Source organism: Pinus tabuliformis, chromosome 8 (genome assembly GCF_031772625.1).
Source record: "Pinus tabuliformis cultivar Carrire ecotype Pingquan chromosome 8, CPIR1, whole genome shotgun sequence".
NCBI lineage: Eukaryota > Viridiplantae > Streptophyta > Pinopsida > Pinales > Pinaceae > Pinus > Pinus tabuliformis.
Window position 1 is genome coordinate 376,038,539 of NC_142294.1, and position 72,089 is coordinate 376,110,627.

Here is a 72,089-nt window from a genome sequence, read left to right on the forward strand (position 1 = left end):
GCACCACCACAGCCACATCCTGAGGTCATTCATGAGGAGGGAGGACCATCTCAGCAGCCTGATTTTCCTGTCACTCGACATGTTAGCTCCTCACCTTTGGTCACCTATCAGAAAGGCCCAAGGGCCTTATTTGCAGCAGCCAGGCGAGTACTATCTCCACAGCAGGTGGAAGGGGTCTCGCCTTCATCTTCAGCTCAGCGAGTGTTATCTCCACATCAGGTGGAAGGGGCCTCGCTTTCTTCACCAGCACAGGTACCAGAGAGGGGCAAACAGCCCATGATTCATGAGGGTCCATCAGGAATTCCAGACACTGAGGTGATTGACCTTGAGGCCAGTTCTCCTAGCCGAGAGGCAAAGGAGATCATTCAGCATCTTAGAGCTAAAAATGATGCTTTTCAGAGGAGATTTGAGGGTGCACAATGGACCATCACCTACATGGAGCAGCGTAACAAACAGTTGGAGGAGGAGAAAGAACTTGATGAGCTATGGAGGATTCGTAGTGACCGAACCTTGAACCGTAGAAGACCCGGTGACCCATTGCCTGCTGACCGAGAGTCTATGCTCATCCAGGAGAATGCACGCTTAGAGAGGCTGTTGGCTAAGGCCAACCAAGAGAAGAAATTGTTGAGAAACATGAAAAATCATTACTGGGCAAGAATGCATGTATGCAAGGCCAAAATGAAAATGTTTCAAAGGAGGTTGTCTGAGGCTCTTAGGCGGAAGAAGAAGACCAATCCACTCCGTATCTTGGCTGAGGCATCCCTCAAAGATCATGGCACCCACTAGCTCAGCCACAGCACAAATCCCAAAAAAAAATTGAGAATTTTGGGTAATTTTGGCATTTTTTGGTAATTTACAGGTTTTGGCTCTTTAACGGGTCTCACCCCCCGTGCGACCCTACATCAGGGCAACTCCTTTTCACAAAAACTCAGCAATTCCTGATTTTTCATGCAAAGTTACATATGCCCATGGATGGACTTGAGTTTTTATGGATTTTTGGGCCTCCAGAAGGTCAAAATACATGCAAAATTTGACTTTCTGCCACTTTTTTGAACTGCAGAAAGCTGTCTTGGGAGAATTGGTTTTTGACAGGGAAAATGAACTCCAAATTCAAAAATTATAGTTGGGTTGGAAAGTAGACTCACAGACCTTTCCAACAAGCCCACTTTTGCTCAATTTGGCCACCTGAAAGTACCCCAAACAGAGCTCCAAATGGGCACGACCCGTCAGGAAGGGGGGCGCGACCTGTCAAGCAGTTTTGTCCAGAAATGCACTGTACAGCCCAGAAAACGCAGATTTGACTCATTTTGACTTCTGGAGATGAAATGTGATCCTCATTGATGTAATTATTGTACTTTTTAGACACTTTTACTCTTACGTAACACTTCTAGAACATTCATTCATGAAAAGGGTAAATATTAAATGAATGAATTGGTTTCCAAGTTTATAGAGGCAAGTTGTTTTGACTGCCTAGTTTGTAGTGCTTAGTTTAGAAGTGGTTGAAACAGCTCCTAGGATAGTGAGCTCGACCCATGGAGGCAGGGAAAGAGGTTAGATCATCTATATTATGTACTTTCTTGCTCATTTTCATGGTTGGACTCTTGAGGGAGAAGCTATCATTGTATTTTTCACTTGTATCTCTGCAATTTTTGGCTAAGGAAGACCAGGGTTTTGCAGTCCTCTTTGGGATTCTTTTGGACTCATGTGTTGATGGTGTATTTCTTAATGTACTTGTAAGTGTGTTTATGTGACTCATCTCCTTTCTTTACTTCTGCATATTAAACAAATGAACTGTTAAAGTATGAATTCATGCCTGCCATGCTCTGCTTTTAAATTTGTTTAATTTCTATGTTTTCTGCTGTCTAAAGAGAATTCAAAGTCATTGTTTGCTCTCTTTAGCTCCTCCTCTTTCATTCCTGATCATCCACCTCAACTAAAGGCATCAATACAGGCTCCTACCTCGCCCCAAAGAACCCCCTGCAGAAACTGTGTCAAATCCCCGCACCCTAAATTGCAATTCCTCAATTTGCCACCAAAAACCCCAAAAAACCCCAAATCAACTTCTTTGATCAGTTTACTAGCCTAATATCAGTGTTACCTTGTTGGTCATCTCATCCATTTGAAGATCTACCGAGATTGACCGGAGAGAGCCTTCTCCTGCCCCGTAGGGCTAGCTACGAGGCTGAATGGTTTGATGTTGCCTTGAGGTTTGCCTTTCTCAGCCTAGGGTGAAAATTCAAGCGCTAACACCTCCTTTTGTAGATTATTCTCTTGAACACATGGAGGATATTATGGTAAACATGAGGGAAATTTCTCAAACTTTGATTTTAATGTCTGCTCTTCGTCAAGTGCAAGCCGTGATTCTTTGGTCTTCTCATTTGAATCTTCTTTTTCTAAATGTTGTCGTTCAATGACATCAAGATAATATATTTTTTGAAATACTCTTATTCAACGAAGATGAATACCATGAATATCAGGAGGATATGTTAGGAAGTGTTGTACCTCAACTTTGTAAGAGGGTTGGGCTACTTCCTTTCGTGGGTTTGCAAATGGTGGTATAGGTAGTTGAGTGGGCGTGGACCTTTGAGATGGATGTGGTTGGGATTATGGTTGTGGTGGAGGTGGATGGTAGGGATATCATGGAGTGGGGTATGGAAGATATTGAGGCGAATATTGAGGATATTGTGATCCCATAAGTTTCTTTCCAACCTTGTTGCGAAGATTCGTTTTGGGGTTGAAATGGTGTTGGGAGCGGGATCCCCCAAGGGTAGTTTTGGGGCTAAAAGCCCATGTTTGAGTCAAATTTTGTAATAAAATTGTAAAGACTCTACATTTTGTGGTCGCAGAGCATGAAGGTGTCATGTCTCATAAAGGGTAGTTCACCCTTTGTTTTGTAAAGTAAAGTCAGTTGTAGGAGATCTACCCATGGTATGCGGACCATGGGATTATATAAAAAGAGCTAAGCTCGAAGTAGTTTTAGGGAGAGACAATGATGAATTAGGTAAAAGAGTGGTAGCTCTAAAGAAATCTAAGTCTTACGCCGTAGTGTAGGTAGAGGCTCTCTATCAGAGTGCGCAGAGGCCTAGGGTAGAAGTTCACAAATGAGTGCGCGGACCCTTGCAGTTGTGTGCCCAGGGTGGATAGAGTTTGTAAACACTTGGAAGATATTAATAAAGAGAGATATTCTACAATTTTTGTGTGTTTGTTCTATTGATGCATATTGATATGTTATGTATGAATTTCCTTTATTATGCTTATTTTATGCACGAATGAATGCAATTACATTGAATAACTGAACACATTTACGAATATCTATTTACGCGAATTTAACTATAATTGTTTGACGAAGATAAACAAGTCACTTAGATTAATTAGGGAATCTGCATGGGATGCTGCCATAGCAGTGCGGAAGTACCTAGGAAGTAGGTTAGGTCTGTGTGACGGTCGATCATAATATTTCACGGAGGTATTGAAGGCTGGAATAGAGGGCTCGTCTTGCAAGCCCTAGAGCAAAGCAACCTGTGTGAAGGTAAAGATAGAGGGAATTAAACGACATCACAACCATCTCAAGGTGCAGAAACTTGGTTTCAGCATCCCCCCATACTACTTCGGGTGAGACATCGGTCCGCGCTCCACAGGCTGATCCCGAAAGGGCTAGTAGGGTAAGTATTTGTTTGGCTAATTAACATTGAATGTGGATCAGGGCCCCTCAAGCCAAAAAATAGTTTCGTTGCCGGGACTGGAATCTGCATAAGAAATGTGTGATGTCGTATCACTTTAATCCAACTAAGAAGGAGATCAGAGACTGGTTGGATAGAAATATCCAAAAATTCGCAGTGCCAAAGAATAGAAACCCTTGATTGAAGAAGGAATAGTGGTTCGACAAATACCTATATACAAAGATCCACGAGATATTTTTCTGCTCCTTCCCAGTTGAGCCATACGAGTGGATCGTGAAGCTAGGATATAGCCAAGGAAGGTGGAAACCTGACGGCCCTATTGTGTGGACCTCGGAGCTAACACAGAAGTTGGAAGAATCTAAGGAAAATATCACCCACATTGTCGATCATTGGCTCGATCGCATCATAGGGGGATTCGTAATTGAACTCGTAGTTGACACCTCAGCCAACTACAGCGAGGCGAAGCAATGCTTCTGCGAAGGATCATGAGGTAAGTACATGAAATCTTTAAATACCTAGATTAAAATTTTATTGTATGAAAAACGGGTTATGTAGCTACCTTGATGTTTGGAACTACGCAAAGTAGAAAAACTTACAGGAATGAAGGGAACAAGGTTCTGGAGTATAGTCCATTGATTTCACCTCCACGAGGTGACGAGGAATGGATAACGAAGGTTTCTCCATGAAGTGATATTCAGTTAATAAGACAAGGATTCTCGCAAATGCCACCTTTTCCCATGCCACCTTTGACTTCACCACCATCTCTTGTGACTTCACCCGTACCACCTCCACCTCCACCATACTTTAGTATGGAAAATTAAGTGAAGTTGCCTTTGTTCAAAGGCTTGGGAAATGAGGACTCGGACCAATTATGGTTCGTTGTGAAAGTTGTATGGGAAGCTCAGGGCATTACAGATGATCATATAAAGAAGGAAACATTGGTTAGTGCTCTGTAAGATCGCACACTAACCTGGTATATCAAGTAATCTAATGATAACTCAAATGCTGGAGTGGCAGACATCCAAACAGCACTGAATAGAGAGTTCAATAGGCCTAAATTTGAGGCGCAGTCGATTGTGGGATTCAAGGAGATCACGATGCAACTAGGTGAGATGCCTTGGGAACTAGATCAGAGGTTGAAGTGTACAATCCACTAAGACAACATGAATTTGACAGACGGACAACATCGCGAGTGGTTTGTTGGTTCACTATTACCACACTTAAGGTTTGCATTGTCATAATAAAAGATAACAACTTAGGCAGAGGCCTTGGAGATTGCAATGAGACTGCATGAAACTCCAATGCAAGATCCAAATATGGGGGTTCAGCAGATCCATGTGCATTTGAAGAATCTATGCCTTGAGATGCAAAGTTTGAAGTAGGACAGAATGGTTCGACCAGAGTTGCATGAGGAGGTATGCTGCTTGAAATTCAAGAGTCGGGGACATGACAAGGACCATTGCCTAGTGTTTGTGAACTATATTGTAGGAGTAGGACCGATGCTTTTGATGCCAGGGGCTCAAGCAGGACTGAGCGCGTGACCTGCATTATGGTGCGCTATATGTTAGGCAATAGGAAAACATCCCAATGATAACTATCATTTGTTGCAGAAGTTTGTATAGACAACGCAACAACTATTCTACAAATTTTGTAGGTCGATAGGGCATTCTTAGCATAACTGCATAAGTTATGAATTAATGATGGATAGAAATCCCACCTATAGGTTTCAGGAAGAAATGTAGGCCCCTAACTAGAGTGTAGGGATGATTGGAACAGGATTTCAAGGGCGTGGATGAGGCAAGTATTTCACGCTAATTGATCATGAAACAGAAGACTGTACTACAATGATAGCTAGGATACATGAAAAAGGGGCACTGCCACCTTCGCCGACTCAGAACTTTCCGATGATGAGGTCTAAGTCGCACGAAGAGGATCGAAACATAAATATAGTGCTTAGAAGTGGAATCACAATAGGAGATGACAAGGGGAAATAGCAGGAAGACATTACATGTTGTTGTAGGGAAAAGTATCCGACTCGGATGACCCTAACCCACTCTAAGGGTGACAGTTCCTTAGCAACAACTGTAAAACAAACTACTGAAGGTTTACTTCTTTATGAAAGCAAAAGAGGATGGAGAAAGCACTAACCGTTGCCTTGCGCTTAATGTCGAATCCAAACTCTCCTCTTTGGCCGCTTGTTCCTAGCTCTTTGTCCTTCTGCTCGCCCAGCTACAATGAGATCCTGCACAATGACAAAGAAGGAAACTACAAGAGGCATGCAATCATAACTGGTTCATGGATTAGTGTAAACCAAACATGCAATAATCACAATATATAACTGAAACAAGAGCACATAGAAGAACCTCAATAGCTTTTATTAATGAAGAAATAAAGGTTCTGAGAGGATTACAACCATTGCAGGCTCCAACCCAGCAACACCTCCCAGCAGGAAGAATTGCTCTTCTTCACCTCTCTCAAACAATCACCCAATAACTCAAGAATGAAACCAACAGCATATCATTACTTTGCACCAAATTCCAGCCTCCTGAGCTCATAGGAGAGAGCTCAATATATAGATGAATTGAGAAAGGATGAGTCAGCTTGCAACTGATGTGTAGCTGCCTTGTGTCCTCTCTCTCTTCAGTTAATCTTTAGTTGATCTTCAGTTCTTGAGTCCACTTGGTGAACCTTGCTTCCACTTGGAGAAACAAAGCCTCTGACTCATCACAAGGCGAAATACCTGATCCAAGTGTCATTTTTGGAAGATTCCAGAGCAATGACTCAGTGTGCCACATGTCCAAACTCGCTCAACGCAGGTGGGCTTTGTTCTACCTGCTTTGCAACGCAGGTACACCATGGAGCATTTGTGTTTCAGCGCAGAAGCCTAGTGGAGCACCTGCTTTGATTTCAGGATTGCTTGTTTTTGAGTGTTTTCAGGTGGAGAACTGATCTGAGAGCTGTTGGTTTGCTGACCTTGTTCCTCTAGGGGTAGGAACATCATGTTTAGGGAACTTTAGATCCCTTGGATTATTGACAATTCATGCTTGTTGCTGTAAGGCACAAAATTGTCTATAACAGATGCCCCCTAAAGTATGAGGTCGTTTATCGGGTGAAATGCTTTATTGAGAGGATCCGAAGTTCATTCAATCTGCTGAGAAGTGTCCTGTAATAAGATACAATACAATACATTATTTTTCATACATTTTTCATGATCTAGCTGAGGCGGGCATTCCCATGCTCAGCTTTATAAATACATTTTGGTACATAGAACAGACGATCGTCTGATTGTAGACTGATATTTCTCTGCCGAAATTATCATCCTTTGAGAAGGATGATCATCTGCTGTAATGATGTACATATCAAATGTCTTTATGTCCTGAATATATATCGCAGCCCGGATGGATGAAACTAGATCCGGGGTCTTCAATCTCTTCCGATCTTCACTCGATGTACAAGTCGATCCATGTGAGAATTTCTTGAAGTCGAACATGGAAAGACATCGCTTGATTACCGGTCAATGATGTAAACCGTTAACAAGCGCGAGAGGAATCACCGATAAGGATGATGACCCTCAAGGTACGGTAGTACAATCCACATGGTGGGAATAAAGGACTTGGCGTCGACCACCATGCAAAATCTTCTGGTCGAAGGTCATTGATGTATACCTGTCGCCGGAAGTGAGAAACTTGCCATTGAGGCATGCAAGCTTCAAAGTACTGAAGGGGGTGTTCCTAGATCAACTCCTTGGATAATGAGCTGATGTCGACAAGGAGCGATCTGTCAAAGGAGGGCCTTAATGAATCCCACATCAGTGACACGGAACGGAGCTAGTGATTGTGATGAGGTGAAAACAAACTGTGATGTATGATTCAGGGTGGCGGCCATGAAGTGGATGAAGGATAATGTATGGCAGTGGATGGGACACGGTTGACTCTTTGCAGAACCACATCTCTTGAACATATAACGACACTGATGTGATGGATTGGTAGCATTACCCCAATTGTGGATGGTGTGGCGAGGACCATGGTTATGAGACCGGTGAATGAAACAACCCAACCCGATGTGATACGGAGGACAAAGTGTCATGTTCAAGAGCGACTTGCTACCATTAATGCTGTGAGGTTCTCCCAATTTTTCCCCAGTCATTGCTGACCAGTACCTCTTTATTTTTTTCAAGCTTGAGGAGGATAACATATGCTTGTTCTATAACCTGCCCTTCGGGCAAGCCCATCGCTATGTTTTAACGAGCCTAGCGATAGGGAAACTCGTTCTCGTCTAAAGACAAGTTTGTCGCTATTTAATCATTTTAACGAGTCTAACGACAAGGAAAACTCGGTCCTTTTCATTTTTAGGGAGTCTGAAAAGGTACAGAAAGTTAACTCCAAAATTCCTTTTTCGTCATCTAATCCCTTAAGTCCGAAAAAGTATAAAACAATACAAAAGGGATGAATTTTCGATTTCTTTAACGAGCCGAACAAAACAAGCGCTCGATCTTTTTGTGCAATAATCCCTCAGGTCCAAAAAGATTAAAATCTAGAGGAGGGATAGCTTTGCGGTCGCTTTAACGAGCTGGAAGGCCAAAACTCAACAAACTTTTCATATTTTACGAGTCAGTGAAAAGAGCTCAAAGAAGACTCGTCTTTTGAGGAACGAGTGATGAACAGGGCAGCAGCAGATTCCAGGTACAGGTTGGAATATTCCAATCACGGCAGTGTCACAAGGATGGCTAAGTGAAATCACTCTTCGCAGCTGTTCCTCAAAATGGGTAAACAAACATATGGAGATGAACGATTGGCCAAATGAACGGATGGAGGTGAGACTGCAAGAACACGACCACCATGCAAAATCTTCTGGTCGAAGGTCATTGATGTATACCTGTCGCCGGAAGTGAGAAACTTGCCATTGAGGCATGCAAGCTTCAAAGTACTGAAGGGGGTGTTCCTAGATCAACTCCTTGGATAATGAGCTGATGTCGACAAGGAGCGATCCGTCAAAGGAGGGCCTTAATGAATCCCACATCAGTGACACGGAACGGAGCTAGTGATTGTGATGAGGTGAAAACAAACTGTGATGTATGATTCAGGGTGGCGGCCATGAAGTGGATGAAGGATAATGTATGGCAGTGGATGGGACACAGTTGACTCTTTGCAGAACCACATCTCTTGAACATATAACGACACTGATGTGATGGATTGGTAGCATTACCCCAATTGTGGATGGTGTGGCGAGGACCAAGGTTATTTACCGGTTCATTTTTTCTGGGTGAGCTTGAACTCTAGGGGAAGATTGCTCACAACTTATGTTTATTTTTTAACGAGCATGAACTATGTGCTAAAACTGCTCGGTTCTTTTGCATGCCCCCAGCATCATAATAACGCATGTCAAAGGAGGGTGCCCCCCAAGCTTCATTGCATTCAACTTGTTGGTTGGAATGAAGGTTTACCTTTGAATTTTGAAAAGGGGATTTGTTTCATTTTTTATTGAGGTTGACATAGTAAAAGAACTATCCTCATAACTCCTTGTTTCATTTTTTAACGAGGTTGACACGAGATAAGAACCGTCCTCGGAGCCCACTGTATTTACAGTATTTCCATTAGGGCGACGATCCATGCTGACAAAATATTTAGGAACCTTCGGAATCCGTTGGATATGGAAGATTTCATATTGTAGGTTTCCACTGTGGCTACTTCCGCCAGATTACCTGCCGGCGGTAGGGCAAAAGTACCCATTAAGGCAGGGTCTTTTAGGAGACCTACTCCGATATTTTGGAATGATTGATTACTTTCATGGATCATTGTGCTGCTTCCCGTAACTTGAGAACTGTTGGGGAGAAATGTTTGTTGGTCGACGATTGTAATTTTTCCTTGAAAAGGAAATACAATCCTCCTGAAGTAGGTCGACACAATTGCAGCCATGGCATATATCCAAGGCCTTCCCAGTAGGATGTTGTAATCGAGGTTTCCGTCGATTACTTCCACATCAACTTCTACTGTTTTGCCCCCCAGTTCAACTTGCAAGTTATTTAAAATCCCGTATGGAGTGTATGATCGTCCATCAAATGCTTTTAACGTCGTTGACGATTTCGACAAGGGCGGTGAGCCTAAATTTTTCCAGCAACTCATTGACATAAGACATGTAGATGCCCCCTCATCAATAATTGTTCGATGAACAGTTTTGTTGAGGGCTTCCACTTTAATAAGGAAAGCTAGTTGAGCTGGTAACTTAGGGTCATATCCTTTATCATCAAAGGCCACAAGATTGGAATCCATTGGGCCAATCCCACCTATGGCTGATAATAAAGCTTGCTCTTGGGAGGTGCAATTTTGCGCTACCTCAAGTGTCGACATAGCGGACGACGATTGGGTTAGGTCCTCTATTATATTATAATTTTGTGCTACTTTTGCATGAGGATTAAATGTCGACTTGTGTACTACTCCCTTTGGCGAGTTTATTATTGGCTTAGGAACGATGGGTGGCACAACTTCGTTCAAAGTTGTTGTAGAACTACTAGGTTGTTTATCAGCCTTGTTATTCAACCGCTGTGGATTCTGGTAACCTTTATTCCTTGTCAAAGCATTATTCTGCTGCTTTGAGGTGGACAACATAAGCACTTGGGATCGGGAAGCATTTTGATTCGCAACCAGATTTTGTCTTGGATTAGGAAACGGATCAGTCAATACTGCCGGGGTTTTTGAACTCTTGAAGAGTTTCTTAACCTCAGGTATATGTGGACAATCTTTTGTCCAATGATCCTCATCGCATATATGACACCCTGTCGGGGGTCTCCCTTTCCTTTTCTTTTTCTTCTTGCCCCCTGGTTGCTTCAGTTGTTTGTCCTTGTCGGTCGACATGGCATTTACTTCTGAGGCAAGAAGTTCCTCATTTGCATTTTGACTAGAAATTTTGCGTTTGCCAGTCACGCCATTACTGGCGTGAGAGTTAGTATTCGATTCAGGAGGGGGAGGAATTGAAAATTCAGGTCTAGGGGCGTCAGGTATTTTGTCGTAGAGCGTGCCTGACTGAGTATATACTAAGTCTAAGTATTGAGCACGAGCAATGACTTGCTCCTCTGTTACGACTCCTCCCTTGGCCACATCTTCCGTTATAGCCGGAAGTAACGACTTTATAAACCATTCAGCTAACAGCTGATCGGGGACGTAAGTTTTCACCATCCTACGACGACGTCGCCACTCATGTATATGATCAGATATGTGAGTGGCCGTTGTCTGTTTGAAGTTGGTAAGGAGTTCTGTTCCTGTTTCATACCTTATCGGTAATTGAAAATGGGTTAAGAAAGTCGTGGCTAAGGAGCTGAAATTGTCGAAAGAGGCTCTTGGCAATTCAATGTACCATTTAGCCGCTGGACCTGTCAATGTCCTCTGGAAGAGGCGAAGTCTTATCGAATCATCATTCAGGGTGTTTGATGAACACCATAGGTGAAATGTCATCACATGATTCGACGGATCTTCACCTGGATTTCCATTGAATTTAGGAATGTCCGATGGAAGTTTATGCGGAATCGTTGGCCACCAAGGGGCATAAGCAATTGGATCATTCGTCAGCCGGTTTAGATCTGGCAATTCTAGAGTTGCTACAAAGGGCAACTGTTGGTTCAGGTTCGGCGAAGCATATCCAGGATAAGATGGTATCGCCTGAGCAATGGGTCTTTGCAAACCAGCATAATGCTGACAACTTTGACAAGGTTGATGGGCATAACCATTATAGCATGGTTGCCCATTACTCACAAAGACTTGTTGTTCAGGTCCTTGATATGATTGCTGGAATGGCGGTTGTTGAGATTGAACCAGCTCTGGTTGTTGGACCATTTGCTGTTGACCAATACTGGATGGTTGACCAAGATGAGGAGTCACAGTACTTGTTTGAGCCTGAGTCGCTCCAGATAAGGAGGCACCACCCTGAGATTGTGATTGAGCCGCTGAGACAAGAGGTTGTTGTATTACAACAGGTAGCGCTTGTACTTGCGACGCATTCGCCATAGCAGGTGTGGTGGGAATATTCGACAGAGGGTGTACTGGTTGCATTGAATATGCAACCCCTGATTGTTGAGGCAGCATTGGTACCCGACTGCTGGATGTAATTCCAGTTTGACCTGATCCTTGTTGTAAACTCTCATATGGTTGTTCTCTAGGAGGGAACAATGAAAGAGCATACTACCCTCCACATGGTGGAAATCCAGTACTTAAAGGGAAAATTGGCCCTTGAAGACACATTGGATCAATTTGTTGAGTTTCAACATAAGAAGTACTAGATGATAATCCGGATGAAGAAATAGGGACTAACCATATTGTCGTCCCTGATGGGACTCCGGCTTGTTGTTGACAATTCGCCGGGACAGATGGTATACCAACGAACATCGTTGGAGTAGCAGCAGGAGGTTCTGCTGCTGCTGTGTCGGACGACACAGTCCTAGATGTCGACGGTTGTTCAGACATATCTAGTCTATCCAAAAGATTTCTTAGCGATTCTACAGGAACTTCCACTTGTGGTGGACTAACTTCGAAGATCAACGAGGGAAGGGTGATGATTATTCCGCTTAAAATAAATTTTATAACGACGCTTTAGACACAACTTGCTTTTTCAGTTTTAAAGAGTCGAGAAAAAGCTAAAGATGACTCTAGTCTCCTTCGATGTTTTAACGAGCCCGAAGTGACAAATGCTCGGATGGACTTTTTCAGTTATAGAGTTTGAAAAAGGCCAAAAGAAACTGCTCTGGAGATCTAGGCAGAGGGTGTGCCAAACTTTTCGCAAAACCACGGAATACGTTTTACGGTACGTGTGGTCAATCTTCGTGAATGCTGTGTTCACTGCATTGCGATCAGTAGGGCGGTCGACACGGCTTCCTAAGGATAAAGGATATATGCCTATAGGGGTCTCCCAATATATACTCGACGGTACGTGGGAGCACAAGTCCGTATTAGTGCCACCGACTCTCAGGAGGAATCACCCACCTTCTTCGAGATCGACAGTCACTACGTTTAACGACGCCGGAACACGTCTCTAGCTTAGACCTCTATGTGTTTGCGTTATGTTTCAAAGCGTTGTTAGGTTCATTCAGTATATTTTAAGTTGATCTTTTTAAAGTTTGCCTTTCAAGGTTCACCACGAGATGTATGTGACAAATTCCTAAATGCAGCCTAAGATGAGAAGCAAGCTTTTTCAAATCTTTTTGACTGATGAAAATCTTAACTACTGAGGGAGAAGAAAGGCATATCTTTTCACACAGATCATAGAGCACACACTAAATGCAAATTTTTCCTAAATCGTCAAGCAAACAGTCAAATGCAAAATGCACAATGCATGTATTTTCTTTTCCCTTTCTTAATGTAGATGGGTTACAAAAAGAAAGTGGTTATATAACTTTGATTTCGATTTAGAGCGAAAACAAACAAGTTTGTCCAAAATCAAAAGACACCTTAAGATTTACTTGTTTAATCACTGGAAATGCATGAAATCAAACCATACTAACGAAAGTAAAATGACTAATCAGCTATGGACAGCAAACAAGCTAACTCTTTAGACCAGCAAAATGCCTAACACAGGTTCAGATCTAAGAGGCCAAAAGCAAGACTAGTTTACTCTTCATTATGGGAAATTGTAAATGAGTAAGAAATACAAAGAACAAGTACAATTTCGTTATATAACAGAGGCAGAATGATGGCAAGTAATATTGGTTTCAGAACAGGTACAAGACTGACACTTAGCAGCAAAATCTAAGTGAAAACAGGCAAGAGAAAGGGAGGAAACCCTAAATGCACTAGGCAGATTTGGGCCAACGCAGGTGCTGCACAGCCAATCTGGCTCTCAGCGCAGGTAGCCCCTTCGGGACCTGCGTTGCAAAGCAGGTAGCCTGTGTACTACCTGCTTTGGAAAACGAGAATTACGTTTTCACAGTTTCCGGGTCATAATTTTCTCAAAAATGCACGGTCTTTGCTCAAATCAGAAACAATCAGTCAAGCACACTCAAAGGGATGATTAAGAAGGTGCAAAGCTATCACTAAGAGCTTACAAGGATCCTTGTAGATCAGCTCTTCAAATCATGAACTTGCTCAGAAATGAGCTAGAGTAGCTGCCCTCTACTTCACTTTTGATATAGTCAAAAGCTTTTCGATTTGGTACTCTTTTGTTCAGGAAATGAATAGCAAAATACTACAAACACAATCAAATGGATACGATCCCCAGCGGAGTCGCCAATTTGTTGTAGGGAAAAGTATCCGAGTCGGATGACCCTAACCCACTCTAAGGGTGACAGTTCCTTAGCAACAACTGTAAAAAAAACTACTGAAGGTTTACTTCTTTATGAAAGCAAAAGAGGATGGAGAAAGCACTAACCGTTGCCTTGCGCTTAATGTCGAATCCAAACTCTCCTCTTTGGCCGCTTGTTCCTAGCTCTTTGTCCTTCTGCTCGCCCAGCTACAATGAGATCCTGCACAATGACAAAGAAGGAAACTACAAGAGGCATGCAATCATAACTAGTTCATGGATTAGTGTAAACCAAACATGCAATCATCACAATATATAACTGAAACAAGAGCACATAGAAGAACCTCAATAGCTTTTATTAATGAAGAAATAAAGGTTCTGAGAGGATTACAACCATTGCAGGCTCCAACCCAGCAACACCTCCCAGCAGGAAGAATTGCTCTTCTTCACCTCTCTCAAACAATCACCCAATAACTCAAGAATGAAACCAACAGCATATCACTACTTTGCACCAAATTCCAACCTCCTGAGCTCATATGAGAGAGCTCAATATATAGATGAATTGAGAAAGGATGAGTCAGCTTGCAACTGATGTGTAGCTGCCTTGTGTCCTCTCTCTCTTCAGTTAATCTTTAGTTGATCTTCAGTTCTTGAGTCCACTTGGTGAACCTTGCTTCCACTTGGAGAAACAAAGCCTCTGACTCATCACAAGGCGAAATACCTGATCCAAGTGTCATTTTTGGAAGATTCCAGAGCAATGACTCAGTGTGCCACATGTCCAAACTCGCTCAACGCAGGTGGGCTTTGTTCTACCTGCTTTGCAACGCAGGTACACCATGGAGCATTTGTGTTTCAGCGCAGAAGCCTAGTGGAGCACCTGCTTTGATTTCAGGATTGCTTGTTTTTTAGTGTTTTCAGGTGGAGAACTGATCTGAGAGCTGTTGGTTTGCTGACCTTGTTCCTCTAGGGGTAGGAACATCATGTTTAGGGAACTTTGGATCCCTTGGATTATTGACAATTCATGCTTGTTGCTGTAAGGCACAAAATTGTCTATAACACATGTGTCTACAAAGCCCTGGCAAAGGAGGTTGAGTTCGATTTGGAGCACGCACATGAAACTTTCATGGAAGCTAAGAAGAGCTTTGTTGAGACCTCCACCTCAAGAAGCAAGGATAAGCCTAATCAGGAGATGGACCCCTCTATGCTCACAACTTTCCTGGAGACTTGTACGAAGTTACTTCGTGATAGTAAGGCTATGAAAGGATTACAAGAGCTCGTCAATAAGTGCACTGGAACCACCCTGAGTGAGCCACACGGAGTATGAAATATTGGAAAACATAAAACAAGAACGGGACATGAGATCAGACTAACCACATAGATAGGAGAGTATGAAATGGATCAGGTTATTTTGGACCTGGGGGTGTGGGCGAACATCCTACCAAAGCATACTTGGGAAGGAATGGGGAGACTTGCACTGCAATCGTCTCCAATTCAGCTGAGGATGGAAAATCAGCATAAGATCATCCCCATGGGATGACTGTAGGGTGTGACTGTGGATATTGAAGGTGCGAGCGCGATGGCTGATTCTGAAGTAATAGAGATAGTGGATGACAGAAACCCCTATTGTGCACTCCTGGGAATTGACTGGGATACTGATATGAATGGGGTAATCAACCTAAAGAAGTGAAAGATGATATTTGAGAAGAAATCGCTACGCATAATAGTAACCCTAGATCCTGCTAAAGGATCGCTCTATATGGAACCAGTCCACAATTATGAGAGTGATGATGACTTGGATTGTACCAATAATATAACAACATGAGACCGAGATTGGGTGAATCCCACCACAGATGGACAAATTAGATGGGATCGTGAGAGTTACTGCACTTTGGACTCCGATGAAGAGTTAAAATGCTGGGAGAATCGGCTACATGAAGTAACTACTTTGAACTGCAACATGATGACCCAATCACTGCACTGTGTGTCCTCAGAGGTAAGAAATATGCCTACTTATGATGGCCTGAATTAGGTAAATATATTTTTGGATGCATTTGAAACGGAAGTACCAGAAAAGCAGCACTTCTAGGCATTGGACTAGGCACTATGCGCTACAACCGCAAGATGGTGGGGTATGCATAAGGGAACCTTTGATGATTGGTGTGAATGTAGGAGGATGATGAGAACATGATTTGGGAAGCTTAAGATGCGAATGACAAACAATTATGATGGGTAGGATGATCCATTTACGCATTTGTCCAAATGGGCCTAGGCTTATGGAGAAAAGCCCCAACCTGAATGGGTGTAATTATTCTGTCACACCTTGGATGTTATCTCGATGAATTGGTATGTAGAAATAGAGCTCTTCCATGGTACATGTGAATGGGATATTCTACGCGAGGGCTTTGTAAGGACATTCAGTTTTGAAGACGGGTTTGACTGCCTTGATGAGGTGAAAGCAGCTATCTTTCGAATAGGACAGGATCCTTTAGACCTGAATCAGCCTAAGTGGGCTACTCAGCTAAGTCACGTGCTGGAATGCTATAACATGACCGTTGAAGATGAAGATGAGGATCCACGGAAGATTAGCATTATGGAAATAGAAGGTCACTGCAAGGTTAAAGGACCACAGATTGAGAACCCTGATATAACTATGCCACTGAAAACAAAACAAGTAAACATTAGTCCAGAGGCAAAACCCAAATTTGCAAAGGTTGGAGACTACTGGGATGACGCAACGGTGGATTCGAAGAAGGGGTTTCATGTACATGTCGACGCGTCATGCATAGCACTACGAGCAGTACTGACACAGGCTGGTGGAAAAGGCTTGGACCATCCTATCGCATTCGCAAGTCGAAGATTATCCAAATCAGAGAAGAAATATTCCACCACTGAGCATGAAGAGTTAGCCATGGTGTATGCGCTCCAAAAGTTTGGGCAATACATGTTGGGAGGCCATTTTAAGATGTATACGGATCACTCCATGTTGAAGTACCTGATCAAGAAGCTTGTGCTAGGGGGGAGAATCTACAGGTGGCTCTTATTGTTCCAAGAGTATGATTTTGAAGTTATTGTGAAGCTTGGACGATTGAATGCAGGACCAAACCATCTATCACGCATCAAAATAGGGGAAGGGCCCACTAATTTGGAGGAGGGATTGCCCGACGCATAGCTATTTGTAGTGCGCATCACGGATGGCAATTTTGAGGATATAATACATTTCCTAATAATAGGAACTGATCCAAAAGGATACACTATCCAGCAAAAGAAGGAATTAGTGGTGCGCACGGCAGATTTCTCTATCATTGTTGGGCACCTATACAAAATGAGGTCTGATGGGATATTGAGACGGTATGTACCTGAGTTTGAAAGAAACAGCATCCTTGTAGACGTTTAAGGGGGCATTGCGTGAGTACATTATGCAGGAAGAGAAACCATGCAGAAGATTCTACACGTAAGGTTGTGGTGGCCAACCCTCCATCAGGACTCAAAAGCGTATTGCAAGGCGTTTGATGTGTGTCAAAGGACTGGTAGACCATCGAGGAGGGATGAGATGCCTTTAAATCCATAGATGATGTTGAAACCCTTTGAGAAGTGGGCGATAGATTTTGTGGGACCCATTCAGCCCCAAGGAAGGATAGGGGCAAGGTACATTATCACTGCGACGGAGTATTTGACTCGTTGGGTGGAGGCACAACTTGTGAAGGATTGCACGGGCATGACTGCTGCAAATTTCCTCTTTGAGCACATACTGACTCAATTTGGATGTCTGAAAATCTTGTTGAGTGATCGTGGTACGCACTTCTCGAATGAGATGATCAGCGTGCTGATGGAGGAATTTCAGGTATACCACCAGAAGATCACACCTTATCACCCACAGGCTAATGGGATGGTGGAGGCGTTCAACAAGGTGCTCGAAAACACACTGACTAAGGTTTTCAATGCTCACCAAAGTGACTGGGACCTACGCATACCCACAGTACTATGGGCTTATCGAACAACATGCAAGAAGTTGACTAGACAAACCCCCTTTAGGCTTGTCTATGGTGTTGAAGCAGTAATTCCTATGGAATATATTGTGCCTAGTCTGCGCATAGCAGCACTCATAGGTATGATGGATCATGGAGCCCTAGAGGAGAGGCTTGCAGAGCTGGATGAGCTCAAGGAAGAGAGAATTTTAGCTGGATTTCACCAACAAGTCCAAAAGCGGCGACAAAAGGCATGGCATGATCGACATATTAAGCTAAAAAATTCAAGGTAAATGACTTGGTTTTACTATATAATAGTAAGTTTGATAAATTTCGAGGAAAATTCTAAATGCACTGGTTAGGGCCCTATGTCATTAAGGAAATTACTGATGGAGGAGCAGTACAACTGGTCAAATTAAATGGATAACCCTTCCCAGGAAAGGTGAATGGAAATCGCTTAAATCCATACACTGACGGTTGGGACATGTGACTAGATGAAGGTATCATAGTCTTAGCACTCCAGGCAACTGAAAGGAGGTGTGGGACTATAAACTACACTGCATGGGTTGGGGATCTGCGCGATTGGAGGATGGTGCGAAGAAAGAAAGCGTCACTAGGTATGTGATAACATGGAGGGAGTTGTGCTACCCAGGGAGGAATCACACAGGTTGGCCTGAAAGTGACCATTAAAATCATTGTTCATGATTTGACGACAGAAGTGAGCCAAATGGAGCAGGCGTCCGACATTTAAGATGAAATTTATGGCTCAGATCCTTGAAAATTTTCTGCTAATCTGGCATTAATGAACCGATTTTGGGGGGAATGGTCGGATTTCAATTCAAAATTCCCTATAAATTGCAAGTGGTTGTCCAGCAAGAAACACTTGGCATTTTTAGAATTGAGTTGTTGACCTCTCAGGCGCATATGAATGACGAGTAATATGAGCTTCTGATAGCTACTAAGGTATTTGAGACTTTGCCGATGGAAACATAGGAATTCTTGCATAAAATAATGTCAGCACCCCTATAAATTATAAATACCAAACAAGTAGTAGAGGAGACGGCAAAGGAAATGGACATAGAGGCAAAAGTAGTTTCTCTAGAAGTGGCTGAAGTACTGGTAGAAGTCCCTAAATTACCAAGAATGTTGATACCGAAGCCAACCCCAACTAAGGATAATATGAAGGATAAGAAGGGAAAGTATCCAGTCATACTGGTGCGTGCATCACCAAGGAGAAACCCACCAAAACCCACTACCCGAGAGAAGGACAAGGCCATAAACCTAGAACTAGAAGAGGAAGATATCGAAGACATCCTGATGGATGATGAGGATGTGGGAACTGAGGTAGAGGAGGTTGAATCCTAGGGTGCGGACCCTATTACTAGGTTGTTAGAGTATGTCCCTCCGCGCAAGCCTACATCCAAGGTCCTAAAGGACATTGATGATAGTAAGACTCCCCTGCAAACCCCTATGCTATCAGATGAAATTGTTTTCGACAGTCCGTGCTTGGAAAAAGTGCCCCTATTAAATCTTGAAGACTGGGACTTGGCGAATGACAAGAAGTTCCCACACCTGGCAATCGAGCAATTGATGCACCACATCATAGATACGAATACGGGAATGACCACCTTGAAGCCGCGAAGGTGGCTCAAGGGAGTAGGAAAGGCAGGGTTGCTCAACCTGTACTGGGTTTCGCACTACAATCACACCACAGTGATAGTTTTGGCCATCAAGCAGCTATTGTGCTTGGTGCATGATGGGTCATTGAGGAGGCGTGCAAAATGGCCCTAGAGTTAGCCATTCTGGAGGAGAAGCCAGTTGAGGTATGCATTCACAAATTGGCCACAGGGGTGCATGACACTTGGACTGAGATGGCATGGGTTCAGTTGGAATTGAACTTGCAAATTACAAAGCTATAGTTGAGGGCCCAACCTTCAACACCGCCAAAAGTAAAGGAATAGCGGGTGACCACTGTCACAGAGGAAGTAGCGGTGGTGGAGAGTGTAGTAGCAGACTGCACACACAGTTGTTCAAGAAATCATTCGAGGTCCTGATAAGCTTCGAGGAGGACCCCAATATACATAGGCTAGAGACAGAAGCATGTGAGCTACAGCAGCGCTACAATGAGGTTAAGTGCACAAAGTGAACCGTCACGCTATCACAGAGACTAGCCAAGCTATAGGAGGCCAAGCAGCTGAAGGAACAGGTGGACGCAGTGCTACAAAATGAAGCAGTGCTGAAGATAAGACTAAAGCCCTAGCTGGAGGAATATTACACAGTCACATGAAATATTGAAAGCAAGCTTGCGACACTGCAAGCGACGCAACAAAAGCTTCAGTCTAACAGCGTAGGCACAGTGACCGAGAAGACAGTGGAAGTCACAAAGGAAGCAGTAGCTCAATGGATGGCCAAGGTAGCGGTCATATGGGTCGAGCTAGACAGGATTTGTGAAAATATCTTCGTGCCTACCGTGTGACTCGAGGGCGAGTCACGATGTTTGTGTTAGGGGCCTATTGGGGGCCTGTTGGGAGAGGGATCCCCAAAGGAAATTTTTGGAGCTAAAAGCCCATGTTTGAGTCAAATATTGTAATAAAATTGTAAAGACTCTGCATTTTGTGGTTACAGAGCACGAAGGTGTCATGTGTCATAAAGGGTAGTTTTCCCTTAGTTTAGTAAATTTGGTTGTAGGAGATCTACCCATGGTCCGTGGACCATGGGATTGTATAAAAAGAGCTAAGCTCTAAGTAGTTTTGGGGAGAGACAATGATGAATTATGTAAGAGAGTGGTAGCTTTGAAGAAATATAAGTTTTGGTTCGTAATATAGGTAGAGACTTTGTAGCTAAGCGAGCAAAGGCCTAGTGATGAAGTCAGCAACCGAGTGTGCGGACCTCTGCAACTATGTTCGCGGGGTGGACAAAGTTTATAAACGCTTGGAAGATATTAATAAAGAGAGACATTCTGCAATTTCTGTGTCTTTGTTCTCTTGATGCATCTTGATATGTTATGTATGAATTTCCTTTATTATGCTTATGTGATGCATGAATAAATGCAATTACATTGAATAACTGAACGTAGTTATGAATATCTGTTTATGCGGAGTTAACTATAATTGTTTGATGAAGATAAGAAAGTCACTTAGATTAATTGGGGAATCTTCATGGTACATTGCCATAGTAGTGCAAAACTACCTAGGCAACAGGTTAGGGCTGCGCGAAGTTCAATCATACTCTTTTTTAGAGGTATTTAAGGCTAGAATAGAGGGCTTGTCTTGCAAGCCCTAGAGCGAAGCAACCTACGTGAAGGCAGGGATAGAAGGAATTAAATGACATCACAACCATCTCAGGGTGCAGAAACTTTGTTGCAGCATCCCCCCATACTGCTTCGTGTGAGATTTCGGTCTGCGCTCTGTGGTTTGATGCCGAAAGGGCCAGTAATGTAGAGATTTGTTTGCTTAATTAACATTGAACTTGGGTCAGGCCCCCTCAAGCCAACAGATGGCCAAGGTAGCCAAGGAAAGGGTATGTTCCAATTACTTTGAGATGGATGTGCATAACCTTCAAATTGTGAATTAGGCTCTTGCATCATACTAGGTTGACTATAATGCCATAGGCGTCTTGGAGCTACATAATGTAGATTCTTTGACGATTGACTTGCTCCATTGTCCTCCTGGTAAACTTCCTTCAATGTTGGAAATGATGGGAAATATTTAATACCATGTGACTCTGCATGGAAAACAAAAATATCAGCATACTCGTTTTCCTCATATTTCATTCTTGACATTTCTACTTGTTTGTTTACATTGCTAAGAATTTACTTCTTAAATTCATCAAACAAATTTCCAAGTTTAGCTTGACGTACCAATCATGATGTTGATTTACTTACTATTTCCCTTCATTTTGATATTTGTTTGCATATTTCATAAATTTCTTCAAATGATAATTGCTATACATTACCTCTTCTCATGAGATCAAGGAGATCAATCCACTCATCCCTAATTGTTATAAGTAAGAGGTTTTTTAGTGTGTCAGATTTAAAATGATGTAATTTTTCCCTCTTAACATTATACATGACCCTATCTATTAGATCCTTAAGGCTCTGATGTTCCTTTTGATTCATTCTAAATATTTCTTCTTTAACATCGTTATCTTTATATTTTCTATAAATATCTTTTGCATATCATTCCATGATCTTATTGAATTAGTCCCTAAACTCATGAACCATTTAAGAGCTCTATCCTTTAATGTTGTTTGAAACAATCTCAACTTTTGAGTGTTTAGTAAGTAATCATACATTATGGGAATTTAGAGGTCTAAAATGGGCCTCCTAAGGAAATTATAAAATAATAGTGGAAATAATAAAATAATATTAGATTACATCATCAAATTTTAGAGGGAAAAAAAGGAAAAACTATATTTTCAACTGATATTTTCAACTTATATCCCTATGGATTTACTCAAATTTCGAGCAGAAACATTCATTGGATGCAAAATTTGATTCCTCATCCAAGGAGTAATCATGTTGCATACTTTTGATCGACCTTGCTACACGAAAATGAGAAATACATGAAAAACATGATTGAAATCATGTGTTTTCATGTATTTCTCATTTTTCATGTTGTAGGGTCCATCGAAGTATGCAACATGGTTACTCCTTGGATGAGGAATTCAATTTTGCATCCAATGAGTACTCCCCCTCAAAATTTGAGTAAACCCATAGGGAGATAATTTGAAAATATGAGTTGAACAACTAGTTTTATTATTTTATTATTTTATAATATTGTTACTTTTTTACTCCAAAAAAAGTGAATCATCCAGCATCGTTGAGGTCACCATCTTGAATCCCATTGGCCCTTATAAAGTGTATTTTGGTTGTGCATTTTTCTTAGGAAACCCATTTTATACCTCAAAATTCACCTAATGAGATCTACAATGGATTTCAAATTCAAAGAGAAAGGTTTCTCGTTCCTCTCACCTCATACCATGGAAGTTTGTGAAGAAAATATGGAGGGATGTTCTTCATATGGACACTGACATCAATATCTTGAATGGGAAATCGAAGATCATCTTCTTCGTTGCCACCACCTCCATCCATTTCATCTAAATTATTTTCCACCTCTTCTTCTTCTACCTGCAAAAGTGGATGTGATGTGGTTCTTACCACACACGCGATCAAATGGAGGGTTTTTCGATTGGAGAAATAAATTTTTTTAATGAATTTTTTGAATAACAATGCTAATTCAATGCAATTTTTCTTTCTTTGAAATGAAATATGCCTAATGAAATTTTGGTGTATTTTTGCATAAAGTAAAAGAAATGAATCAACTAGAGAAGAAAACAATACATACTTTGACATCACCCCAACAATAATGCCAAAAATTGATGAGCCCCAGTATTGCAACAAGATGTTGCAACTCCCAAAGCTACCAACTTAAATTATCAACTCAGGTTTCTTACAAACTTAAGAGGTTTCGGCACTATAAGAGATGAAAAGAAGAAAGAAATAGACTCATACTGACAAATATCTTCATTCAAATTCCCACCACCATCCGAAGCAAAAAGTTGGTGTCATCAAAAGCCTAGCTACGAGAGCTTCCAGAATTTCTGACCCTGAAGATCTAGAAGAAGAACTTAACCATCTCCACAAGGTCTTTATAAACAATGGCTATCAAAAACACATTATCCAAAAAATAATTAAAGAATCCATAACCAATAAACAAAAAACGAAAACTCTTGAAAACCCTAGAATCTCCTTACCCTATATAAAAGGAACAGCAAACAAAATTGCCAGAATTTTGACCAAGCATAACATCATGGTTGCCTTTACGCCCCTTAACATCATCAAAAACATGCTTGATTCTGCCAAGCATTTAATAGACCCAAAAAATTACAAAGGAGTATACTCGATTCCGTGCTCATGTGGAAAAGTATATATAGGTGAAACAGGGAGATCCTTTGGCATAAGATTAAAAGAAAACATTAATGATATTAGAAGAAACAGGCCAGAAAAATCAGGTCTAGCAGAGCACGCATGTTCTTCCTCACACTATATCTGTGTGGAACAAGCAAAATTAATTTACAAGGAAGACCATTATTTAAAAAGAAGGGTGAAAGAAGCAATTGAAATTGAGAAATCCTCCAACAACATGAATAGAGATGACGGACTAAAATTAAGTAGCACCTGGAAACCCTTATTAAATAAAATAAAAAAACAGTAAATGCACATAAAAAGAATAATAAATAAATATATCCAACCCTATCTATCTCCCTTTTAAATATAATTTAGTAAGTCAACTTAAATAAACCTTTAAACTACCTCAAAAGCATTTAATACATAGTAAAGAACTTATATATATATAAAATAAAAAATTAAAATAAATAAATAATAATAATAATCAATAAATACATAAATGAATCAATAAATAAATTTAAGCATATACATAATCAATTCACTAATCAAACCAAAAAAATTAAATTAAATAAGTAAATAAATAAAAATAAAACAAATAAATACATTTAAATATAATCAATCATTAATTAAACTAGTCACTATTAAAATAATAATAATAAATTAAAATTAAAATTAAAATTTAAAAATTTAAAAAAAATAAAAATTAAATTAAATTAATTAATTAATTAATATATATATATATATATATATATATATATATATATATATTAATTAATTAGTTGATTTATAATTATTAATTAGCTAGGTCGGCATTCAAAAAGACATCAAATAATTTCAAATAACTATTAATAGCTCCATAATTTCACGCTCTATCTTCTCAAAATACAAATCACATTGCCCTGATGATGGACTCACTAAGCTAGTCCGAAACATTGGTTTCAAACACTGTTCACAGGTTTTTCCACAAACATAAAAAAAAAAAAAAAAAGGAAAAAAAAAAGAAAGAAAGAAAGACAAATTGTACAAAAGGCTTTGATACTCTTGAGATGGACAATCCCAAAGATACTCAGAGTCCTATGAAGGATAACAATCTTTAGAAGCTAAAATTGGTACCAAACTCATTATTTGAATCAATTGAAGCACATCCCTGCTAGCAATGAAAGTGGAGATGCAAAAATACAAGTTTTATCCACAAGAAGACCAAAAAATACATGCCTCTAGAGGAAAATTTGAATTGGCACTTATTCAAAATGATGAGGAAGCATTCTCCTTGAAACGAGGAAACTTTTCACTCCAAAATCCCTCAAATAGTGGATCTGGTTCCCAACATTAGCAATCTGCATTAGGGGAAATTTGAGGTCTAAAATGAGACTCTTAAGGAAATTATAAAATAATAGTGGAGATAATAAAATAATATTAGATTACATCATCAAATTTTAGAGGGAAATAAGAAAAAAGACTATTTTTTCAACTTGTATTTTCAACTTATCTCCTTATGGGTTTACTCATATTTTGAGCGAGAAAACTTGTTGGATGCAAAACTTGATTCTTCATCGAAGGAGTACTTGTGTCGCATACTTCATATGGACCTTGCTACAAAAAAATGAGAAATACATGAAACACGTGATTGCAATCACGTTTTTTCATGTATTTCTCATTTTCGTGTAGCAAGGTCAATCGAAATTCTGTAACTTGGGTCCTCCTTGGATGATGAATTAAATTTTTCATCCAACGAGTGCTTCCTCTTGAAATTTGAATAAAACCTTGGGGAGATAAGTTGAAAATACAAGTTGAAAAAACAGTTTTATTATTTTATTATTTTTAATCATTTTACTTTTTTACCCCAAAAATGGTTGATCATCCCTCTTGGTTGACATCATCATCTTGAATCCTATTGGTTCTTATAAAGTTCATTTTGGTTGTAGATTTTTCTTCAGAGGCCCATTTTAAACCTCAAAAGTTCTCTAATGCATTAAATTGTAGGGAACACATTCCTATATTTTCTCAATCACTGGAGCTTCAGAATTTGTGAATGACTTCATGATATTTTATTCATTTATTATCCAATCTTGATCCATCCTGTAGTAGGGAGAAAGTCCCTAAATTATCTCATCTTCCAAATCTTCATAATTTTCCCAATATTCTTATAATATTACACAAAAATAAATAATATTAGGCACAAATATGGAATTATCTCTAAACCTTCATAATGAACATATTAAAGCTAAAAACATTACTAAATGTAGAAGAATAGATTTAATATAGTCTTTATGTGCTTGTGGAATGTTAGATGGGCCTTAATTTAACTCTAATTTGGAGGTTCATCATATAGTTGCTTCAAATGTTTGTAAAGAGGCAATCTGGTTGAGAGGTCTACTCGATGAGATTTGAAGAACACGGTAGAAAGTGAATGTATTCTGTGATAGTCAGAATGTTATTCATTTGGCTACAAATCTAGCTTATCATAGCAAGGCTAAGCACATTGATGTACGGCACGATTTTATAAGACATGTCATCGATGGCAACAAAGTAATTCTCAGGGGGTCCATACATAGGAGAATTGTGCACACATGTTCACAAAGTCGGTTTTAGTAAAGAAGTTGTGATGGTATTTGACTTCTCTTGGCTTGTAGTAGAGATGATGAATGGGCATGAGAAAGGGATTAGGAAAATTGTTTTCATAGTGGATATTCTTAAATAATGATAAAAATTAGTGTTAACAATGTAATTATCTGAGTAAATTTATTTTTACCTTTCAGGCAATTGTGTCACTATAGGGAGTTATGTAACAAAATATTTGTATTAACATGATGATTTCCACAGAGGTTTGACGTAACTTGGAGAGTCATTCTTGACTTTATATCAATAAGAACTACAACCCCTTGTGCCGTGGAGGTTTCCTTGATAATTTTACCAAGTAAATTCTTATGTTAGTTTGTGTGATTCATGTTAAAATAAGATAATTACTCTTGTAATGGAGTTGGCTAAACATAGAGAGTTAGTTAACTGAGTGATTGAGTGGTTGATTGTTTGAGCATTGAGTCAAGTCAAGTTAAGTGATAGACGACTTTGAGTGTGTAATTGAATGTAATTGCATGTCAATATGTTTTAGATCAGTGTCTAGTCGAAAAGGTTTAAATACCCTTCACTGTGTTCATTGTAATCATCATGTTTTATGTGATCAATAGAAGAGCAGCAACTCATGTTTTATATGTGAATTATTTGCTTTGTCTCCTCTGCCTTCCAAACAAATTGGTATTAGAGAGAGGGAGAATAGATTAGCAGCACTCTGCGTGATAGGAGAAATATATTTTTTCTCGTAGTGGTTGAGCATTAACACATTACAATTATACGTAGAGTGTTATAGCAACGTTACACTTAGCAAGCATTCAAAGCTGTCTTGAGGAGCGTTAGAACGCATACAACGTAATCCATTCGTTGATGTTTCAAAGGAGTTTTGGAATTTTCCAAAGGCGTATTTTAAAACACACGTGGAGTACCTTTGTCATATTCACGTGGGTTGTTTCCTTTTGGAAGGAAACAAAAAGTTATAGAAGGTTTATGTTATTCATAAAAAAGTTGATGAGGTTAACATGAATGTTTACGGTGATTGTTTTATGAGGTTCACATAATTCATAAGGTTTTCATTTAAAGTTGTATAAGGTGTATTAAACCAAAAAAGGATTTTTCAAAAAAGAGATATTACGAAAGGGTTTATTATATAGTTTTTTTATATACAAAGATTTTTTTATATAAAAAGAAAAAACTTAGGGTTTTTATTGAAAGGGTATTTTTTTGAAAAAGAGTTTTACAAAGGAGCAATTTAGTTTTTTTTCAAAATGGTATTTTTGGAGAAATATGGATTTTTCAAATTTCCAGCCCCAGTTCCCACCGTTTATATGGAAAGATTTTTATCTGTGGACCATTAAGATGGTGACCACGTCATAGGCACATGATGTTTGGGATTATGTGGAGTTTGGGTTTTCGAATCCTAAGACGAAAAGAAGAAGAACAAGCTCTCAGTAATACAAAGAGGGATCTATGGAAGAAAGATAAGAGGAAGAATGCACAAGCATTGCAGCTTATCCAGCAGGGAGTGGACTGAGCAGTTTTACCGAAGATAATGATCACATCTTTAACAAAAGTAGCATGGGTTACTTTGGGGAAAAATTATACAGGTATGGCCAAAGTCAATATTGTCAAGTTGCAAAATTCTAAGAGAGATTTTGAAAGTCTGTAGATGAAGGGGATAGAGGACATCAATTATTTCCTGAATCGGGCCATAATTATCGTAAATCAATTAAATATCTATGGTGAAGAAATTAAAGATCAAACAGTGGTTGAGAAGGTCCTCTGATCTTTGTCTATCAAATTTGATGTTGTGGTAGTAGCCATAGAAGAAGCCAAGGATTTGGTATCATTGATAGTTGATGAGCTAATGGGATCACTTATATCTCATGAGGCAAGGATATACATAAATAAGGATTCCATTTTAGAGACTACTTTCAAAAATCAGGATTCTATTTCAAGAGAGAGGTCGAGGAAAAAGTAGATCGAGAGGTAGAGAACGAAGTGGAAGATATGATGGTCAAAGAGATGGCCGAGAAGAGCATGAACATGAAAGTGGAAGCAACTACAAAATCTTCAACAATAATCAAAGAGTTGATAAATCGAAGGTGAGATGTTATTATTGCAATAAATTTGGTCACTATGCTCGTGATTGCCGGAAGAAGATAGTTGATCAAGGGAACCAAAGAGCTAATGTCACTGCAGAGAGTTCTAACTACATGTTCTTAGCTTTCCATATGATGCATGAACCTTATGCTAGTGTGTAGTTGTTAGATATTGGTTGCAGTGACCACATGATAGGCAACAAGAATTTGGTTGCAAATTTCAATCAATCTATGAAAACAGAAGTAAAGTTGGGGACTGACAAGACTGTGGAAGTAGATGGAAAAGGAGTGATCAACATTCTGAGCAACCAAGGGGAGCCAAAGACAATCTCAAAGGTATATTATGTTCCTAGTTTCAAACATAATTTGTTAAGTGTTGATCAATTGACACATCAAAGATACAGAATTGTCTTTCAAGGTCAAGAAGTTGTTATATATGACAAGCCCCCAAGCAAGAAACTGATAACAAAGGTGCAGATGATGAGGAACATACTCTTTCCTCTAATTTTGAATTACAGTGGTAAGGTGTGTTCTTTTACAGTTGTATATTCTAACGATTATTGGTTATGGCACTTTTAATTTGGACACTTGCACTTTTCTAGTTTAAGATTGTTGCAGCAGAAATATATGGTCAGAGGATTACCTCCCATAAAAGAACCTGCTAGTACTTGTGAGTGTTGCACCTTGGAAAAGCAACACCATGAAAGTTTTACAAAGGGAGTTGCATACAGAGCAAAGAAACCTCTTGAGCTAGTGCATACAAACTTGTGTGGACCTATGAGAACACAATAAATTGGTGGAAGTTGTTACTTCCTCACTTCCATTGATGGCTACAGTAGAAAGACTTGGGTTTACTTCTTGAAGCATAAGTCTAAAACTTTTGAAAATTTCAAAGAATTCAAAGCCTTAGCAGAGAACCAAAGTGATCAACAAATCAAGTCATTGAGGTCAGATTGTGGCGGAGAATATGACTCAAAGGCATTCCATGATTATTGCAGACAACATGGGATCTGAAGGTAGTTTACAACTAGGTATACACTGCATCAGAATGTTGTATCTGAGAAAAAGAACAGGACATGGTAAGAAGCATGTTGAAAAAAAGAAACGTGTATAATGAGTATTGGGCAGAAGCAGTTGCATGTGCTATTTATGTGATCAACAAATCTCCTACAAAGAGTGTGATGAATAGAGTACTAGAACAAACATGGTCAGGTATGTATTGCAGCATATCTCATCTCAGAGTATTTGGATGTGTAGCTTATGAACATGTGCCTAAGGAACGAAGAGGAAAATTCGATGATAAAAGTAAAAAATGCATATTCACTGGTTATTGTGAGCAATCAAAAGCTTACAAATTGTATAACCCTGTCATAAAGAAGACCATAATTGGCATTGATGTTGTGTTCAAAGAACAAGAGTCATGGAATGGAACTGTAGACAAAACAGTTGATGTACAAGTGCTAGTGATCGAAGAAAATGATGTAGCAGAAAAGGAGCAGTAAGAATCACAGGTGAAGACACCAAACAGAGACACACCAACAAGGACTCCAAGATTTTCAGAGCAACATAGATCTTCAAGCATATCAACAGATCAAGATTCTCCCAACAATCAATTAGGTGATGGATCAAGCAATGGTAAGAAAAAGATGAGAAGTTTGAAAGATATTTATGATAATTTGGATGTTAGTTCAAATTTTGCATTGTTGTCATTCAAACCTTCTTCATTTGAAGAAGTAATCAGAGATGAAAATTGGGTGCAAGCCATGGATGAAGAAATTCAAGCTATTGAAAAGAATGATACATGGGACTTGGTTGATTTATCAAAGGACAAAAATCTCATTGGTGTGAAGTAGGTGTACAAGACAAAGTTGAATGAGAAAGGTGAAATTGATAGATTTAAAGCAAGACTTGTAGCAAAAGGATTCTCGCAGCAACTGGGAATAGACTTTGGAGAAACATTTGCTCCGGTAGCCAAATTGGATATTGTAAGAGCAACTCTAGCCACAACAGCTCAGAACAAGTGGAAACTATATCAAATGGATATGAAATCAGCTATGTGCAGCAACATCCAAGATATGAAGTTGAAGTAACGAAGACAAAATTTCCAGGTTGAAGAAAGTGCTCTATGGACTGAAGTAAGCGCTTAGAGCTTGGTATACTAGAACTGAAAGCTACATGGTCAAAAATGGATTTTGCAGAAGCAACATTGATCCAACCTTATACACAAAGGTAAATGAGCATGGACAAATTTTTATTATTTGCTTATATGTTGATGACATGCTTTTTACAGGTGATTTTGAGATAGATGAATTTAAATCATCCATGATAAAAGAATTTGAGACGACAGATATTGGTCTCATGAAATAATTTCTTGGCATAGAAGTTGAGCAATCTGAAAAATGAATTTTTATTTGTCAAAATAAATATTCCAAAGATTTGTTGAAAATATTCAGGATGGAAAATTGCAAACATGTCCCTACACCAATTGCAACATGTACAACTTTAAGCAAGGATGATAAAGGATCATATGTCAATCCAACTCTATTCAACGGATTATTTGGCAGCCTCATGTATCTCACAGCTACAAGACCGGATATCATGCAAGGAGTGAGTTTGATTTCCATATTTATGGAGACTCCAAAAAACACACATTGGAGTGCAGGAAAAAGAATTATGAGATACCTAGTAGGAACTAGAGATTCTGGCATAATGTATGCAAGCACAGAAAATAAGGACTTGACTGGATACATAGATAGCGATTGTCCAGGCAGTTTGGAAGATAGGAAGGGCACTTTTGGTTTTGTGTTCCACCTTGGTTCAGGTGTGATTTCATGGGCATCTAAGAAGCAGCCCATTGTGACACTTTCGTGAGTAGAACCAAAATATGTAGCAGCAACATCAGAAGCATCTCAAGTAGTGAGGTTAAGAAGAGTATTTGATGGACTCAAGAAGAAACAACAAGGATCAATAGTAATATATAGTGACAACACCTCAACAATTGCACTATCCAAGAATAGTGTGTTTCATAAGAAAAGTAAGCATATTGATACTAGATATCAATTTATTAGAGACCTTGTGAGCAATGGAGAAGTTCACTTGAAGCCTTGTAAATCTAGTGATCAATTGGTTGATATATTTACTAAGTCATTAGCATAAGATGTGTTTGAATTTCATAAAAGAAACTTGGGTGTTGTAAGCCTAGCTCAAACATTGACCAATAGGGATGTTTGAGTTGTTGGTGGGCCCCAGTATTGTAGCAATAATGCTACAACTCCTGGAACTCCCTTCTTTAATTTTATCAACCCGGTAGTTCGTAACAAACTTGGAAGCGACGGTGCTATATGCACAAGTACTAGCTCTTGCCACAGCTGTCACTTGGTCATCTGGCACAAGTCCGCTAGGGGCTCAAGCCAACTTCTATGAGCTCTTAGAAGAAGCTTTTTAACTGATGGATGAAAGCTAACTCAAAGGAAGCTAATCTACTTGCGGAAAGAAACTGAAAGCCAAAAAGAAACACAAACCCTATCAAACCCTAATTCTACCAGCTAGTCATACTGATGCAAAGGAGAGCATGCAAACTACCGAAAGAGATGCCATTACTTCTAAGAAGGTAAAATGCATGTGTCTAAGTTATTACTATCTGAAGAAAACATCTTTTTGTATTTTTGCTTAAGTTGTTGAAATTATCATGCATGTGCTTCTAACTAGTTTTCCACTGTGCAGGGATGGATCAAGGGATGAAATGCTTTGGGAAAGGTTGGGATGGTACAAAGAGGGTCTAAGGGATCCCTAACACTCTTTCTGAGAGTTTCACAAAGTCTGGATGACATGCAACCGTGTTTATGAACTTCTACAGGAAGTCTGCAGGGGCTTCTACAGGAAGTTTCTACAGGATGTTCTGTAATTCTTCTACAGGATGTTTACGAATTGGATTTTTGAGGATGGATGGTTGATGGAAGATGCATGGATGGTTATGGAGGTAGGACGGGGGTCTGAAGTGACCTAAGAACTGATGGATGGAGTGGTGAGATGATGTGGAAGGCTGACTTGGCTTGAAGGTAGTTGAGACAACAATGGAGAAGAAAGTAAGGTTACTTGGCAAAGGAGAAGACGGGAGATGAGGGAACAGACTTGGTGATGGAGGAGATGATCTGAACGAGGCTCAACTGAACGAGGAGGTGATGAAGATGCCCTGCATAGTGGTTACTTGATCAAACCAACTACATCTTGCATGCAATCGAAATATCATGTGATCTATCTAACAAGTTAATGAAATCGGTGGACAACAACCTTATTCATGAAAAGAATCACGTACAACCTGTGAACAGAACATTATCAAAGAGATAAAAACGCATGAATAACTCCTACCAATCGATCTTAAACATAAGAAACTACTTTAACCATCAAAAGCAACCTAAGTAACAAAGCATGAATTAAATCTAAAGAGCAGATTTTTTTCTCAAGAACGCAGCAAACACACATAAAGAGAAACAAGGGAGGTACTGGGCGCTTGAGATGGGCCCAACCCCAAGAGCTACAGCCTCCCATGAAAGATTTAGAGCTGGTGCAAAGCTGGATCCATCTTTATTAATCAAGAAATGAAAAGTTACATCAAAACTGTCCACAAGGAGAACTTGAACATGAGCTGAAAGCAAAGCTAATCTATTGCATAAAAATCGAACTACAAACTAGCTAACTAATGGCTAAAACAAAATGACTAACTAGCTACAACATGACTAACGACTAGCTACAAAATGACTACCAACTAGCTAACCAAAATGAGGCCCCAAGCTTTCTTATTTATACAATTTGAGGACCCAACAGTCCTCCTAAAAGTTAGGGACTTGGCTGCCCAAGACTTGTAGTTAACAGCAGTCCAACTTGACTTGCTTGGCTGCCCTTGAGCTGATTAATTCGGTGGCCCTTGAACTCCGAGCTGATGGTGGAGAATTCGAGGTAAGGGCCCATAAATGAGGGGGACACCTTCCTACAAATCCTCTAGCTTGTTCTCCCACGAATTTGGCTGCCAAGTGCTCATTAAGACCTTCCATTTTGTCTCCAAGTTGACCAAAAAGGCTACACAAAGCACCCATTAGACTTGTTGGCATAATGACTAACCAAATTCACTCTATTAACATAAAAATAATCAAAAACATGCAATAAACAAATGAGAATGGTGGACTAAGCCAAATTAGGAGGTTGAATGAGCCCAAATAATTGTACATTTTTGGGGCTCATCATCACCCCCCTACTGAAAGTGTTGCTCATCCTCTGAGCAACAAAATCTCTCCCCTTGTCTTTGATGGCCCTGGTGATTTCCTTGGCTAGCATCTCGGCCGATTTCTCCTTTGGCTTCCCTCTTTTCAAACTTTCCTGTAGAAAAAGTTCGCTGGCTACCTGTAGAAACAGTCCTCTGTCTTCCTGTAGAAACAGACAGCACCACTGTATCTTGCTTGACTGTGGGTGATTTTCCTTTCAACTGGGCTGTGGCAGCCTTCATCTCCTCCTCCTTCCTGCTCTTCTTCCTCACTGCCTGCTACTTGTAACTCTGAACATGTAACCTGCTCATTATTCACGGCGTGCTGCTTGTAACTCTGAGCTAGTGTGATTTGATGATTTGCTTCCATTAATTAGGATCACAGCACAACATAAAATTGGAGCAATATGCCTGGTTGACCTCCATGGCCAAGCTAGGAATATTTCCAAAGCAGAAGATCAACAAAATGCTATATGAATCACCTGCCATAATGTGGCAGCTTTCATGGATGCCCAAAGAACCCATGGGAATATGGAGCTAGGGAAACATGCAGCAGAATGCGTTTTTATTTGGACTCGTTGTATCAGCAACTTATGTGCTGCTATAAAACATTTATGCTGCAGCTGGCAAGTAGACTTATGTAACAAAGGTAAGAAATATGAGGAATTACAATGGGTGAACCTAATTGCAGTGAGGATTTGATGAAGCCAAAACTTGTAACCATTTTGCTTTTGCTGCAGAGGATGACATAAATTGCACAAGTTAACAACCACTTTACGAAATCAAGCCTTCACACCCATGTATAGGTTCACCATGCGTTGCTGACTTCTAAGTTTTCTGCATGCATTGCTAACTTCTAAGTTTTCAGCTAGCATCTCCTGAAGCAGCATAGAGGCTATTTGCTGCGTCCTCATAGCCATTCCAATCTTCTTCTACCAGAATCCTATGAATATATTGATCCACATGCAAAACTTCAAGAGCTTCATTTTCAATTTGAAATCAGTGGCTTACAGTCTTAGCTAAACGTGACACACCATACTTCTGAACTCGTACAACGGGCATCTCCATGCTTTCTGGACTGGTTGGCCATTTTAGAAGAGCTGTGAAAGCACCTGATTGGTCTTCTGACAGTGGTATTGCAAGAGGAATTATACCCCGTCTAGCATAAGGAGGGGCAAGTTTTTCACCCTTGGCCATATGATAATTGTCCATCTTTCTTCAAGCTCCAAACTTGATGAAGAACCTTAGGCTTCTCTGCTCGGGAAGACTCTGCTGCACTTTCCTGTAGACGACATCCTGTAGAAACGCCTGTAGAGCGTGATTCGGCCTTTGAGTGAGCCCGCTGCACTAGAGAAATTTGAAAATAGGTAGGAAACTCAGCGGAGGACGATAGATTAAGCCGATTGTGGAAGCAGAGGATGTATTCTTTGAGTGAACATGATGCAAGTGCAAGTTGACTAACGGTCTTTGGATTTCAGCCGAGCGCTCAGTGATGTCTGCGTGATTTTTGGAGTGAGGTGGCAGGGACATGTGTTGGCCATGCAATTGTGCATGAACTGCAGTTGTTAACTGTGTTCTATGCCTGTGATTTCATCCACCCGTTGCACTGGAGTTTAAACAACCAACACTGTCCGTTTTTTTTTTCACGTGCATGGCTGACCCATGCATGCTGCGTGACTTGCTAGAGAACTGGACATCAAGTGACCCTTCCTAAATTCGTGGCTTAATTCCACCATCCCACTCATTCATGCAATGCTTTAGACTAGATTCATGCAATAGATGAATAGGTTTTGTCACGTACCTGAAAGTTGACTGGCTGCTGTGAAGCTTTTGGCTGCTGCATGCTTGGATTCCTGCTTGCATGTGGCTTGGCTGCTAATATTTGATTGTTTTTTTCATGTGCAGGTGTCCTCTGGCCGGATCTGAGTGCATGCAATCATTTCCACGTACAACTTTGCCCGTTCAAGCTGCTGCTGCTGCCTGGTCACAAAACCAGAACTTCTTTTTTCCATTTCTCCCAAACGGTAGATCGGATTGATCTGAAACTCGGTGACCACGTTCCCACCATCATTATGCATCTCCCATAGTAAATTCGTGATCAATGGATGCACGGATTTCGAGAAAATTGGAAAATGGAAGAAGATTTCAGAGGTCGATTTCTCGGAAACCGTGCATCGGAATCGGCTGAAACTGCTTGGGTAGGTTACTATCACCCACATGCATCTCCCCATGAAACAGGTTTTGAAACGGATGCACGGTTATGGAGAAAATGCAAAAATGGCTGATGGTGATGGAGGCTGATTTCTTGGAAACCGTGCATCAGAATTGCATGAAACTTCTCAGGCATGTTGTCATCAACCTTGTACAATTCCCCATGAAACGGTTTGTCAAATGGATGCATGGTTTTCAAATTATGGCAAAAACAAATTCTGCTCTATGGATTTTTGCTTCAAGATACTTTGCATGTGCTTGCATGGGATGACAAAATGAATTTTGGCTGTGATGCAGGTATGGAGATAATGGAGGAGGAGTTGGAAGATTGCAGGAGGACTTTTGAACCTTTGAGGAAGCTACCATGCTTGCCAAACCACTTTTTTGAAATGCATGCCTAGTTTCCCACAATTTCTACAGGAAGTTCCTGTAGAAGCACAATGAGAAGCACAAGGAGGTGGAAAAATGATGGAGAAAGGCAAGGGATGGACACACAAGTGCTTGTAGGCCTAATCAACAGATTCCCACCATTGGATTCACTTTTGAAATTGGATTTGGCTCGTCCATAGGTTCTACAGGATGTTTCATGTAGAAATACAGAGCTTTCCTGTAGAAGGCACAAGAAAGTTCCTTTGACCTTGATTTGAGTGCTCCTCCTGTCATGAAACGTCCTTCTTGAAACCTGCAATGTCATTACTGCAACATGAAATTATTCAATGGAGATTAGCTTTATTTTTCTTTTTCTTTTTCTCTTTTTTTTTTTTTTTGAAAAACAACTAGGGCGCCTCATGGAGGTTTTCACCCTAATTGCCTGCCTTGGGCGCCTCCAAGGGAGGTTTTCACCCAAAGATCTTTTTCTCTTTTATTTTCTTTTCTTTCCAACCCATTGACAGCCTCATGGAGGTTTTCAATCAATGAGCCAATCTAAGGCGCCTCCGAGGGGGTTTTCACCTTAGATTTTTATTTTTCTCTTATTTTCATTTTTTCATTTTTTTTTATTTTTTTTTTTCTACCCTACCCTACTTGAAAAACAAAATCATTTTCAAGTATAAGAATACTTCCAATGGAGCCATGTGCACATCGAGATTAGAGAAAAAATGATGTGAAGGCTCGAAATGCATGCTTTGACAGGTACCCAGATCTCAGAGACCACATGATCTGGCTTTGAAGGGATCAAACAAAAATGAGGAAGAAAGTATTGCTGCAACTTAGTGACCTTCTGAAACCATATCTCAATATAGCTTTGATATCCTTGGTTCTCTTGCTGATCTGGATCATTCTTCATGTCACCTTCTAACATGACTTTCTGATCTTCCTCTTTTTGTTGATCTTTCTCTTGAATACATGGAAGATTTGATGGTAACCATGAAGGAATTCTCTCGATCTCTGATTCTGATCTCTTCCCTTCATTAAGTGCAGCCCATGGTTCTTTGATCTCCTCTTTGGAATCTTCTTTTGCTGGATGTGATCCTTCAATGTTTTCAAGATGATCTCTTTTTTGCAATGCTTTTCCTGAGCTATGGTGAAGATCATTGAGCTCACGAGGAATCATTTGCACATGGTGTGCCTCAGCTTTGCAATTGGGTTGAGCTGCTCCATTGCATGGTTTTGGAAATGGAGGTACGGGTAGCTGAGTGGAGGTGTGAAATTGAGATGGAGATGGATGGCATTGTGGTTGGGTAGGCATTTGGGGTTGCCTTGGTGGAGGAGGAGGCGATGGTTGTGGATGAACAAGTGGTGGAGGAAAATGAGCGGGATGAGAGTTGTACTGGGGCTTCCACTCCTGATAAGGTGCATTCCAATGAGGCTGTGGCTGAGCATAAGAGTGAAACGAATGAGCAGCTGGTTGGGCATAATATGGATCTGTGAAGGAATAAGGAGGAGGTGTGAACCAGGAAGGATGAGCAGGGGGACCCCAAGAAGGCATGAAGGTGGCTTGGTAAGGGTCATAATAGGTCTCGGGTATCCCTTGTAGTTCCTGCTGGTAGGGTATGGGTCCATGTGGCCTCCTTTGGTTCATATAATAGAGTGATTCAGTGGCTCCCTTGGCTCTTTGATATGTAGCTTTGATTCTGGGCAAGGAAGGGCACTGATCTGTAGGATGGTATTCTTCACAGATGAAACACACTTCTAGAGAGTGCATTGGAAATTCGTTCCAAGGATGCTTTCTAGTGCACCTAGGACAAAAAATGGCCAAAGCCCTCTTAGCTTCTTCTTGCTTCTTTTGGATCCGCAAGGTATCCAGTTGTATGTCAAGAAACTGCCTCATATCATTCTTGAAACCTTCAATCTGATTTTCAAATTCATCTTTGGACAAGGGATTGCTCCAATCATTTTTGCTTGTAGCCATTTGCTTCAGAGGAGTGTTCCTTTCTTCTTCTCCCCTAGAGGTTCTTCAGATATGTCTTGATGTCCACCCAGGGGTTCTTTCATCACAGCCATCGAAGAAGAACGTTGGCTGTGTGAAGCAGTGGGGGGGGTTGTGCAATCATTTTTCTAACTTATCTTTACTCCTACAAAGCATGAAATGAAATCTTTTTGGTTTTTTTTCTCTTTTTTTCTACTTCTACTTGCAAAACTGAAATAGATTGAACTGCAACTAACTATCTTGCTGAAATGGAAATGCGGAATTGAAATGAAAGCAGGAAAGGACTAATCTATTTTGCTCAAATGAAATTGCAGGAATGAAATGCTAGGCTACGCTTGCGAAATTGAAATTCTAATCTACGCTTGCAGAAATGAAATTGCGGAATTGAAATGCTAATCTATGAAAGCAAGAAATGCTAATCTATGAAAGTAGGAAATGCTAATCTATGAAAGCAGGAAATCCTAATCTATGAAAGTAGGAAATGCTATGCTACTTTTGCAGAATGGAAATGAAATAAACTACTTTAGCAGAAAGTTGTAGTAGAAAATAGAAGAATAGCGACAATCACCAATACTCTGACGCTTCCCCGGCAACGGCGCCAAAAAGATGGTGGGCCCCAGTATTGTAGCAATAATGCTACAACTCCTGGAACTCCCTTCTTTAATTTTATCAACCCGGTAGTTCGTAACAAACTTGGAAGCGACGGTGCTGTATGCACAAGTACTAGCTCTTGCCGCAGCTGTCACTTGGTCAGCTGGCACAAGTCCGCTAGGGGCTCAAGCCAACTTCTATGAGCTCTTAGAAGAATCTTTTTAACTTATGGACGAAAGCTAACTCAAAGGAAGCTAATCTACTTGCGGAAAGAAACTGAAAGCCAAAAATAAACACAAACCCTATCAAACCCTAATTCTACCAGCTAGTCATACTGATGCAAAGGAGAGCATACAAACTACCGAAAGAGATGCCATTACTTCTAAGAAGGTAAAATGCATGTGTCTAAGTTATTACTATCTGAAGAAAACGTATTTTTGTATTTTTGTTTAAGTTGTTGAAATTATCATGCATGTGCTTCTAACTAGTTTTCCACTGTGCAGGGATGGATCAAGGGATGAAATGCTTTGGGAAAGGTTGGGATGGTACAAAGAGGATCTAAGGGATCCCTAATACTCTTTCTGAGAGTTTCACAAAGTCTGGATGACATGCAACCGTGTTTATGAACTTCTACAGGAAGTCTGCAGGGGCTTCTACAGGATGTTCTGTAATTCTTCTACAGGATGTTTACGAATTGGATTTTTAAGGATGGATGGTTGATGGAAGATGCGTGGATGGTTATGGAGGTAGGACGGGGGTCTGAAGTGACCTAGGAACTGATGGATGGAGTGGTGAGATGATGTGGAAGGCTGACTTGGCTTGAAGGTAGTTGAGACAACAATGGAGAAGAAAGTAAGGTTACTTGGCAAAGGAGAAGATGGGAGATGAGGGAACAGACTTGGTGATGGAGGAGCTGATCTAAACGAGGCTCAACTGAACGAGGAGGTGATGAAGATGCCCTGCATAGTGGTTACTTGACCAAACCAACTACATCTTGCATGCAATCGAAATATCATGTGATCTATCTAACAAGTTAATGAAATCGGTGGACAGCAACCTTATTCATGAAAAGAATCACGTACAACCTGTGAACAGAACATTATCAAAGAGATATAAACGCATGAATAACTCCTACCAATCGATCTTAAACATAAGAAACTACTTTAACCATCAAAAGCAACCTAAGTAACAAAGCATGAATTAAATCTAAAGAGCAGATTTTTTTCTCAAGAACGTAGCAAACACACATAAAGAGAAACAAGGGAGGTACTGGGCGCTTGAGATGGGCCCAACCCCAAGAGCTACAGCCTCCCATGAAAGATTTAGCGCTGGTGCAAAGCTGGATCCTTCTTTATTAATCAAGAAATGAAAAGTTACATCAAAACTGTCCACAAGGAGAACTTGAACATGAGCTGAAAGCAAAGCTAATCTATTGCATAAAAATCGAACTACAAACTAGCTAACTAATGGCTAAAACAAAATGACTAACTAGCTACAACATGACTAACGACTAGCTACAAAATGACTACCAACTAGCTAACCAAAATGAGGCCCCAAGCCTTCTTATTTATACAATTTGAGGACCCAACAGTCCTCCTAAAAGTTAGGGACTTGGCTGCCCAAGACTTGTAGTTAACAGCAGTCCAACTTGACTTGCTTGGTTGCCCTTGAGCTGATTGATTCGGTGGCCCTTGAACTCCGAGCTGATGGTGGAGAATTCGAGGTAAGGGCCCATAAATGAGGGGGACACCTTCCTACAAATCCTCTAACTTGTTCTCCCACGAATTTGGCTGCCAAGTGCTCATTAAGACCTTCCATTTTGTCTCCAAGTTGACCAAAAAGGCTACACAAAGCACCCATTAGACTTGTTGGCATAATGACTAACCAAATTCACTCTATTAACATAAAAATAATCAAAAACATGCAATAAACAAATGAGAATAGTGGACTAAGCCAAATTAGGAGGTTGAATGAGCCCAAATAATTGTACATTTTTTGGGCTCATCAGTTGTCATGAGGCATGTTTTAGTTTAGCAGTCGTAATTAAGGGGAACTTTTAAAATAAGATAATTATTTTTGCATGTGGAGTTGGCTAAACATAGAGAATCTGATTGAGTGGTTGAATGTTTGATTGTTGAGTCAAGTCGAGTTAAGTGATAGACAACTTTGAGTTTGTGATTGCATGTAGTTGCATGTAAAGATATTTTAGGTGAGTGTCTAGTTGAAAAGGTTGAAATACCCTTCACCAGATTCATTGTAATCATCATGTTTTGTGTGATCAATAAAAAAAGCAGCAACTCGTGTTTTATGTGTGAATTATTTGCTATTTGCTTTGTCCTTCTGCCTTTCCAACAATTCAGTTTCTTATTTTTGTGCATTTCTTTCTAAATTAAATGTTAATAGCTCCAAATGTCAACAATATTAAATGTTCACTGCCTCTCCATAGCTTATATAAAATGTGCATATATGTGCACCGTATTGTTTATTGTTATTTTAAATTTGCCAAAGTATTTTCGGTGTCCATAATCGTGTAATAAAATTATATAGGTTGTGAGTTTTCATGCCGCGCTGGAATTCATCTGAGCCGTGTGTTATCTCAATCAACATCTACCTCACTATCATTCATTACCATGACATTGTAATTGGAAATTCTTGAAAATTTTAATAATAAAAAATTATATTAGAATAACATCGGGCAGCGGAATTCTATGTTGTTAATGTATATTCGTAAGTTTCTTCTAATCCTATCGAAAATTGCCTCGAAAGTGTATATCAATGGAGCATTGACAGGGTGGCCTCCCGCTCCCCTATGTGAATTGAAATGAATTTACTTCAGTGGTCTTTTCATTGTGCTTGATTCAATTGCATTTGGTTCGATTTGTGCAGGTTTCTGCTTTGAAGCTTCATTGGAAGCATTAATGGTGAATACCCCACACTTAATGTAGTTTTCGGAGCTTTAACGGTGTTTCCCCAGTGATATTGGTGTACGGGCAATCTCCGAGAATTTGTTTGGCTTCTGACTCCCACTCTGGCAATTTGTGTAAATTGTTTCTTTTCAATTGACAGTTTTCATTTGAAATATCAATCATGCATTTATGCATTAGTCCTCCTTTGTTAAGCACAGGTTTCACTGGAATCAATGCCGTTATTGTGAAGTGAAGAGTGTTCTTACTGTTGTTGCATCCTAATAGGCAAGTTCAAGTTTTGCGCTCTTAATTTTCGCAAGGTTTTTATTTTTTTCACGAGAATGGGTGAATGCGATGACTGGAAGAAGAAATGGGTGTTCTATGTCTGCATCTTGTCTGGTTTACTAGCCATTTTGCTCTGTGAGGCCTTGGATGTGTTACTTTGTGTTTCACCAATATTTGGATTTTATTTCCATGCCTACCCACGGTTCTTTCGAGTGTATTTCATTTCCATGTCTTCCATAATTATAATTTTCATAACCCAAAACGATGTCAGTTATCTTATGCTTATTGACCTACAAATTGCATCCAGCCGAAGCATGGGAGAATGCTTGATTTCTTCAATGAAGACGATCATGGCGATGACGATGCTGCCAATTGCTAAAATTATAATCCCAGTTTTCCATGAAAGCCAAGGTCAGAAGAAAATTAAATTAATTAAAGCATCGCTGATATAACCTAAACAATGCAATGAATGATCTAAGTGGATTTCTTGGACTAGTACCAATAACCATCATCCAACGCATGATATCTCAATCTATAGATAAAGATATATCTATGAATCCATCAGACATGGCAACAACTCTCCATTACGAGTAGCATCACACACATAAATCATGGAGGAAACCACAAACAATTGATCTGTAGTTTTTACTTTTTAGATTTTGTAACTTGTAATGATTACTAACGCTGCCGACTATATCGGGGCCACGTGCACAGAAACACGTTTGCCATGTTTGTACAACGTTCAGATTGATATCGGTAGTGCATTATGGTGGCAGAACAGCAAGTTGTGGAACAAATATCACCTCCACGTGCTCTACCTTTAGTTTTGGGACACTTGCCATTGAAACACTTGTAATGATGCTCTACAACTCTCTCACGACAATTTTACTGTACATTCGATTTGAGGGTGGAAATTTGATTCGATAATAGACGATAAGCTCACCCCACACCCGAAACGAGAAATGGGAATGGTCCCAACAAAATTATGGCACAGATGTTATTACTTAGTATTCCTATTTTACCATCATCATGTCTGTGCACTCACACAATCTTTATGCAACTGTTTTTCACTTTTGAACAAAAATACATCTTTCCTTTACACCCAAAGTATATCTTTGCCAAGTGGAATAATTGAAAATTTTGCCCAATGGCCACAAATTTGTCCATGTTGGTGATATAGTGGAATTTCTCATGACCCTAGTACATATGTAGCAAATTATGATTCTTTATATAATTTAATATAAAAATGTTAATTCTATCTTTTTAATTATATTAATTTTAAATTATATATTAAATTGTTAAATTATATTTTTCTTGGTGATTAGTGGAATCGGCAAGGGCGATGGTATCATACTCGCATTACATAGTGTCATGCCCCCAAGCCAGCGGTTGTCTTTCAACCGCTCTTAGCGAGGTGCGGCACCACCGAACACTTTCTTTTCACCAATAATTATGTTCGTGGACTACGCCTAACCACTTACTCCTACTTAGTTTGTGTTTCGCAACCAAGTATTATTATGTATCCTTTATACCAATGAACACCCATACACATTCATTATCAACAGAAATTATAAATGACGAACACAATTGCACAGTATAAAGGGAGGGGCAACTCCCTGAACAATGAGTCTGCCCAAATCAATATATTATACAACAGTTTACAAAGCTTTACAAGTATACTTGGAAACCCCAAGTTTCATACTTGTCCAGATTTACAATCCAAGGCAAAACTCGGTTGCCTAGCTCATCGGCACCTTCGCACGGTTGCCGCACGACTCACCAATGCTTCGTTCACCTTGTCGCACGATCGTGTTGTTTTCCCAACTCAGGCGCACCTCCAAGTCGTCACACACAGGCGCCTCTGCCTGAGACACACCTCCGTCCACAACCTCAACACTTCACCAAGTCATCGTGCACACTTGCACGCTGGGCGGGCACTCACCCGAGTCGCCAAGACACCCACGCCAATTCGTCACACAAACCGGGCGCCACACACCCGTGCACGCCCTCACCCAACCGCTGGGCGCTCCTGCCTGCACCTTCACCCACAACCGCGCTTCACCGTGCACACTTGCCCAAGAATGGGCGCATACTAGAACTACGCCTTTCTCTTAGTTTCTGCGCACTTAGACTGCGCCTTCTTCATGTAGCGAAGATGATTGAGCAAGTTGAGTTGATGCCAAATGCCTCCACGCATTCACCAATATATACATGTGCGTAGGGTGAAGTCTGGCTGCCCAGCCAACTCGCCCAACGCCCCAATGCCATCGCAAAAGCTCCAACGCACAGTCGGCTTTGCCCATGTTCAAAGGTCAGCCTCCATACATGTTAAGACATGCTCCTCGCCATATAAACACTTTCTCCCCCCTTCCCTTGTGCGCATTATAACTTAACACCATAACACATGAAGTCGGAGCTCGCACATTGCACCGAACCACAATTCGTTCAGCCTACCCGCGCGCTCTTTTAGCCTTCACCTGTGGGTGCGTGTCAATCAAACTGCAGGTCGTTACATCCTCCTCCACCTGAAATCATTGTCATCCCCGATAACATACCATCCTGGTAGCCATCCACCAAGATCAAAATCAATTTCTGTCTCATCCTTGGTCCATGATGTCAACTGCTCCACATACTGCAAACATCCTTGTAACATATGTAGAATTCCATCTCCACCATGCATCGTCCTCATCCTGTGAACTGTCCTCCTCGTTTGCCCGATGCCAGCATCTCTCCGTGCACTTTTGGACCCCATGTTTAAACTAGTTGGGTAGCTAATCCAACCGTCACAACATCCTTATGCCTTTACCAGTCTATCTCGGATTCTGCCACATCCCGAACTCACCAAGAATCTCACCCATGCTTAGGTCCATGGAAACTCCATCCCATCTGCAACATGTCATGATGCTTGATGCCAATCCATCCCTGCACCATCTGTCATACCTGCTCAACCTGTTTTAAGGGACTCACTGCCATGAGCAGCTAATAATGAGCCCCATCCTCTTGTCATCTAAGAAGATGTGGAGGGAGTAGAGCCTGAAGGCTCACCCTCACTAATCATCTCAATCCATCTGTCGGGATCTTCTATCTCCATCCTCTGTAGGTAAGTGACCTGATCCTCCTCCCGGACATTTGGCCTCACATATGCTTCATCATCATCATTATCATCCTCGACCACTTCTAGCCTTCTTGATAAATCCAAGATACTATCTGAAAGTGTCCCGATGACCAATGACTGTTCAATAAGATTTGTCTCAACCGTAGACAACCGCTTACTCATGTCTTCCATCCGCTTCTCATCCTCCATTTGCATCACTGCCAACTTACAATTAGGCGTTGTCACTCCAATGGTTGGTACACCAATGGGTACATCTTCCCTTCCATCGTAAATGTAGAGCTTCCTCAAATGTGGAACAATCATAGCATCAAACTGTTTCATGAATTCCATTCCTAGTACAGCTTCGTAGTCATCAATCCGCACTATAGTGAAGTCGACCTTCCCTGTCCACTCACCAAGTGTTGTGCCCACTTTTTCAGCTACACCAAGAACATTGTGAGGAGGAGAATTGACTGTCTTCATCTGTGCCTTCACCAGTACAAATTTCAGTCCACCTCTTCTTGCAGTATCTTCTCCCATCAAGTTGTGAGAGGCCCCACTATCCACCATAGCGAGTATATCAGCACCTCCAACCTTCATCCGAACATACTCCAACCTATTCCTCTCAGGATCCCTTCGAGAGACCACCTTCGTAGCAGCAGCAGCACCAGGTATCTGCATCATCCCCACATAAGCTTCTTCATTCTTCGCATTAGATTCTGCAATCGCAGCCACTTTCGATTTAGAAGGGAAATTCTTCACTGTATGTGGTCCAGCACATATCCAACACATCAAGGCTTTCTTCATCTTCGAATTATCATCTGATTTCGAAGCATCATCCTTCTTCTTATCTTTCCGCTTGTCGGACTTCTTCCTATCATCAAAAGTTTCATTATAATGCTCCACCAACCTGTCCACAGCAGCAAAAGCTTCCTCAAGTGTTCTAATCCTCTGCCTCTTCACTTCATTGCGTGCCCAAGGCTTCAACCCAATAATGAAATTGAACACCTTGTCCCTCACCGCCATGTCAGGAAGTTCTAGAACCGCACTTGCAAACTCCCGCTGATATGTCTGAAGGTTCTCGGTCCGCTTTATGAACTTAATTTTCATCCTTGCTTCCCACGTTTCATCCTGAGGACTGAAATGGGTCTGCAAAGCTTTCTTCATCTCATCCCACGAAGTAATTTCACTAGCACTACCATTGGCAATATCATCCACCCTCCTTCACCACCACATCTTAGCATCCTTTGTCAAGAACTGGGTAGCTACCTTGACCTTCGTCTCATCATCAGATAGACCCAATTGTTCCAAATATTGCTCCATGTTGCATAGAAAGTTGCCAAGAGTCTTTGCACTCCTTGTACCATCGTAAGATTTTGGTTCCTTGACTTTCACATGAGGCACTCCTCCACCTGAGTTATGACTCATGGCCTTCTTCAACACCACGATCTCATCTCTAGCTTCGTCAAGAGATTTTTGCAAGCCCACAATCTCTGCAAGACCTTCGTCTCTTGCCTCTTCAACCTCCTTGACCCTTACTTCAAGTTGTGTACACATAAGATCAGTGTACTCGTGTTGAGTCCGGAGTTCATCGAGCTCTTCCTTCATCTTCGAATTGGCCTCTTGCTCCTTATCGAACAAGTCCAACTTCTTAGCCCAGAAAGCTTCCAAGTCCTCCATCCTTTCCAACACTTTTTCCATAAGTGCCATAGTAGCATCCTACACACTGCGACTAGACCCAGCCTGAGATTCAACTGCCATTGCTAACAGCTTCCTTCTTCTTTGTGATCTAGTTTCGACCATCCAACAGCTTCACCAAGATGCCTGCAACCTGAACCAGCTCTTGTCCCACTTGTATGTGAAACAGCTTCCTTCACCTGCAAGTACCTGCTTCACTATCACCAATTGTCAAGCTTCTTCAACCCTGAATCAGCTTCAACCACTGGCTCCAACCGAGCTCTGATACCAACTGTCACGCCCCCAAGCCAGCGGTAGTCTTTCCACCGCTCTTAGCAAGGTGCGGCACCACCAAGCACTTTCTTTTCACCAATACTTATGTTCGTGGACTACGCCTAACCACTTACTCCTACTTAGTTTGTGTTTCGCAACCAAGTATTAATATGTTATCCTTTATACCAATGAACACCCATACACATTCATTATCAATAGCAATTATAAATGACGAACACAATTGCACAGTATAAAGGGAGGGGCAACTCCCTGAACAATGAGTCTCCCTGAATCAATATATTATACAATAGTTTACAAAGCTTTACAAGTATACTTGGAAACCCCAAGTTTCATACTTGGCCAAATTTACAATCCAAGGCAAAACTCGGTTGCCTAGCTCGTTGGCACCTCCGCACAGTCGCCGCACGACTCACCAACGCTTCGTTCACTTTGTCACACGATCGTGTTGTTTGCCCAATTTGGGCGTGCCTCCAAGTCGCCACACACAAGCGCCTCTGCCCGAGACACACCTCCGTCCACAACCTCAACACTTCACCAAGTCATCGTGTACACTTGCACTCTGGACGGGCGCTCACCCGAGTCGCCAAGATACCCACGCCAAGTCGTCGCACAAACCGGGCGCCACACACCCGTGCATGCTCTCATCCAACCACAGGGTGCTCCTACCCGCACCTTCACCCACAACTGCGCTTCACCGTGCACACTTGCCCAAGAATGGGCGCATACTAAAACTGCGCCTTCTTCATGTAGCAAAGATGATTGAGCGAGTTGAGTTGATTCCAAATGCCTCCACGCATTCACAAATATATACATGTGCGTAGGGTGAAGTCTGGCTTCTCAGCCAACTCGCCCAACGCCCCAATTCCATCGCAAAAGCTCCAACGCACCGTCGGCTTTGCCCATGTTCAAAGGTCGGCCTCCATACATGTTAAGGCATGCTCCTCGCCATATAAACACTCGCTCCCCCCTTCCCTTGTGCGCATTATAACTTAACACCATCGCACATGAAGCCGAAGCTCGCACATCACACCGAACCACAGTTAGTTCAGCCTACCCACGCGCTCGTTCAGCCTTCACCCACGGGCGCGTGTCAACTGAACTGTAGGTCATTACACACGGGGTCGAATCCCACCAGCTGCCACTATAACATCTGGGAGGAACCGCCCAACCTGCAATAATGGCCCTCGGTTAAGACGAAACTAAAACTCGTGATCTACACAGCGGCACAGACAACTTAGCAGATCGTCCGCTCGCCACGAAACCAAACCTTTGTGAGCTAAAATGTTAAATTATATTATTTTTAAATTAATATATTTTATATTTATTTTATATTTTAGATTAATTTTACATTAAAATTATAATAATAATTTTAAATTATATCAATAATATATTAAATTATGTCAATTATATTAATTATATTAAATTATATATTTTAAATATATTAAATTTAAATTTAATATTGAATGATTTTAAATTATAGTGTGACAATGATTTTCTTAATATCAAAATCAAACATGGTGAATTATGGTCCAATGTTATATAATGACAAAGATTGTCTCAATATGAAAATCAAACATGGTCGATCATCATCAACCATGGTCAATTATGATCAACCATAGTCAAATGTCACATTGTGACAAAGGTTATGTCAATTTGAAAATCAACTATGGTCAACCATGGTCCAATATCATATTCTGATAAAGATTGTCTCAATATTTAAAAAAAAAAAACCATGGTCAAGCATTGCCAATCATGGTCAACCATGGTCCAAAGACACATTGTGACAAATATTGTTTCAATATGAAAATTAACCATGGTCCATCGTCACATTGTGACAAAGATTCTCTCAATATGAAAATCAACCATGGTAAACCATGTTTATTCTAGGGTTTATAGTATCTATATTTGGGTTTATATACTTAAGGTTTCTAATATTAATCCCCTCAATTTAATATTATTTCCTTGAGTTTATAATCCCTTAGACTTTTAGTATTAATCCATTTGGTTTATTATTCCTTTGGGTTTATAATATCAATCTGTTGGGTTTATTAATCTAAGGGTTCATATTCCTATGGTGTAATATTATTCATAGGGTTTATAATATGAATCCTTGGGTTTATAATTATGGTCAACCATCGACATTCATCACAGTATGAAAAATATTTTGTCAATATGAAAATCAACCATTGGCCAACGTCATATTGTGAAAAAGATTGTCTCGATATGAAAATCAATGATGCCTAACCATGACCAAACATGGTACAATGTCGCATTGTGACAACAATTGTCTCACTATGAAAATGAAACATGGTCAACCATATTTATTTTAGAGTTTAAAATATTTAGCTTAGGGTTTATATATCTTGGGCCTATAAGCATTTTCAACCATGGTCAACCATTGTTAACCATCAACCATGGTCATCCATGGTTCAATATCACATTGTAAATATTGTCTCAATATGAAAATTAACAATGGTCAAACATGGTCCAATGTTGCATTGTGACAAAGATTGTCTCAATATGCAAATCATCCATGTTTATTTTAGGTTTTATAGTATTTATCTTAGTATTTATAATATTATTCCCTTGGGTTTATAATCCCTTAGGTTTTTAGTATTCTTTATATGAAAATAAATGATGCTCAACCATGATCAACCATGGTCCAACGTCACATTGTGACAAACATTATGTTAATAGGAAAATGAACCATGGTGAGTCATGGTCAACCATATTTATTTTAGGGTTTAAAATATTTATCTTAGGGTTTATATAAGTTGGGTTTATAATATTAATACATTAGGTGTATAATATTAATGTCTTTGGTTTAATATTATTCCTTTGGGTCTATAATTCCTTGGGCTTATTAATCTAAGGGTTCATTTTCCTAGGGTATACTATTATTCATATGGTTTATAATATTAATCCTTAGGTTTAATATAAATACCTTGAGTTTATAATTTTGGTCAACCATGGTCCAATGTGATATTGTGACAAAGATTTTCTCAATATGAAAATCAACCATCGTCCCATGTCGCATTGTGACAAATATTATCTCAATATGAAAATCAACAATTGTCAAACATCACATTGCGACAAAGATTGACTCAATAAGGAAATCAACCATGGTAAACCATGTTTATTTTATGGTTTATAGTATTTGTATTAGGGTTTATAATATTAATCACTTGGGTTTAATATTATTCCCTTAGGTTTTTAGTATTATTCCCTTGGGTTTATAATATCAATTTGTTGGGTTTATTAATATAAGTGTTCATATTCCTAGGATGTAATATTATTCATAAGATTTATAATTTTAATCCTTGGATTTAATATAGATCACTTGGGTTTATAATCATGGTCAACCATAGTCCAACATCACATTATGACAAATATTTTCTCAATATGAAAATCAACCATGGTACATCATCACATTGTGACAAATATTTTATCTTTATGAAGATCAATGTTGCTCAACCATGGTCAACTATGGTCTAGCATCACATTGTAAGAAAGATTGTGTCAATATGAAAAAGAACAATGACCAACAATGTTTGACCATGTTTATTTTAGGGTTTAAAATGTTTATCTTAGGGTTTATATACCTTGGGTTTATAATATTAATCCCTTGGGTTTATAATCCCTTAGGATTTTAGTATTAATCCTTTATATTTATTATACCATTGGGTTTATAACATCAATCCCTTCGGTTTATTAATCTAAGGGTTCATTTTCCTAAGGTATAATATTATTCATAGGGATTATAATATTAATGCTTGGGTTTAATATAAATCTTTTCGATTTATAATCATGGTCATCCATGGTTTAATGTGACATTGTGACAAAGAATTTATCAATATCAAAATAAATGATGGTCTTACATCGCATTGTGAAAAAAAAATGTCTCCATACAAAAATCGATCGTGGTCAACCATGGTCCAACATCGCATTGAGACAAAGATTGTCTGAATATGAACTCAGTCATGATCTCAATATGATTTCAAATAATTTTTTTTTTCAAATGGTATTATTATTAACAGTGTCAATTATTAATGATAATAATATTATTTATGATTAATTTACTGTATGAATTAGCAACACTTGATAATGTTTTTTTATCATTAATATAATGATATTATTGATGTTAATTGTTACTCTTATTATTATTATTAATGTTTTTGTTTATTATTACTGATAAAAAAATATTATTAATATTATTATTAATTTACTTTATTGATTATGTTTTATTTATATTTGAATTTTAAACAAGTATTATTGAATTTATATGGCTAGGAATATTTAGACCATTAGTGTTTAATTAAAAAATTTAATTTACATTATTAATTTACTTCTATTTTTATAATTAGTTTATACCAATTAGATTATTAATTATCATATATAATTAACCCTTTATTTTTGCTAATATAATTGTTATTTTGTTTAATTATATTTAATTAAATTATTAGTTTGCATTATCAATTAAATCATGTTTATATTATTATTTTATAATTATTTTACGATATTAATTTTGTTTTGAATTCGGGATTTTGTGATCCATAATTAATTAAGAAAATTCTTTCAGTAGAAATCACATAAGAGAAAAAAATTGACGCGTTCTGAACCAAGAAGTGTGGTTCATCCTTCGAACCTCCCTTAGATTTGTAAAACACCCAATGGACACCAAGAATATGAAAGGTGTTTACATTATCCCATGCTCTTGTTTGACTACCTATATTGGTGAGACTGGTCGCTCGATTAATCAAAGGATTCATGAGCATGCCGCTGACATCAAGCGTGGCAGGACCCGCTCCTCTACTTTAGCAGAGCATGTAGATAAATATAAGCATCACATGTATATTGAGGAGGCCCAAGTTGTAGATTTTCCCACTGTAGATTACCTTGTAACGCAATGTCCTAAAGCAAAGCACTTGATCTACTTCTAAAAACAATTGATCGGAAGCTTAATCGAACATGAGCAACATCAAACATAAAAAGATATAATTGAGAATGAGAAGTAATCAACCATAACATAGAAGATATATCACTGGGGAAAGCACCAGCCTAAAACCCCAACTTTGTATTATCATACAAGTGGAAATCTTGTTCAAGTAACAAAAAGAATAATCTCTCAAGCTATCCTACTCTCTCTGCAATCAAACAATACAGCTCAAAGACTCAATAGACATAGAATATATCTTCCTCAAGCCCATCAAGCCTCCCATTTCCTTGCACAGTTTTGATTGGGGTCCAATGATATCACATGTCTGAATTGGCCTCATCACACTCACTATAACCTCAGGTCCAACTGTGCAATCCTCAAGGAATAATATTCCTTTTGCAATCAAGGAATATTCACCAAGGAATATCCTAACAACTGATAATACACTATCCCTCCATTTGATCTCAATCGGGTCTCTAACTAAACTGACATGCATGAGTTATCCATGAGTGAATCTTCAGTTATCTAAAATACAGTAGTTGCATGCATGAAAACATTAACTAACTAAACTCTCATTAATTTAACAAACTCTTAAATTAATCTAACTGGACTTGACTCAATTAACTGCGCCAACTAATTACAGCTCACTCTTATCTCTTTAACTGATGGATAAATCCATCAATCAAAGGAGAAATTGTCGCATGTCCTCACATAGACTTCAAGTTCATAATTCCTTAACTAATTAACTCAAGATGAATTAATTAATCAATTTATAAATAGCTGTTAATATCAAATTCGAATTTTACTTCCTATTTTTAGTCCAGGGACTGACTAAAATAAGAAGGGATCCCGAAATGCTATTTTTAGAAAAGTTATTTTTAGCACTTTCACTTTTCACCGATTGTAGCTAAGATCTCCAATGGCTGAACTGCTATTTATAGCCCAGCTATTTATAGCGGTCCTATTTTTAGCATATTCTATTTTTAGCATTTCTTGTTGCACATTTCAACACTCCCTCTCAACAGGAAAGGGATTATCAGTAACCCCGATCATGTCTCTGTAGAACTTGAATTTGTATTTTGACAATGCCTTAGTCAAAATATCTACATCCTGCTCCTTGGTCGAAACATGCTGCAACATCATGATCCTCATGACCACACAATCTCGTAGATGATGGTAACAAATATCTATATGCTTGGACATGTCATGAAACACTGGATTCTCAAAGATTTTTATGCAACTCTGATTATCACAATATATCACTGTAGGATCCATCATCTAACCAAACAATCCCACTAGAACCTTCGACATCTAAATGGCCTCGCATGCTGCCTAACTAGCAGCCATGTATTCTGTCTCTACTGAGCTAACTGCAACTGATCTCTGTTTCCTACTATACCAAGAAACTACAGCTGAACCAAGGTTGAAGATTCCTACAGAAGTGCTCTTCCAGTCTTATGGACTACCTACCCAATCCACATTCGCGAAGCCTTGCAGCTTCACTCCCTCTGTCTGTTTGTACCACAATCCATATTGTGTAGTGCCTTTGAGATATCTCAGCACATGCTTCGTTGCCTTCCAAAAAAGCTTGGTAGGCTAAACCATAGCTTGACTTAGCTGGTTCACTGCAAAGCATAAGTCAAGTTGTGTGTTCACAAAATACATAAGTGAACCCACCAGCTGCTGATAAACAATAGTAGCTACTACCTCACCTGAGGTAGCATCCTCCTTCCTCCAGTTCCAAGCTAGAGGAGTCTGCATGGGTTTTCTCATGTGAAAGCACTTGAGTATCTCATTGGCATACTTGCCTTGAGACACAAATACTTCCCCATCTTTCTGCCACACTTCCATGCCTAGAAAGTAGTGCATGAGGCCCATGTCCTTTATCTCAAACTCTCTTGCAAGGTTCTCCTTGCAAGATTTGATCAGCTGATCATCACCTGTCAAAATCAGATCATCGACATAAAGTACAATAATCAATGGCTTACCTTCTACCATGATGTGGTAAAGGTTCACATCTGCTTCACTCTTGGTGAAGCCCAACTCGTTGAAATAGTTTTCAATCCTGGTATACCAAGCACGGGGTGCTTGCTTCAGCCCATACAATGCTCACTTGAGCTGGCAAACATGCGACTCACGATCGAAGGTCTCAAATCATTCGGGCTGCTCAATGTATACCTCTTCCTCAATCTTCCCACTGAGGAACGTCATCTTCACACCCATCTAATGGATCTTCCAACCCATTCGAGTTGATAGAGCTAGCATCAATCTGATAGAAGAGTACCTTGCTATAGGAGAAAAGGTCTCATCATAGTCGATCCCCTCAACCTATCAGAAACCTCGGGCAACAAACCTTGTCTTATGTTTCTCAACACTGCCATCAACTGTGTTCTTTACCTTGTAAAGCCATTGGGAACTAACCACTAACTTGTCCCTAGGTCTAGGGACAACATCCCACACACTATTCCATATGATAGAATCATACTCTTTTACCATTGCATCAACCGAGATTGGTTGTTGCACTGCCTCCTTAAAAGAAGAAGGTTCGGTTGTTGCACACTCCCCAACCAAGGCCATGTGGCCAGTGTATCTCTCGGGAGATCTCCTCTATCTATGCTGATAGGATGGCTACCCCACGCTCTCTCTTGCATCTAGCATCAATCTGCAAGCTTCTCGTGAGCGTTTTCGCCCATCTCTGGAAGACTCTCCAGGAGTGGTGGCCTCCACTACTGGATCCTCTACATGTGGTTGATCCACATCATCAAGAGGCTCCTCCTCCTTTGGAACTAAAAGTTCCTCATCAGCATGCAACTTGAGCTCCCTCTCAAGTGACACTTGCATGGCCCTTTGCTCATTGAACTTCAGATCCCTAGGCACGACAGTCCTTTGGTTGGTAGGCAGAAACACACGATAGTTGTGGGGTGTATCTATGTACCCCAAAAGTATCCCCAACTCATCTATTGGGTCTAGCTTCTTACGAGCATCTTTGGTCACATGACAGAAAACTGATGATCTAAAGATGTGGAAGTGACTCACATCTGGTCACTTCCCCGAAAAAGCCTCCATAGGTGTCTTCATTCAAAAAATACGATGAGGACTTATGTTCTGAAGGTACACTACTGTATTGCATGCCTCAGCCCACAAATGAAGTGGTAGGCCTTGGTCATGCAACATCACTTGAGCTGCTCCCACAATAGATCTATTCTTCCTTTCGACCACCCCATTCTGTTGTGGGTTATGAGGAGCCATCAGTTCTCATTTAATTCCTTTTGTTACACATAAGTCTTTAAACTTTTGGGAAACATACTCTCCACCATTTTCTCTACCCAAGACTTTTACTTTCTTTCCAGATTCTTTCTCTGCCAAGTCTTTAAACTCACAAAACCTCAAGAAGGTCTGATCCTTCTTTTGCATAAAGTAGATGCAACATCTACGAGAAAAATCATCAATAAAAATAACATAGTACCTTTTCTTAGCGATGGAGGCTGTAGAGAATGGTCCACATACATCTAAGTGAACTCGCTCCAGGATTGCTCTAGCTCTACTCTCTTGATCCTAAAAGGAAGCTTTTGCATACATGCCCAGGGTGCATCCTTTACATGTATCTGTGTGCTCCAGTTTTCCCTTAGGTAAGATGGTAGAAATTTTTTGCATGATCTTCAAGGCCCTGTGATGTAAGTGGCCTAGTCTCCTATGCCATAGCTCACCAACATCTTGGCTTTGCACCACCCCTACTTTGGAACTCAGTGCAGAATAGTCATCTACCTCCAGCTTGTAGATATTCTTTACTCGAATCCCTATTTGCTTGGTCTGTCCAATGCTGATATGCCTAAGGAAAACTTTTCCTTTACTAAAGACTACATCATAGCCTTTATCTTCTAACATAGCAACAAACACAAGATTCTTTTTCAAACCTGGTACATACATAACAGAAGATAGGGTCAGAGGAGCACCATGCTCCCTCTAAAACACAATTGTACCTTCACCAGAGACATAGTACTTTCCATTATCACCCATCGATTCACATCTGGAGATCCTTCTCCTCTAATGTACTGAAAACATTCTTGTCACCTGACATGTGGAAAGAAGCTCCACTGTCCAGGTACCAAACACATCCCACCATGGATGAAACCATGCATGCAATAAGTACGAAATTCAGCTCAAAATGTGAGGCTAATGCATCACCATCAAATCCCTTGGAGGAACCTTTCTTGGATTTATTTAGTGGACAATTCATTGCATAATGGCCCACTTCATGACAGTGAAAGCATCACACTTTTGACTTGTCAACCTTCTTCCCAACATGAGAAGATTTGGATTGGGACGCCTTCCCTTTCCCTTTCTTAGATTTACTCGCTAAAGCTAGATTTTCTTCATCATCTTGTTTTGGTGAAGATCCATCCCTAGTGCTTCGCTTTATCTCCTCCTGCATAAGATCTGACCAAAGTCATTCCCAATTTGGTAGTTTCTCTCTTCCATTAACCATGTCCTGGTAGCTATGCCAGTTCTTAAGAAGACAAAGGAGTGCAATACTCACCATTTCATCATCAGCTATCATGATCCCTACACTTCCAAGCTCATCCTTGCACGTGGTGAGGTTGTTTAGGAATGTCGAGGTTGTGCCGCCCTTTTCGCACTTGATCTTTCGAAGTTTATCTTTCAGCGCCAACTTCCTCTCATCACTGCTATTCTAAAAAAGATCTTTCAATGTTTTCCACATCGAAAACAGAGTCTCCTTCCCACGGAGGCTCGAGACAATGTGATTTCGAACTCCCTCCAAGAGGATTCTCCTAGCTCTAGCCACTCACCTTTTCCATTCGGCCAGTCGAGTAGCATCAATTGGCTTCTGGACTTCTTGATAAATGAAGTCCTTTAGACCGTTATCTTCTAACACTGCCTCCATGTGATCTTTCCAGGCTATATAATTCGAACTGCCATCAAGAGCATATTCAAGTCTTAAACCACTGAACACCATTGGTGAAATAGATGTGATAAGAACTCAATTCAATATTCAGAAACCAAACTTCGAACTTCTCCTGCTTGTATATTGTTCTTCCTTGATCACCTTTACTCCAATATGATGAGCCCCAAATTTGGTAACCTTTTGCGCTCATTTGGCCTACTTACCCTTGCTCAACCCTTCATTTTTATCACTTATGCATCATTTCTTAAGTATATTCATGTTATTTGTAGGAAGGAGGGCAGTCACTATTCCTAGGTGGCTAATACATGTTTATTTCAGGTTTTTTGACAGTAAATGGAGCAAAACCACGCAGATGGAGGCAAGGAGGCAGCCAAGGTGGCATTGCGGTTTTGTAGGAAGGTTGTCCACAGCCTTGAATGGCCTTCCTCGTGATCTCCACCCCAACTCCGAGCTCCAACAGCTATCACCACCGAGCTAGAAGGCAGCCAACGGATTCTAAGGGAACAACAGTTTACTTTTAGTTGGTCAGCCAAGCCCCACTAATTTAGGAGGCCAGCTTGGCCCTCATAATGTATAAATATTGAGGTTGTAGCCTTCGATGGGAACTTTTGAAACTTTGTTGTTTATCCTAGACTACGAGCTGATAGCTCTGTTTTGCTTTTTGTAAGCCATTTTTGGCATGTTATCATACTTTTGACTATTATCTCTTAATGAATAAGCAGGCAGATTTGAGGCAGCTCTGAGTTCTTAAAGGAGCTTAAGCTCTCAGGGTTGGGCCCAACCTGAGAGCCTAAGGCTTCCTTCGTTGTATTGTTACTTGTCTTTCTTCCAGCATTTCGTTTCTTTTCCTTTACATGCACTTAGAAACACAGTTTGCTGATTCGAATTTTTTGATGTGATTAAGTAGGTTAGTTTTATGGATAAAGTGCTTTCAGTAGTTTAGATTAGAGTAAGGGGATTAGAATTCATCAGAGTTCCAAGAAAAGGTTGATTGCACACTTACTTCCACCTCTGTTTAGAGATTGGGAGTGCAGACCATGCCAACCACCAAAAAACACAGTTTTACATGTTCATGCAAGCTTTAACGTAATATTTCCATTTGTAGAAGTGTCCATGCATTTAGATCTTGAGCAATAACTCTTTGTTTCACCACCATGCACGATTTCTCTTTAAACTACATTGTTGTTATTTGGTTTCTAATAAAACAGTTAGAGTAGGTTGATGACATTTCGGTTTTGTGCAAGACACGGGTGATTTGTTTCATTTACACTGCGCAGCACCATTCTATCATTTCCTTATCCTTCTGAGCCATGCCTAAGCCATCTACTTACCTCCCAGTCAGATCATTTACCTCCCAACTCTTCTATCACCCACATTGTTTTATCTTTTCGGCCTTCCATTGCCTCTACCCCCCTCTAGATCAACCAGCTTTACACACCCCCTCTCCATCTCATCTCTCTGTCCATAAGCCATCAAAAGCTCCCCTCCTACCTCTGCATCCACCCATACAGCTCATTCACCCATCCATCACCCAAAAGTCCTATTGCAGAACATCCTGTAGAAGTTAGCAGACTTCCTATAGAAATCCTGAACTTCGTGTAGAATCCCCTGCAGACATCCTGTAGAAGCTTGCAAACACGGTTGCCAGGCATCTGAACGTTGTGAACTTCTGTGGAATGATGTTAGGGATCCCTTAGACCCTCTATGAGCCTTCCTGACCTCTTCCAAGCATTTCCCTCCTTGATCTATCCCTGCACAGTCAAGACCCAGTAAGAAGCACAGCCATAATAACTCCAACAACTTGAGCAAAAACACAAAAACATGTTCTCTTCAGATGAAATTAGTTTAAACACATGCATCTCATCCCAATAGAAGTAATGGCATCACTTTTAGAAGTTGCATTCCCACCATTGCATCATAAGGATTAAGCTGGTAGAATTAGGGTTTACTAGGGTTTCCATGTTTTGTTGGCTTTCAGTTCATTCTTGCAAAGTAGGTTAATTTCCTTTGAGATAGCTTTCGTTCATCACTTAAAAAAAAAAAAAAAGCTTCTTCTGAGAACATATAGAAGTTGGCTTGAGCCCTAGCGGACTTGTTCTAGCTGACCAAGTGACAGCTGCGACAAGAGCTAGTACTTGTGCATACAGCACCGTCGCTTCCAAGTTTGTACGAACTACCGGGTTGATAAAATTAGAGAAGGAAGCTCCAGGAGTTGTAGCATTATTGCTACAATACTGGAGCCCACCATATTTTTGGCGCCATTGCCGGGGAAGCGTCAGAGTATTAGTAATTGTTTCTTTTCTTCTATTTTCCTACTCTTGCCTTCTGCCAAGTAGTTTATTTCATTTCCATTCTGCAAAAGTAGCATAGACATTTCCTGCTTTCATAGGTTAACATTTCAATTCCGCAATTTCATTTTTGCAAGCATAGACTAGCATTTCAATTCTGCAAGCGTAGACTAGCATTTCCATTCCTGCAATTTCATTTGAGCAAAGTAGATTAGTTCTTTCCTGCTTTCATTTCAATTCTGCATTTTCATTTCAGCAAGATAGTTAGTTGTAGATCAATCTGTTTCAGTTTTTGCAGGTACCAGAGAAAACAAAAAAAATAAAAGCAATCAAAAGTCTTTCCATTTCATGCCTCGTAGGAATCGAGATAAAACAGGCAAATTCTTACTTAACACCCCCACCACATCACTGAGTCACCCTTCTCTCTTCTTTGGTGACAGTGATCCAGAAGAACCTATAGGTGAACCTCCTGAGATATACGAAGATCCTATAGCAGAAGAAGAATTAGAGACCATTCCATCTGAAGCTATGGCTGACAATAGAGGAGAAGATGAGAGAATAGAAGGTGCTTTCCCCATCCGAGAGACCAATGGAGACATGAAAATGAAGAACATTAGCCCCTCCGCTTTACCTCACTTCCATGGACTGACTACTGAAGATCCTGATACCTTCCTGTTTGAGTTTGCTGTCCTTTGTCGAACCTATGACTATACTGAAGATGAGCAGAAGCTGAAACTCTTCCCTTCAACTCTTAAGGATGCAGCATTACGCTGGTTCATGGGATTACCTGGGAACAGTATCACCACTTGGGCTCAGATGCAGCAAGCTTTCAATACCAAGTATCGGGACTACTGTAGGTCCAAGGAAACCAAGGTAGAAATCTTTCGGATGACCATGGGAAATGATGAGTCCTTAGAGGATTATGAGGAAAGGTTCCAACTTAGCTATAAACGGGCCAGGTGCACACTTGACCCTGAATCCCTCAAGTTGGTCCTGCTCCGAGGAGTCCCTGAAGACCTCTTAGATACCCTTCACATGTTAGCTGGAGGAGATATTTACCAACTGCCTTATGAGGACATAAAGACTGTGTTTAGAAACCACTCCAGGGTAGCCCAGAAATGAGGTAGAGGAAACCTCCTCTCAGCTGGTATTCCTTTCTCCAAACATGAGTTTGAAAATCAATTAGAGGATCTCAAGAGTGAGGTGAGACAGACCATTGCCATGCAACTGGATACATTCAGGATCTAGAAGAAGAAGGAAGAAGCTGAGAGGGCCTTGGCTATCTTCTGCCCTAGGTGTACAAGGAGACACCCTAAGAACGAATGCCCATTGCATTCGGTTGAAGTATGTTTCGTTTGTGAGGAGGACCATCCCACAAATCAATGTCCAACCTTACCTGGGCTTAAAGCCATGTATCAAGGGATAGAAGCCCCCACCGAACCTCTCTATTTCCTCAACCAAAGGAGGCCACAAGGACCTAGACCTTACCAGCAGGGGATGCAAAGGGCACCCCAAGCTTATTACAGCCCCAACCAATCTACTCCTATGCCTTCCTGGGGTCCCCCTGCTCATCCTTCCTGGTCTGTGCCTCCTCCATGGTCTTATCCACCTCAGTACCATACTCAACCCACTACTCATTCATATCACTCACATGCCCAGCCACAGCCTCAGTGGAATGCACCTCAGTCGGGGTGGAGGCCCCAGTACAACACTCCTCCCGCCATTTTGCCTCCACCACCAGTTCAACCTCAACCATTACCTCCTGCTCCTCCAAGGCAACCTCAAATGCCTGCTCAACCAAACCCGAACCCCAACAACAGACAGGCCCAGCAGGTATACACTGGGGAAACATCATGCCCTACCTATGTTGTGGAGATCCAGGAGATCAATCTGCGATCTGGGAAGACTCTTCCGGATCGCCAACCTCCTCCCCCAGAGGACGAGGAAGACAAGCAGGAAAGTGAACCAAAGGCTAGTCCACCCTTTCCTGAGAGACTAACAGTCACCACACAACCCAACCTAGAGGAGGATGAGCTTCTGGGAGAGCTCAAGCAGTTGTGTGTAAAAATACCACTTCTCCAAGCCATCAAAGATGTACCGATATACAACAAACTGGTTAAGGAAAAGTGTTTCAGACACCCAGGCAGGCGAAAGAGAGATGCTTCAACCATCAATGTCTTAGGACAGCTGTCTGACCTTATGTTAGGACAAGTCATCTGCCCAAAGTACCTAGATCCTGGGAGTCCTGTAGTAGATGTCCACATCAATGGCACCATCATCCCTCACACCTTGATTGACCTGGGGGCTGCCATTAATGTAATGACCAGGGACACCATGCTCAAACTCAACCTTCAGGGTTCCTTGAGGAAGACCTCGACAGTCCTACAACTAGCAGATCGCTCCACCGTGACTCCCGAAGGGATTGTGGAGGATGTCTTGGTCTCTGTTGACTCTTGGGAATATCCTGCAGATTTCTTGGTGCTGCAACCAAAGGCAAAGCTCACTGGATATCCTCTTATTTTGGGAAGGCCTTGGTTAGCCACTGCATATGCTTACATAAGCTGTCGTGCAGGAAACATGACCATCAAAAATGGTCCTATGTCCAAGCAGCTAGTCCTATACCCTCCTGTCCAACCCTCATTAGAGCATGACTTACCACTTTGGTTAGAGGAAGGAGAAGAAGATGAGGTGTACTCAGCACCTTTGTGCACCCTAGACACCACTAGGGGAGACCCCCAAACCGAGGATGATTTGATTGAGACCTTGATCCAGAATCCACCTCCCAGCGCACTGACCTTAGAGGAATTGGTGGAGGATGCCCAAGCCAGCACCTTAGTGGACCTTTGTGCAACCAACCCTGTCACTCCCAGAGTCAAGAATGTGGAGTTCGGCCCTGAGAGAACGTTAAAGATCGGCTCCTCCCTATCTCCTTCCCAGGAAAAGGAGCTGTGTAGTCTGTTGGCCAGTCATCTAGATGCTTTTGCTTGGAACTATAAGGAGATGAAAGGAGTCCATCCTTCGGTCTGTACCCATCACATTTACATCAAAGAGGACTGTAAACCGGTTAGGCAACCCCAGAGGAGAATGAATCCAGCCCTTAAGGACATTGTCAAGGAAGAATTGCAAAAACTGTTGGATGCCGGATTCATTTACCCCATCTCAGATAGTGAATGGGTGTCCCCTCTGGTGTTGGTTCCCAAGAAAAATGGGAAGTGGAGAATCTATGTGGACTACCGAGAACTGAACAAAGCTACCAAGAAAGTCCATTTTCCTCTACCTTTCATAGATCAAGTGTTGGATGGACTGGCAGGAAAGAAGTTTTTCTCTTTCCTGGATGGGTTTAGCGGGTACAACCAAATCCAAATCAGCCCGGAAGACCAAGATAAGACCACCTTCACTTGTCCTTGGTGTACCTTTGCCTACCGAGTTCTTCCCTTTGGGCTATGCAATGCTCCTGCTACCTTCCAGAGAGCCGTCTTGAGAATCTTTTCTGAGTTGGTCCATGATGCGGTGGAAATCTATATGGATGACTTCACTCCTTATGGGTCCAACTTCAAGGAAGCATTGTCCAATCTGGGAAAATTCCTAACCAAATGCATTGAGATGAACCTGTCCCTTAGTCCTGAAAAATGTGAATTCCTGATGACTGAAGGGACCGTGCTAGGCCACACCATTTCTTGCCAAGGGTTACAGGTGGATCCTAACAAAATTGCTCTCATCAAGAAGGTTCCACCTCCCCAAAAGGTAAGGGATGTTCGGAGTTTCTTAGGATTAGCGGGGTATTACAGGAGATTCATTAAAGACTTCAGCAAGCTAGCCTCACCATTGTTTGGTTTGTTGGCAAAAGATGTGGAGTTTAAATGGACTGATGATTGTCAGAGGGCTTTGAATGAATTAAAGGACAAGTTGGTGTCTGCCCCAATCTTGAGAGGTCCCAACTGGGCCCTACCTTTCCACATCCACACTGATGCCTCGAACAAAGCCATAGGGGCAGCCTTAGGACAAGTTGAGCAAAAACTTCCGTATGCCATTTACTTTGTCAGCAAAAACTTGTCCAAAGCAGAACTGAATTACACTGTAACCGAGAAAGAATTCTTGGCTGTGGTCCATGCACTGAACAAGTTCCGACATTATATCACTGGCTATCAAACATTTGTACATACTGATCATGCTGCAATTAGATATTTAATGAATAAACCATATGTGAATGCTCGTATTATTAGATGGTTACTTTTGTTGCAGCAGTTTGATTTGACCATTGTTGACAAACCAGGTAAAGAAAATGTTGTTGTTGACTTTTTATCTAGATTGGATCTATCTGCAGATGAGGATGGAACAGTGGATGACTAGATGCCCGATGAACATCTGTTTGCTATCTCAGTACTCTCTCCATGGTTTCCTGATATAGCAAACTACCTTGTTTCAGCACAGTTCCCTCCGCACCTATCTTCAAGAGAGAAGAGCAGAATCATCAGAAAAAGTGCTTCCTTCACTTGGATCGGGGGCAACCTGTTCAAGCTTGGCCCTGATCAGATCTTAAGGCATTGTGTAAGGGAGGAGGAAGTCTTTGATATCCTCCTCACCTGTCATGATGGGCCTTGTGGAGGACATTTTGCAGCAAAGAGGACTGCCTTCAAAATCTTGCAGGCAGGCTACTATTGGCCCACACTTCATCAAGATGCCAAAAGGTATATCAGCCAATGTGACCAATGCCAAAGAATGTGGAAACCGACTCAAAGGGACGAGATGCCCCTCCAACCTCAAGTGACTCTTGAGCCATTTGAGAAGTGGGGTATGGACTTTGTGGGTCCAATCAACCCTCCTTCGAGGCAAAGGTCTTACATCATTGTGTGCATTGACTACCTGACAAAGTGGGCAGAAACCAAGGCAATCAAAGCAGTAACAGAAGAAAAGGTGGCTGAGTTCTTAAGGGAAAACATCTTCTACAAGTTTGGCTACCCCAGAGAGCTAGTCACCGATCAAGGAAGCTAGTTCACATCCAACTTAATTGAAGACCTACTAGCTCAGCACAAAATCAAGCATAGGACTTCCACCCCCTATCATCCACATGCAAATGGGAAAGTGGAAGTCACCAACAGAGCATTGGAAGGGATTTTGACTAAGGTGGTGAGCAGCAGTAGGAAAGATTGGGCAGATCGCCTGGTTGAGGCCACATGGGCTTACAACACCACCTGGAAGACCACAAACGGCTTCACACCTTATGAGCTGGTCTATGGGAAGAAAGCTTTGTTGTCCATTGAATTTGAATACAACACTTTGAGGATGGCAGCTCAGCTGGACCTAGATCTCAGCCATGCACAACAAGAAAGGTTATTGCAGCTGAATGGACTGGACGAGCACTGAATGCAGGCCCTCCTTCACTCAGAAGTGGTTCAACTTCAGAGAAAGGTGTGGCATGACCAACACCTCAATGACAAGCAATTCCAGCCAGGAGATTGGGCACTGTTGTATGACTCCAGGCACAAAGATTTCAAGGGGAAGCTGAGAACCAGATGGCTGGGACCATATGCAGTGGAAAAATGTCATGACAATGGATCTGTTCTTATTCGGACCATTGATGAGGAGTCCATCCCCATGCTTGTCAATGGGCATCAACTGAAGATCTATAGGAAACCTCTCTCAAGACAGGAGTTCATCAAAACTGTGGAGAAATCAGTGTTGGTCATAGAGAAGGGTTCTGCCTCTGCTTTGGGCATACCCTGAAAGATCTAAAAAATAATAATAATAATAATAATAATAAAGATCCTTGGGTGAAAACCTTTCTGAGGCTCCCAAGGCAGGTGGTAGGGGTGAAAACCTCATTGAGGCGCCCCTATTGTCTTTCCAAAAAAAAAAAAAGGATTTGAAAAAGATCCTTAAGTGAAAACCTCTCTGAGGCGCTTAAGGCAGATGGAAAGGGTGAAAACCTCATTGAGGCGCCCCTGCTATCTTTCAAAAAAAAAAAAAAGAAGAAGAAAAGAAAAAAACAATAAGCAAAAAGACAGGGACAGCAAGTTTGTAATGTGGAAATGCATGCAGGTTGCAGGTGTTCTATGAAGGAGAGGAGGTCTCTCAACTCAAAGTCAAGGGTCCTTATCATGCTGCCGGGAGACCTCACCAGCACCTCCTCCAAGAATACTCATCTTCTCCAAGGTATGGGCACGATTTCATCACAGCTTAAATCTTCTACAGGAAGATGCAGACTTTCTACAGGAAGGTGCAGACTTTCTACAGGAAGTTCTGTATTTCTACAGGAAACTTCCTGTAGAAGTTCGGGTCGGCCCAGAATTCATTATGTGGGGAGATCTAACGACCAAGGTTCAGCATGAAGGCATGCAAGCTACTATTTTCACCCTCACACACTGCTGTCACCTCCTTCTACCACCCCTGTCGACATGCAATTAAGATACCTGCACAATCAAAGCAAATCATTGAGATTCAAGAGAAAGCAATTTTTTCAAAAATGAAAAAAAACGCTGAGATACCATGCCATACCCATCCCAGCTATCCAAGAGCCCTGCGAGCGCGATCGTGAGGCCACCGTCTTCATCGTGCAGCATGCACCCGAGGAGGAAAAACTGCTACAGGACATCCTGCAGGAGTCCCGTAGCAGTTAAGCCAACTAGAGTGTACACCATTCCATCGCCTGCAACATGCAAGGATCACGCGGGTGCATGCAGCCGAATCATAAGATTCATCGTCAGCAGCCTGTGAAGAGGAACCTCTGGACCTGTGCAATCAAACAGCAGCAAACAAAACTACTCATCATCGTCCAAAAGCCTGAAGAATCGTGTCGCGGCCGCACAGGTAAGTGCCTCGCCCTTTCTTCCGTCGAATTGCATGAATTTTACTTTGAAATGTTTGCGAAGTGTGAAGTGAATGGGTTGAGCGGTCGTATGGCCATTCGACTGGCCACGTCGACCAGTCAGTGGTCTAGTCAGATGAGTGAACAGTGGTCGTGGCAAAAGGAATGGGCAGTGCACACGTGAGAGCCATCCAGTCGGGGAAAAACGAGTTTTAACAGAAGTGACAGTGGCGGATCTGCGCAGAATGATGCGGCAGTAAGGGAACTCGTAGACGAATGATGGAGTGACATCGTCCAACGGTCTGGCAGGGACAGCTCACCCCCGCGCCACGGATTCCGTCGGATTCAAATCTAATCGGCTAGATTGCCACCCCACGCATTTATCATTCACCGTTTGAAAGTCGAGTGAGCATCCGGATTCCTCTGAAGCTCGACACTCCAAGTCTTTGGCCGTTCGAACGCCTGTTAAGAAGCACAGAGAGCGCAGACCCACTGCAGTATCCTCCAGAATTCGTGCGCTGCTTCTACAGGAAAGCTGCTTCTACAGGAAATTGGGTTCCTCACGTCAAAAGGTGGCGGATTAAGAAGGATGTGAGTTATAATTAAGCCGTGTTAAGGTCGTCGGGAGATAAGTTTTTGTGAATTGTATGCGTGGCAGAGGCGTAATTCTACACTCTGTCCCAGTAGGCCAATTTTCTTCCGCACCCGCCACCTCCAGCTAATGCAACAGTTTTTCACCATGCCGGGTGGGTTCATCAGAAGGGAACCAACCGACTCAACAAAGCTAAGAGAAAATCCTGAGGTGGTGGAGCTGTTCACGCAAGCGCAATAGATGTCATTCTGCAACAAATTGCAGGGCTATGACGATGAGGTGGCCGAGGAGTTTTTGCAAGCTCTGAAGCCGAAATCCAAAACATTGGCCACCGTCAACTTCAGGGGTTTGAGTCTCAGACTCACTCCACAATTTATCAGCCGAGTTACTGAACTCCCAATGGGATTACCATGGGATAAAGAAGAAAGGAAATTGGGCCAACAGGCTAAGAAAGAATTCTTTCCACCAGAGGAGGAATTCTCAGAAAATAAAAACGGGGTTTGTAGAACCAGCCTACTGCCACTGTGGAGTGAAGTTAGCCTGCAGATTATGAAGTACATCACCTGCGAAGGTCGGTTTAGCATTGTATATGGGTACCATTTTCGGTTACTCACGGAATTAAGGCATCAGATGGATCTACCTGTAGAAAACAAACTAAGTATCCCCTACTTTCTACTACAGTCTCTGATTGAGTGTGCCACCAAGTTGAAAGAAGGCACACCAGACTAGGTAGCCCACCATGGACTCATTAAACTCCTCGTGGAGGATGCGCTCCACACATACAAGGTTCCTCTCTCATGGGAAGCCTTCAGAAATTTGACCAAGGATGGTGATATAAAAATGATGACCGAAGAGCTCGGTTCATCTAGCAGTGAGGAGAAGGAGTCAGTGCCCACAAGAAGAAAGAAAAAGGCCAGAAGACCACGACCACGGAGCAGAAGAAAGAGCAAAAGAAGAAACAAGAGAAAAATGGTGCCAAAGAGAAGGATGACACACCCATGTTGACGGCCAGGGAGAGAAGATTACAAGGCAAAGTGGACAAGGCTGAGAAGGTCCACATCAGCAAAAGTGCCTCGACAGCAGCCGCAACCAAGTCAAAAAGTAAAACACATGCAGCAAAACAAACTAAAGCGGTGACACTTGTTTCTACAGGAAAACCGAAACCGGCTTCTACAGGAAGCCCGAAATCAACTGAAAAAGGGTCTTCTACAGGAAGCCCTGAGAAAAGAAAACCCAAGGAGAAGAAAGCTGACATTCTTGCAAGGGAGGCAGCAGCCGTGCTGGCCGCCCTCAGTACACCTCCTAAGCCAAAGGAGAAGAGAAAGAGGGAGACCCCTCTATATTTTAAAGCTAGAAGAAGTGTGAGAATAAAGACGGGCAAGCCACAGCCTCCGTCCAGCAGCCCAATCATTATCGAAGATGCCCCTACTTCGCCCAAGGAGAGGTCCCCCTCAAAGATATCAGTCACCTATGAGAGGGGGAGCCCGAAGAAAACTACCTGGAAGGATAGGTTGGACCAATTGGCCTCGAAAGCCCGGGTACAGGATGCTGAAGATGCTCTACAGGAAACTTTAGCCCAGCTTAAGGAAACAGAGAGAATGGAAAGAGAAGCACCCTCATCACCACCGAGGGAGGGCGAAGTAGAGCCACCAAAAGAAGTGGAGAAAGAGCATATACCAGAGCCTAGCCCTCAGCCAAGTCTGAGTTCATATTACAACTTTTTAGAGGCTGGCAAAATTATACCTCAGAAATTCACTGTGCCACTGTTCTTTGCATTGGAGGAAGAGAGAGTACGTACACATACGTGGATGAAAATAGCCAAGTCAAAGGGTGTGGCGGACATAGGTCCCTTACAGGAGCAGCTCAAGGAGGCCAGAAGTGAATTGGCCATGGCTAAACACGTGGCAAATTGCCAACGAGTGTTCCTACAGGAAGAAAACGAAAAGCTGAGATTGCAGCTACAGGAGCTGAGGACAGGGACAGGTACATCCTTCGGGGACACCACAGCAGAACAGCAAGGTAAAAAGGAATTGTACATCGGTCTTGGGGAGCCAACCTTGCATCTACAGGAAGTAGAACAGCAAGCACAAATTGAGGTGCAAGCTCTCAGACAACAGTTGTAGCAGAAAGAGGCACAATTGGCCTGCATGGCCAGTTGGGCCATGGATGCTATCCAATGCAGAAAGCCGGCCAAATCCTATGGCCTGTACTTGAAAGACCAATGGCTGCAATTTCAAATCAATATCTTGGCGCAAAGGGGTATCTCTCAGCTCCAAGACCCGCAGCAATTCACTGAATTATGCAGTACCAGCTCATCAGAGGATAAGGCCAAATTAGCGGAGTTCTACCTCCATAATTTGGCCCTGCCTAATGTAGTTTCATGGGATCCCAATACGGCCTTGGGAGATATGCAATTAATGGCATTTGCCTCATGGTTGAACCATGAGGACAAAAGAGCAGCAGAAGCCAAAGCGGTCATGAACCGAGAACTGAATGAGCCATTGCTAATTAGACCAGAACCAGGGGATCCAGTTGCACTAATCTCGGCACACCAACACTTGTCCACTGACCCTCAAGCTTCACTGAGATATATGGACTAGCAGGCCCAAACCATATCTCTTTTTGAGGACATGGAGAGACTGTTAGGAGACAACGCTGTCCAAGCTTGCACCCGCAGATGGAATACCTTGGCCCACAGTCTGAAAATTATTGAGTATCATACCCCAAATCGGATGAGAGAAGCACTAGTACGGGTGGCCCTCTATAAGAAATCCATGCAAAACCTCTAGGCCAGCTGGATTGGCCTTAAGCTAAGCCCACCACTGCTGCTAGGATTGATGGAAGGCAGCACAGAGAAAGATGATAATGAACAGTGGGAAGAGGTGAACAGAAAGGCTGGGTTCTATATCACCAAGGAGGACACTACTACAGAGGCTTGGGATGTAAGGGTGGCAGTAAAGGCAATGAAGGATGAGGAGCTGGACTAGTTGCTCAAGGATGAGCAAATATTTTAGCTGGGGGGTGATGATGAGCCCCAAATTTGGTAACCTTTTGGGCTCATTTGGCCTACTTACCCTTGCTCAACCCTTCATTTTTTATCACTTATGCATCATTTCTTAAGTATATTCATGTTATTTGTAGGAAGGAGGGCAGTCACTATTCCTAGGTGGCTAATACATGTTTATTTCAGGTTTTTTGACATTAAATGGAGCAAAACCACGCAGATGGAGGCAAGGAGACAGCCAAGGTGGCATTGCGGTTTTGTAGGAAGGTTGTCCACAGCCTTGAATGGCCTTCCTCGTGATCTCCACCCCAAGTCCGAGCTCCAACAGCTATCACCACCGAGCTAGAAGGCAGCCAACCGATTCTAAGGGAACAATAGTTTACTTTTAGTTGGTCAGCCAAGCCCCACTAATTTAGGAGGCCAACTTGGCCCTCATAATGTATAAATATTGAGGCTGTAGCCTTCGATGGGAACTTTTGGGAAACTTTGTTGTTTATCCTAGACTACGAGGTGATAGCTCTATTTTGCTTTTTGTAAGCCATTTTTGGCATGTTATCAGACTTTTGACTATTATCTCTTAATGAATAAGCAGGCAGATTTGAGGCAGCTCTGAGTTCTTAAAAGAGCTTAAGCTCTCAGGGTTGGGCCCAACCTGAGAGCCTAAGGCTTCCTTCGTTGTATTGTTACTTGTCTTTCTTCCAGCATTTCATTTCTTTTCCTTTACATGCACTTGGAAACATAGTTTGCTGATTCGAATTTTTTGATGTGATTAAGTAGGTTAGTTTTATGGATAAAGTGCTTTCAGTAGTTTAGATTAGAGTAAGGGGATTAGAATTCATCAGAATTCCAAGAAAAGGTTGATTGCACACTTACTTCCACCTCTGTTTAGAGATTGGGAGTGCAGACCATGCCAACCACCAAAAAACACAGTTTTACATGTTCATGCAAGCTTTAACGTAATATTTCCATTTGTAGAAGTGTCCATGCATTTAGATCTTGAGCAATAACTCTTTGTTTCAGCACCATGCACGATTTCTCTTTAAACTACATTGTTGTTCTTTGGTTTCTAATAAAACAGTTAGAGTAGGTTGATGACATTTCGGTTTTGTGCAAGACACAGGTGATTTGTTTCATTTACACTGCGCAACACCACTCTATCATTTCCTTATCTTTCTGAGCCGTGCCTAAGCCATCTACTTACCTCCCAGTCAGATCATTTACCTCCCAACTCTTCTATCACCCACGTTGTTTTATCTTTTCGGCCTTCCATTGCCTCTACCCCCCTCTAGATCAACCAGCTTTACACACCCCCTCTCCATCTCATCTCTCTGTCCATAAGCCATCACAAGCTCCCCTCCTACCTCTCCATCCACCCATACAGCTCATTCACCCATCCATCACCCAAAAATCCTATTGCAGAACATCCTGTAGAAGTTAGCAGACTTCCTGTAGAAATCCTGAACTTCCTGTAGAATCCCCTGCAGACATCCTGTAGAAGCTTGCAAACACGGTTTCCAGGCATCTGAACGTTGTGAACTTCTGTGGAATGATGTTAGGGATCCCTTAGACCCTCTCTGAGCCTTCCTGACCTCTTCCAAGCATTTCCTTCCTTGATCTATCCCTGCACAGCCAAGACCCAGTAAGAAGCACAGTCATAATAACTCCAACAACTTGAGCAAAAACACAAAAACATGTTCTCTTCAGATGAAAATAGTTTAAACACATGCATCTCATCCTAATAGAAGTAATGGCATCACTTTTAGAAGTTGCATTCCCACCATTGCATCATAAGGATTAAGGTGGTAGAATTAGGGTTTACTAGGGTTTCCATGTTTTGTTGGCTTTCAGTTCATTCTTGCAAAGTAGGTTAATTTCCTTTGAGATAGCTTTCGTTCATCACTTAAAAAAAAAAAAAAAAAACTTCTTCTGAGAACATATAGAGGTTGGCTTGAGCCCTAGCGGACTTGTGCCAGCTGACCAAGTGACAGCTGCGACAAGAGCTAGTACTTGTGCATACAGCACCGTCGCTTCCAAGTTTGTACGAACTACCGGGTTGATAAAATTAGAGAAGGAAGCTCCAGGAGTTGTAGCATTATTGCTACAATACTGGAGCCCACCACAATACCATGTAGATTTTCCCACTGTAGATCACCTGGTAATGCAATGTACTAAAGAAAAACACTTGATCTACTTCTACAAACAATTGAGCAGAAGCTTAATCGAACATGAGCAACATCAAGCATGAATAGATATAACTGAGAATGAGAAGTAATCAACCATAACACATAAAATATATCACTAGGTAAAGCAACAACCTAAAACCCCAACTTTGTATTATCATAGAAGTGGAAATCTTGTTCAAGTTACAAAAAGAATCAGCTTTGAAGCTATCCTACTCTCTCTGTAATCA